General features: G+C 45.5%; 2 protein-coding genes and 2 pseudogenes across 3 annotated transcripts; 2 read left to right on the top strand and 2 right to left on the bottom strand.

Moving 5' to 3' along the window:
• The first annotated feature begins 29,867 nt into the window (after window positions 1-29,867).
• Window positions 29,868-30,971, top strand: LOC136522128 (heavy metal-associated isoprenylated plant protein 29-like). Of its 2 annotated transcripts, none has more exons than XM_066515913.1 (3): window positions 29,868-30,040; window positions 30,192-30,267; window positions 30,370-30,971. In XM_066515913.1, exons 1-3 carry the CDS (start codon window positions 30,035-30,037, stop codon window positions 30,837-30,839), a joined length of 552 nt encoding a protein of 183 aa, XP_066372010.1. In that variant the 5' UTR covers window positions 29,868-30,034; the 3' UTR covers window positions 30,840-30,971. The 2 variants fall into 2 exon arrangements, with proteins under 2 accessions (XP_066372010.1, XP_066372011.1); XM_066515914.1 differs by having other exon boundaries at window positions 30,192-30,277.
• A 20-nt stretch (window positions 30,972-30,991) lies between these two features.
• Window positions 30,992-45,794, top strand: LOC136522127 (DEAD-box ATP-dependent RNA helicase 27-like; annotated as a pseudogene).
• Window positions 45,795-46,673: 879 nt separating this feature from the next.
• LOC136521770 (arogenate dehydrogenase 1, chloroplastic-like) lies at window positions 46,674-48,906 on the bottom strand (annotated as a pseudogene).
• Window positions 48,907-51,131: 2,225 nt separating this feature from the next.
• Window positions 51,132-57,943, bottom strand: LOC136520285 (polyadenylate-binding protein-interacting protein 8-like). Its single transcript, XM_066513737.1, has 10 exons — window positions 57,358-57,943; window positions 56,811-56,924; window positions 56,684-56,728; window positions 54,774-54,846; window positions 54,575-54,687; window positions 54,437-54,496; window positions 53,991-54,038; window positions 53,826-53,894; window positions 51,604-51,665; window positions 51,132-51,499 (listed from the first exon to the last, which is right to left on the bottom strand). Exons 1-10 carry the CDS (start codon window positions 57,784-57,786, stop codon window positions 51,442-51,444), a joined length of 1,071 nt encoding a protein of 356 aa, XP_066369834.1. The 5' UTR covers window positions 57,787-57,943; the 3' UTR covers window positions 51,132-51,441.
• Window positions 57,944-72,089: the final 14,146 nt, after the last annotated feature.

Raw genomic sequence — 72,089 nt, 5'->3', positions numbered from 1 at the left:
GGACTTTCTTATGTGTGAAGTCAAATTTGAATAGTTATGTGGCTTCTCCGTTAGGCATTAGATCAACGCGAGACTGGATTGGATGAATTCTATTATGCACGTTTACCACACTATAGATCTGAAAGAAACCTGTAGGCAAAACCAACCAATAGGGGCTAGAAACCAGCTACCAAATGACCCTTGGTTCGATAGTAGTAGTCATGAGTGGCTTTGATCTATATTGAACCCAACTCATCTTATTTTCGTGGTTGCTTCAGTCTTTAGTCTATAACTCGTCAGTCTTCAGCCTTTAGCCTGCCCCTCAACTATCATGACTTCTTATGTGCTCCAGCATTCCTGCACAAATGAGCATGCATGGGTGGTGTCAACAGCCTATTGCAGCAGGGACGTCACCTCGTGGCCTATCACATTGACGTGATGCAGCCAAGCCGCACCGCCAAACCATGCAATTGTCTCATTGCTCATTGGTCGTGGGGTGGTACTTTGTATTAGGTGGGTTGAACTCTGTTGAGCATGGTGTAGCTCAGGTCATTTGGTTTCTATTTGTATTTTGTTGCCTTGGTGTCTTTGTCAATCTTTGTTGAACTTGCAAGAACCTTGCAGCGAGGAGCAAGCGCCCTGTTCACTTGAACTTATCCGCTCAGGTTATCAGCCATGGTACAAAATTTTTCTCTCATAACAAAACAACATCAGCTAGATTATCAGCCGCAAAAATATCAGCCGAACATAGCAAAGTCTCGCCTCAGTCTAATGTAGAGCTGAGTAGCCATTCATGTTGAAATGTTATTGCACACGTAAGAAAGTCTGACCTTTGTACATTTGGTCATGTCTAACAGTATCTATAACACCCTAGGTGTTTGGCTTCCACATTTGCACTTGCATTTCATAAACATGAGCATCATTCATCCATTCATGAGCTTAGATTGTTTGGAACATGCTTTTGAAACATTGCAACATATGTTTATATTCCATGTGTGTTTGTTTTATGAAATGGATAGTGTGCAACATGTGCAACTCACTCTTGAAACATGTCACATACTTTAGTGAAACATGGTTAGTTAGTGAAACATGCAACAAACTCATAAAACATATGAAACATGGCTTTGAAACAAAAGTAGCAATTCACTTCTTTTTCCTTGTTTCAATGCATGTGATGCTTGATTTTGGTGTGATCAATGTGTGGTGTGGTTAATTATCCCCTAAAACACCTTAACTACACTTAGGGTACATATTGGAGCACTGTTCATGTTAACTAAATTGACTAATTATGCCCCTAAGTGAGGTTTGACCAAATTGGAAACCCTAGAACCAATTTGATTGCCCTTTTAAAAAGTGTTACTTAGAAGCTCTACATAACAATGCACCTTTTGCCAAAGTTGTAGATAATTTTATAAGGAACAAAAGTTGTAAAGGTGCCAAGCTATGAAAATGTGCAGAACATGCTCAAAATTGGATCACAACACGAAATTTACCCCTGATTTCAGAGACAATTTTTCTAAGTGTTTACTCTGAAAAACAGTATCATGTACTCGACTTGTCAGCCCTGTAGCTCCCAAACCAAGCCGAACCAGCTTGAACTGCAATTGGAAAAGGTGAAGATCTCACTTCGTACTACAACTTTGTCAACTACACCTTAACCTAGATCATCATGGATTAGGAGATAATGAACGATGAACTCGCCCTGTCAGTCCCCCTGATGGAGTTCAAATCTGAAAAATTCAGATTCACCAGAGCCAACTGGCATCAGGGCATGCTTGATGTGTGGACGCCATGCGCCGGCCTCCATCTAACCTAGACACTCACTGTCGGACCTCAGGTGTACGCCACGCTCACCCCGGCTACGCCCCTGCTCCATTTGCTCCACCCGCGCGCGCCTGAGTCGCTGAGAAAGCCACCGCCATCGCCATTTCCTTCGCCGAGCTCGCGCAAGCTCGCTGCCGCACCATAGCCAACACCATCCCACCCACAGCTCCACTAGCACCTCATGGACCTTGTCGATGTTCTCGCTGAGCCAACCAAGCCCTAGGTGAGCGACATTGCCGACTCCATCCCGGCCAAATCTCACCGAAGCACCGCCGCGCTCGCGGTCCACCATGGCTAGCACATCACTGCACCTCTCCTCCTTCCCTAGCTCTCGTCTCGTCTTCTCCATCATGTGTAGATGCTCAGGTGAAGATGCTACCGACAATGCCGGTCCGACTGAGCCGGAACATGGCCGCGCACCGCCGCGCCATGGCCGAAGCCGGTGACCTCACACGGCCACACTCGACCACTTCACCGTAGCCGGTAGCGGTAGCATAGGGAGGTCCACCATGGTCCTCGGAAGCCTATGTGCGCCTTAGCTAGGCATCTAGAGCCGGGGTTCGTCGGAGCGTCGCCGTACGCCATGGCCGAGTCGCCGTCACTATCGCCGACGCACCAAGAGGCCGGTAGAGTTTAGGTTTAGGAGGTCACTCGATGCGGGAGGTCGAGGCAGACACGGTGGAACCCTCCTCCTCGCTGGCGACCTAACCATTGTCAAGATTCCTCGCAGTCAACGGTGTCCCCTGCTCTGTTGACTCCCTAGGTCCCGCCTATAAGTGGCTTGAATTAGGGTTTAGGTGATTTAAATCTAGATTTTGAGTGTTGTTTTGTAAAATTCATATCTCCAATTTGGTGAATCCAAATTGGGTGGTTCTAATTTTTTTAGGATCTTGGTGAAGTGTAGTATTTAGGAAAAATATAACATGAACACTTGTAGGAAAGTTCTGGAAGAATTAAATTGCAACTTAAAATGTGTTTTTAAATGAATGCAAACTTGTTTAACTCATATCTAGAGTTCTAGTGCTCCAAAAATTATGAAATTTCTATGGTGAGATTTTCTTGATAAGTAGAAGCTTTGGTAAAAATTTGAGAGTCAGTGCATGAATAGTTTTTGAGTTATCGATTTACCTTTTATAATTAGGTGATCCTTGTGTGAATTTTAAAAATTAATCAATGAATTCAATGCTCATGAAATTTATTAGAAGTTGTCCTGGTACCTTAAGGATGCTAAGAAAAATATTTCTTCTATTGTTTGACACTTTTCAATGAGGTTTCTAATTTAGGCCAAAATTAGCCTTGCTACCTTGTTATTTTTGTGTAGGATGTTTCTATTGGTAACTTTGGGTGAAATTTTTACAGTTGCCTACTTGGAGAATTTAGTATGAACGTTAATTTTTGTAGATTAAACTGTGTAGTTTTTATATATGTTCATTATTCCACTTAAATAACTAAATAAATTAAGAAAGGTATTAAAAGAAATGAATTGGTGGTGAACGCCTTACTTTCTGGTGATCTTATATCATGTGTGAACTTGTGATGCACTTGGTTTGGTCAGAAATCATGTTTGGCACATAAGTATATATTTAATTTTAGCATTTTCATAATTCTAGATAGTTTCTAGCACTTGGTGAATTAGGCTTTGATAATGGTGTTTCCTGGGAATCATGTGAGTACCAAAGTTGTAGTTAACTTACTAAACTAGCTTGTGCCAAAATTTGGTAGCAATTGGCCAAGTAGTTTAGGAGATATAGATGTTCTCAGTTTAAGTCCAGTTTTGGCTGGTCTTTGTCTTGTGAAGACAGATTTTTGGTGTTAAGTGATTTCGAACTAGTAAAGGTTGGAATCATGCCTTGAGGTCTAAAAATGAATTTTAGGCAATTTCATAAGATTTCTAAATTGTCTTGTTGCATGTCATTTGGATTTGTAAATCTCCAGTTATGGTCAGTTTACTATGCTGCTGTATAGTCCCAGTTTTGATGAAATATGAATGCTTGTGTGAATGCTTTGTAGTATTGTTCTTGTTGATTATTTAGGTGCTAGGCTAACTTGAGAAAATGCTTAGGTGCAGGTGCTAGGTCTTTAACTAATGATGAGCAATTGTATATTAGGTTGTCTAAACTTGGTAAGTTAAAGTGATTTGAATAGAGCTTAAGTTGGAATATGTGTAGTGCAGTAAGCAAGTGCATTCTCCGAGCATCCCTAACTTTATTCATGTGCATCCATGATATTTATCTTGCGCATACATGCAATAGGTATGCTAGAGGGAGTGACACTTCTGGAGTTTGAGGGAGCGAGCCAGGAGGACGAGCAGCCAGAGGAGCCCGAGGTTCAGGCAACCGACACAGCAGCCGTCGAGGAGGAGTTGCCCGAGTGCCCTGATCACCGCCCATCCTCCTTGAAAGGCAAGCCCCGGTGCATGCTAATCCCTTATTTTATAAATATCATTTGAGTCAATTTTACATGCTTGATGCATTAAGTTGTAGGAGTTATGTGAAAACACTTGATGCATTATATATCTATCCTTGTCAAGATATCGCACTTGAATCCTATTTAAGTTCAGGAATGGGTTAAATGCTTAGCCATGCTTAGTGCAGTAGAATTCAGGTGAATTCCTATCACCTATGAGCTTTAGGATGAGGTGGGTCACAGTTGGCTATATTTGCTATCGTGGAAAAGAACCATGTTAATAATGAATTGAGACCGGGCGGAGTCTTGTGTAGGGTTGGACATAGTGACTCCATATGTGTCATTTAAGGGCCGATACATTGTACGTCCTCGTATCATGTTGAACGCAGCCTAACACTTAGCTGGCCGGATAAGTCATTCCGACCGCGAAGCCTAGTAGCTCGACTCAGGCCAGGAACCGGGGGGTTATAGTGCGCATTCTGGAGGCAGTAAGGATGTGCTTGGGGACATTGGCGTGAGTCCAAGGGGTCAGGTGCTTAAAATTCCTACACTTCCTGGCAGAGTGTCACCCTTGAGAATGCGGCGCTGTCCGAACCCCCGACTCTAGAGTTGTACCAACGGTGATTTGATTACGACCCCAATGGGGGAAGCAAGGTTTATGTTAGGAATACCCCTCCAACTGGATAAGAATCGATTCAAGTCGCCGTCTCTCCTGGATAATGAGAACTTGACTGAGCAGTGGCAACGTAGATTCACTTAATTTAACGATATGGTTAAATGGATGATGATGATAATAATGTTGCCACAGTTTAGACCTGCTATGGTTAATAATGTTTGCATCTTAATCAAGTGATTGCTTAGTACAGGTGCTAATATAGATGACATGTTAATGGCTAAAAGTCACTGCTAGCTTAGGTTAAGAGTTGATCGTTATTACTTATGCTTTTCTGCAAAAAGAAAGTGTCAGTCAAATCCACTAAATTAAGCTATACATGATCCTTGGTGTCATTTATTTTTGGTTTCTGATGGGTAAGTCTAGCTGAGTACATTCTCATACTCAGGGTTTATTCTCTCTTGTTGTAGATGACCTTCTTTATCAGGGCTTCTATAAGTATTGTCTCTACCCTGCGGGTGACGAAGACTAGATCATGGGCATGATCTTTGTTTATCTTATCCGAATGCTTTTGTTGGATGTGATCGGTGAGCTGGTACTTGTATTTGAACTCGTGTGTGTGAGTTAAACTATTTGCTTCCGCTACTTTACAAGACTTGGTTTGTAATAACTATGACTCCGAAGTATTGTAATCTATCTACGAACTATTTGTGAAATGTTGTAACGTGTGATGTGTTATGTTGAATTGTACAATCTTGGTTGAATGCAAGTTGGTTTGAAATCCTTCGCGATTTTGATGGACTACCAGAATTATATGGGCTCAAGTGTGAGAATTTGATGGTTTCGGCGATCGTTTTTGTACTTGTGATATTATAATTTGGACGGTTCTGTTACAACTGGCATCGGAGCAAGATTCAACACTAAACATGTCATACGGCTATTTAAAAACAAAAGCTTTTGTTGCAAAAACTATTTTCCAATTTATAGTTATATGTAGGTGTTCCAAAATCTGAAATTTTATATTTATAGTGTGTCGGTGATCACATCCCTTGTAGCCCACATAAGGACTTTTAGGTGGCTTATATAATTACTAACTTGGGGGAAATTGTTGATTGTTTCTATTTCGTCGTCCATGCGGCGGGCTATTGCATGGGTGCCATTCGCTTGAATGGTAATGTATGGATCAATTGCCTCTATACCAAGGTAAGTGTGTGCTCGTGAGTGCATGATCGTCCAACCAGTGGTCTAGGGGAGTGGTCGCGGTGCTTACTAGATTATTTACATGTGAACGAACATGTAGATATGAAAGTACTTAATTGGGGTATATCTGTCAGGTAGTTGGACGCCTTCGTATGTATGTCTGGGGATGTACATGTGGAGTGTGTCGTAGCTTTACTGCTTTCATTGATTATTTTCTTTTTGGGTTTATGGGCTGAAATGAATCTTCTATAGGTACACTAACAATGTAATGTGCAGATCGATTAGTTTCGCCTATATGAGAGAGTGTATGTATGCCACCATCTAGCCGTTAGAATTTTAAATTCTACTAGGGCGAGAGGATGTACGGAACATGCATGCATCATATTCACTCATGTCATTCATATTGCATTACTCCCTCCCTTATAAATTGCTTATCCTGTTATTTATGCTTACCTTGAAAGATAATCTCTCTTGTCAATCATCAAATTGTGATGCAGATGGCCGAACCTGCGTTCCCTACTGGCAGCAGCAACTTTCTGAACCACTTTGGCACTCCCACTATCCTGTGGAGGGTGTTGAATTTAGTGGGGTACATGGAGCCACCTCGCTACTACTGGTGGGAAGTTGAGCCCACAGGTTCCGTGCCGTGGTACTATGTGGACATATCGATACCCAGGCACGAAGGAAGGACAATATGGTGTGGTTGGGTGATTGAGTTCGATGGGCAAAGCCCATGGGAAGTGCATAGTGTGTTGCTTTGACCGCATTGATTGACATCTGTCAGAAGCATGGAGATGAGTTGGGAGGTGGACCTACTGCTGTATTCCCTCATGTTCACCCCGAGGGAGCTCAATGGAGTCAGGCTCAGGGAAGTGCTTTGATTATGGGCCATGGGGAGTGTGCAGAAAGCTCTAGTGCAGCAATGAGTGCAATGATGGTTGTTCTAAAGATCTATCAGTCGAGAGATGGGAGCAATTCTACTATCATGGCAGCAATGAGTGCAATGATGAAATGTTGTAATGTGTGATATGTTATGTTGAATTGTATGATCTTGGATGTATGCAAGTTGGTTTGAAATCCTTCGCGATTTTGAGGGACTACTGGAATTATATGGGCTCAAGTGCGAGAATTTGATCGTTTCGGCGATCGTTTTTGTACTTGTGCTCTTATAATTTGGACGGTTCTGTTACAGCATCCTCCATAGTTTTTTCCTCGTTTGGACGCATCTGACATGTAAGAAACTCCCAACTCCTAACATAAGGATGATACATCAAATGCAACATGACATAACATCAAACAAAAGTTTATTTACTCCTCTGCTAATGAATCCAGGAATAAGGGAACATAGGACTAAAGTTTAATAGCAAAGATCCTAGGGTGTTTGGTTTAGGTGACTAAAAGAGACTAAAGCAGTTAAAAAAGACCAGAACGCCCATATTAATTGCCTAGGATCTTTGCTGCTGGCGCCGTATTGAGGGACAGTGGTGTCTTTTTTGTCCCTCTACATGTCTATGTTTACTTTTGTTCAACTTTGTATTAGGTGGGTTAAACTCTATTGAGCATGGTGTAGATCAGGTCCTTTGGTCATTTGGTAGCCGGTTTCTAGCCCTTGATGGTTGGTTTTGCCTGCAGGTTTCTTTCTAGTTCTCTTTCTGCATGGTAAACATGTTGTTGGCTTCATAAACCTAGGGTCCCTCGGGGACTGGCTTCCACACCAAGGCTCCGCCCAAGCCAACAACACATAACTCATGGGCCGGCCCAGGAGTCTAAAACGATAGATCGGAAGGGCGGCCCAGTCACCGACTAGAAGGTCTGGCCGAAGAGGAACAGTGCCCGCTCGTCGGCTGCTTTGGCCCACCTCTTCGACCAGAGCGTTCACTTCAACTCTAGCTACCACCGGACGGCCTCTCCGGTCAGAAGGCTTGGCCCAAAACGCTACTTTTGACTCCGACCCCGAGTCTCCGACCGGGGATCGCAAGAACCCTGCTCACCACTCTTCTCTAATTGGCGCACTCAGAGCTGACTGGAGCCATCCGACCGAGGATGCCCGCTCGGTAGGAACCAGGAGACATGCGGAGAAAAGCAAGGCAAGGCTCACAAGTCAAAACCACTGTACTAGGGACCATACCCTACACAGAATAGTACTCTATAGGCACCCTGACATAAATAGTATTATAGGCACTGACATCTCCCTCTATAGTATTGTAGGCGCCGCTAAAAACTTTGATATGGTAAGGCCCCCCATGTGCCTCTGGGCATCGATAGCGTTATGGGCGCCGGGATTTACCGTACCAGGTGAACGTGGTGAGACTCCTCACATGCCTCTAGGCATCAAACAGTATTTGTAGGTTCCGATGTCTACCATCCGTAAAAAAGGCAGCACAACCTCCCACATACATCTGACGTTCTACAGTAACATCAACAGTGTTGTAGGCGCCTACCATTATCTTGTACCCGCCGGTGTGGGCAACAAGGCTTGGTAGGCATGGGCAATAAGGCTCGGTAACATACACACCATTTCCCTCTCACTTGTAAAGCCATCCCCTTCACCTATAAAAGGGGGTGTGCTTCCTCCAATGAAGAGGACCGATTCCAGTTGATCAGAGTTCCTTAGATTGATAGCTCAAAAACACAGAACCACCAGGTTCAGACCTCAAGCACCCGCTTAAACACTTAGCTCATAGCGAAGTTCCTGTCACTCTCGGCCCTTCTGACCGGAGCCGACCGGACCTCTTGTACACCCCATCTTTCTCCTTCTCGTTTGTAACCCCACTGCAAACTTCAAGCACCTAGGCTCAGGAATAAAGTCACCGACCGACCCCAACTGGACGTAGGACACATTGCCTGAACTAGAATAAATCCTGTGTCATTGAGTGCTAGGCCACCTCCGATCACAATGTACAGCAAAACTACAAATATTCACTAGTTGGTCACTTTCTGTACCGACAGTTGGCGCCGTCCGTGGGGAGGACGCTGTACGTTCAACACTTTTTAGTCATCAGATGGCCCACTTTTCTGCTACCATTGCCATGCCGGGCTCATGCGATACGATTCGCTTCGTCTCACTAGAGTTTCCCACACTCCCATCTGTTGGGATGTGGGTTCCACCCATCTTTGAGCCATCCTAGGCCTTCCTCTTTGGAAGCTTGGACTTTATCGCCGATCGGCTCGGCGTGCTACACCTCTACGAGGAGGCTCACGTCTTGGCACCCGTTGGAGGGGCGACCTCCATCGACTCCAGGACGCACGACTTCGATGATGCGGCATCCATGCTTCATTCCGAGCAAACTCTCTGCTCAAACCCCACTATAAGTAATATGCATACTATTATTCGCTCTTTATTTACTATCTCCCACCGATCACCTAGAGGGAATGTACCACCCACGCCACAAATACCGTACGATCGGTTCCAATATGGGCTCGCGTCCTCCATGGATGCATACGCTCGGGGGCTCCAAAGGATGCTGGCACCATCCCACCTCACATCCGAATTCTTGGGAATGGAAGGCTATGTTCCTGCCATTTCCCATGAACTCCCAGATAGCGAGGGCAAGAGCGACAGTTCCAGCATCGGTGATGTGGCACCCCACCACCGTCCGTCCCGGGAGTGCGCTATGGCGGACGCTCTAGGATAGCCGCCAGTGGTTGTGGAGTCTGCACAAACTCACACCCCTCTAGACCCATGTGCGGGGGCCCTCGCGTCTGTGCAAGCACATGCCAAGGAATTACGACAATGATGGTAAACCAGCCGCCGCCTGCGCTGGCGCAGTTGGTGCGACACGTTGCACCCCATGCGCATGGCCCGGCATGTGGTGCCTGGGGTTGCGCCCGTTAGGTCCAACATGACATCATGAACAAGGGGAGCGATCTCCCACAATTCACCCGGGCCGACCAGAACATCGTTGCTGCGGTAATGCTTCTGTGTGGCGTTCCCGAGCTCGTTGACCCCCTAGAGCTCGTAGTCTACCGGAACCTCTAGATTCTGGTAGAAGCCGCCACCGTCCAATAGGCGGAAAGCTCTACATCGTGACTTCGACCCATGCCCTCTCTCCCCACCAGCGGAGTGGGGATGTGCTAGATGGGTCACTCCATCCGCTCGTCACTACAACCGTCAGGCGCGGCTCGAGAAGTGGCAGTCGTGCCACGATCCAACCCGACGCCGGCTCCACACCAACCGTTGGTACAATAGCGGCCTGATCCACACTAGGATGCTCGTAGCATTGTCAGCAACTGGCATCGGGCCTGGCACGATAGTGATCTTCACCAAACGGTAGTAGCCAACATGAATCCTGGCCAAATCGTCGAGGGGAGCGGTGAAATGCGCCCCAGGCGTGGTAGCCGGCATGACGACCAAAGCCCTAGCCCTGAGGGCCTAGGGCCACGGGCCTTCAGCCGGTGCATCCGGAGAGCATCATTCCCACAGCGTTTCTGACCGCCCGCCAACATCACCAAATACACCGGGGAGACAAACCTAGGCATTTGGCTTGAAGACTTCCGACTCGCCTGTCGGGCCGGAGGAGTGGATGATGACTATTTCATCATTCAATACCTTCCCATTTGCATGGGGGAACATGTTCGGGCATGGCTTGAATTCTTTTCGCATGATAGCATCCACGACTAGACGGACCTCAAGAGGGTCTTCATCGGGAATTTCCAAGAGACGTACGTCCGCTCAAGAAACTCCTAGGACCTCAACGGCTATCAACAGGAGCCCAATGAGTCCCTACAGGATTACATCCGTAGGTTCTCCCAATGATGCAACTCCTTCCCCGATGTCATCGACGCAGACTTCATCAGCGTGTTCCTCTCTGGGATGAACTACGAGTCCCTGATCCACAAGCTTGGCTGCTTGAAACCCCGTACCACCTGCGACCTACTCGATGTCACCACCAACCATGCCTCTAGCGAGGAGGTGGTCAGAGCAGTCTTCAGTGGAGGCTAGGATAAGGTCAAAGCCAAGCGCACAGACCCAGACAAAGGCCCCTCCATGCAGAGGGGCAAGAAAAACAAAAAAGACCGATGCCGGTCGGACAGCTCTGCGCTGGTCACCGTGGCCGATCGCACGGCCAAGCAGCCCCAACAGGGACTACCTGACCACTTCAATAAACTCATGGACGGTCCATGCACCAACCACGCCTACCCATCAAGCACCTCTACAAGGAATGCGAGCTCCTCAAATGCTTCCTTCGACAGGCCGGCGGGGCCAAAGGAGGGAGATGGCAAAGAGGCGGTAGCCAAGAAGGGGGGCATGGTAGGCAAGGACAAAGATGGCTTCCCTAAGCCTGAGGAGTGTGTCATGATCTTCGGTGGATCCGATGCTGTCTGGTCCAAGCGCTAGCACAAGATCCGCTATCGAGAGGCATGCGTCGCCGAGACGGCCGTCCCCTCCTTCCTCAGCTGGTCGGAATCGCTGATCACCTTTGATCAGAGGGACCATCCCTCCCACGTCGCGAGACCAGGACGCTACCCGCTCGTCGTCGACCCCATCGTCCACAAGAAGCGCCTCACCAAGGTGCTAATGGACGGGGGTAGCGGCCTCAACATCCTATACATCGACACCTTCGATGCCATGCACATCCCCTGGTCGGAGCTCCGCCTGGTAGGCTCCCCCTTCCATGGGGTGATCCTAGGAGCACAGGCATACCCGCTCGGACAAATCGATCTGCCCGTCACATTTAGCTATCGGGCCAACTTCCGCTCAGAGGTCCTCACCTTTGAGGTGGTGGACTTTCTGGGGTCCTACCACGCCATCTTGGGGTGGCCATGCTACGCAAAATTTATGGCAATCCCCAACTACACCTACCTCAAGTTGAAGATGCCGGGACCAAATGGCATCATCATAGTGAGTAGCTCCTTTTTGCACGCCTTCACTTGCGACCGCGAGCACTATGAGCTCACCACGGCGGTCGTCAACTCGTCTGAGCTCCTGCCGCTCGGGGAATCATTGGCCCTGGCAGTCCCAGACTGCAACAAACCAACTTCATTGATGGCCTTCTACCCGCTCGAAGAAACCAAGGTGGTGGGGATTGACCCCACCGACCCAACCAAGATGGTTTGGATAGGGACCCAGCTCCTGGCCAAATAGGAATGCGAGCTCGTCGACTTCTTGCGTGACAATCATGATGTCTTCGCATCGCAGACTTCTGACATGCCGGGGATACCGCGGGAGGTCGCTGAGCACACACTATGCCTTATCCCAGGCTCAAAGCCCGCCAAGCAGCGCCTATGTCGCTTTGACAACGAGAGGTGCAGGGCCATAGGCGAAGAGATCACCAAACTCCTAGCAGCCAGATTCATCAGGGAGGTCTTCCACTTCGACTGGCTCACCAATCCCGTCCTTGTCAGGAAAAAGACAAGAAAGTGGAGAATGTGCATTGATTATATCGGACTCAACAAAGCGTGTCCAAAGGATCACTTTCCTTTGCCATGCATAGACTAGATAATCGACTCCACCTCGGGTTGCGAGATCCTCTCTTTTCTAGATGCCTACTCAGGCTACCACCAGATCGCGATGAAAGAATCCGATCTGCTCGCAACCTCATTCATCACCCCATATGGTTCATACTGCTACATGACCATGCCCTTCGGCATGAAGAATGCTGGCGCCATCTACCAAAGGTGCATGCAGCAATGCTTTGCCGACCAAATCGACCCGCCTGATCGACCTGATCAGGTCGAACGGCCGAAACCAACAATCACCATCTATGTTGATGACATAGTGGTCAAAATGGCTCAAGCTTGTGACCTGATCGTGAACTTGGCTATGACATTCGCAAACCTCTAAAGGTTCAACATCAAGCTGAACCCCAAAAAATGTGTTTTCGGGGTTCCAAAGGGGAAGCTGCTCGGATACATCATATCCGAGCACGGCATCAAGGCCAACCCCGAAAAGATCATGGACATCTCCAACATGGGCCCCATACGCAATGTCAAGGGCGTACAAAGGCTCACCGGCTATCTAGCTACCCTGATCCGCTTCATCTCCCAGCTCAGCGAATGGGGGATGCCACTCTACAAGCTCCTCAAAAGGACGGACGCCTTCGTCTGGACTGAGGAAGCCCAGCGGGCTCTCAAAAGCCTCAAAACATCCCTAACGTCAGCTCCAATCCTCATCATTCCTGAACAGGGAGAACCCCTCCTCCTTTACGTCATGGCAAGAGTGCCGCCCTGGTTGTCGAAAGGGAGGAGCCGGGACACCAGCTCAAGATACAGTGACCTGTATACTTCATCGGAGAAGTACTTACCAACCCCAAGGTCCGGTACCCCCAGGTGCAGAAACTCCTATACGCCATGCTAATGGCAACCAGGAAACTCCTACACTACTTCACCAACCATGAAGTTACGATCGTCACTTCGTACCCGCTCGGAGACATCGTCCGCAACCGCGACGCAGTGGGACAAATCTCTAAGTGGGCACTTGAACTCATGGGCCATGACATCAGGTATACCCCCTACACCGCTATTAAGTCTCAATCTCTTGTGGACTTTGTCGCTGAATGGACGGAGGTCTAGCTACCGACCCCGGACATCACCCACGAGTACTGGACAATGTACTTCGACGGGTCAGTAATGGCGCTCGGTTTGGGTGCTGGAGTGGTTCTGATCTCCTTGGATGGGAGTAGGCTCCACTATGTCATCTGCCTCCACTTTTTAGCTTCAAACAACGCCGTGGAATACGAGGCCCTTATCAACAGACTATGCATCGCCATTGAGCTCGGAGCTATGCGACTCTATGTTCGCCGTGACTCGGAACTAGTCATTGATTAGGTCATGAAGGAATCCTCCTACAAAAGCCCCCACATGATAGCATACTGCCAGGAGGTGTACAAACTCGAGGACAAATTCTAGGGGATCGAGCTGCATCACATCCCTCGAAGGGACAACGATGCCGCCGATTTCCTTGCAAAACTGGCCGCCAGGCAGGATCCGTCCCCGAGCGGGGTCTTCATCAACAACGTCCACGAGCCATCTGCTCGCATCCTAGAAAGTCTGATCCAGGCACACCCTAACACCCAGCTGACGCCTAGGGCCTCTGACCTCGATGCCTGGTCAGCGCTCGAGGGCTTCGACCCTAGCGTCGAGCCAGCGCTCGGGGGCTCCAATCCTAGCACCTCTATGACAACATCACTCGCGAACGTCACCGTGCTGGCACTCGATCAAAATGACTGGAGAGTACCGTTACTCACCTACCTCCTCGAGGAGGTTCTCCCACCCGAAAGGACTGAAGCCTGATGGATTGCTCGATGCGCCAAGACCTTCATCGCGCTCGGTGACGAGCTCTACAAACGGAGCCCATCAGGGGTACTCATGAAGTGTATCCCCACCAACCAAGGGAGGCAGCTCCTCCTCGAGGTCCATGCCAGCATTTGCGGGCATCACGTGGCCCCAAGGTCGCTAGTTAGAAAAGCCTTCTGCCAAGGTTTTTACTGGCCCACCGCGCTACGAGATGCAGAGGAGGTCGTCCGTAGGTGTGAGGGATGCCAGTTCTACACTCGGCAAACCCATTTGCCGGCACAAGAGCTCCAAACCATCCCCATCACCTGGTAGTTCGTGATCTGGGGCCTCGACATGGTAGGACCCCTGAAAAAGGCCCCAGGCGGTTTCACTCACCTACTCATAGCGGTCGACAAATTCACCAAGTGGATAGAGGCCAAACTCATCACCAACATCCGGCTAGAGGAGGCAGTCAAATTCTTCCTCGACATCATCTACCGGTTCGGTGTTCCTAACTGTATCATTGCTAACCACGGGACTAACTTCACTGGAAGAAAGTTCCTAGACTTCAGCGATGGATACGGTATTAGGATCGACTGGGCTTCGGTCAGACATCTACGAACTAACGGTCAGGTCGAACATGCCAATGGCATGGTCCTCCAAGGACTTAAGTCACGCATCTTCAACCGACTCAACAAGTACATTGGGCGATGGGTTGCAGAGGTCCTAGCGATCCTCTGGAGCCTAAGAACGACCCCAAACTGATCCATGGGATTCACACCCTTCTTCCTGGCCTACGGAGCTGAGGAAGTGTTGCCCTGCGACATCGACCACGGCGCACCAAGAGTGAAGGCTTTCGACCGTGACCGAGCCACAGAGGCTCAACAAGATGCGGTCGACCTACTCGAAGAGGTCTGCGAAACGACCATCATCTGCTCCGCTCGCTACCAACAAACCCTCCGTAGGTACCATGAAAGGAAGATCAGGGGAAGGATACTCGAAGTCGCCGATATCGTACTCTGGAGGACCCAATCAACGAAGGAAAAACACAAGCTCTCTCCACCATAGGAAGGACCCTATACGGTGATCGAAGTAATCCTACCAGGCACCTATCGACTAGAGGACAACAACGGCAATGCTCTCACCAACACTTTGAACATTGAACAACTACGTCGTTTTTTCCCTAAATTGGGTCTAACCACCTTTTCTTTTTACTATCACATAATAAACAACTTTGTCCTTGAATGGAAACACATTCCATGTCTTTGATTACCCTATGTAACTCTGTTCTTACTCCCAACTGAACGCACCCCGCCTTTCCCTACGAATACGAGCAGCCAAGCCCCGCGGGCCATGCCCCAGACTCCCAAGGTCCCACCCTGTGGGACAAATGGGCAGGTACAAGAGAGAAGGGATAAAAATGAAGATTATGCTAGGATATAAATAGAGAATGGATATCGTGGTTCTGTCACAAGGGCAGTACTGATGTATTCATTGATACAAAAAATTGTTCACACAGGGACTCACCCACAAACTTAACTTTTACATTTTCTACTACTGCAACTACTACTGCGACCGCAAGGGATCCGCTCAGTTCTGCTCCCTCGGCTTCGACAAGTGCAACGGGTACCTCAAGGGCGCCGCACCCATAGATGCTCAGTAGAAGAACATGGAGCTCCTGACCTTCTCATGCAGTCAAGGCAGCTCCTGGGTAGGGGCACAGCCACCAAGGTATGGCCACCATGGCTGAAAGAAATATCATCAAACTTTATTAACTGGCCAACCTAAGACATAGGTAGGAAGCAAAGGGACACCCCATGCGGGTCGTGCTGACTCCATCATGAACAACGAGCATGGGTACCAGTCGGACATTTTTTGACTGAAGCTTTCTGAGCCCCGTCACTCCATTCTTCAAGGTAAACATTATCAAACCCCCTCTATTTCCTTAAATCATTTCATACATCCATACGCGCATCTCATTCCATACGCTTGTGCCTACCAGACGATTTAGGCCCTGAACCGCCCGGGGGCTCGGGAACTAAGCATTGCACGGGTAGCGAAATGCATCACAACGCTCCGTGTCGCGTCACAAAGCGGCGATTGCGTCATTCGACATGAGCAACCAATAGAGCCAGGGGAGAAAACCGTAGATGAGCCCCGTGTGGCCCTCGCTCAGTCTGGCAGACCAAGTCATCTCAACCTTCTTGTTCGATCCTGAACCTCCCGCCAAGCCCACAGAATCTCCATCGAGGGGAGGCCATTAGGCCACCCGGGTCGGTCTCTAGAATGACCCAGACATCTGTCGGGTTGTAGGTAAAGGAGTAGTGGAATGTCACAAGAGGGCTATGCCGACCCCATCATGAATGACGGACCCGGATTCCACTCGATCATACCCATTAGCGAACTCACCGAGCGACGTCGTTCGAGCCCAAGCGATCGGGACAGGCAACAAGACTCAGCCCCTCCAGTTGTGAGGAACCAAGGATGGGGTAACACACACAACTCACATCGACCCCTACGAAGGCCTAACAGGGATCGGGGGCTCAAGACAAATGCTAGGGACTATGACCCTGAACTCGCTAGGATCCATGACTCCGACTCGCCTAGTCCCACGGCACGCACCAATGCTAGATTCTGTGAGCACCACCTCGTCTGATCTGTAAACTAACCAACTAACTACGCTTCCGACTGCGCTCCAAAAAACCAGAGACCGTGACTCCAAACTCGTGTCGACTCTAAACTCACGTCATCCGACTACACTTCCAACTGTGCTCCAAAAAACCAGGGACCACGACTCTGAACTCGCATTGACTCTGAACTCACGTCATCCGGCTACACTTTTGACTACGCTCCAAAAAATCCAGGGACCGCGACCCATAACTCGCATCATCAGGATCCACGAGCACCGCCTAGTCACCTCATCTGATCCCAAAAACTAACTACCTCGGCCACCCGAGCTACGCCGAGGCCGAGATCCAGGACTCCGACCCGCCCGGTCCCACGGTGCGCACCGACGCTAGGACCCACGGTCTCGGTCTCGTTCGACCCCTAAACTAACTATTTCAAAACCACGGCATGCACCAACACCAGGGTTCATCTAAACTAACTCCCTCACCCGATCCCATGGCGTGCATCGACGCCAGGATCAGTGAGCTCTCTCACACCCGAACTAACTTCCTCGCCCGATCCACGGCGCACATCAACACTGGGATCAGTAAGTTCTGTCTCAATCCAATCTTCACGCCTAAAAATGCCTTGGCTACACAATGACGCCTTGGGCGACAAAACTCTATCTCAAAATAAAAAATCCCCCACTGATAACACAGGAAACCCCCTAGATGGTTTTGTCCAAACTGCCCGGGGGCTCGGGGGGCTACACCCGCGGGTGCGCTCGCGCGCACCTACAAGTAAGACAAAAAAACCCTGGGCGATTCTGCCCGAATCACCCGGGGGCTCGGGGGCTCCTATTGGATTCATAAACCTAGGGTCCCTTGGGGACCGGCTTCCACGCCAAGGCTCGGCCCAAGCCAATAGCACGTAACTCATGGGACGGCCTAGGAGTCTTAAACGATAGATCGGAAGGGCGGCCGAGTCACCAACCGGAAGGTCTGGCCGAAGAGGAACAGCGCCTGCTCGTCGGCTGCTTCGGCCCACCTCTCTGACTAGAGCGTTCACTTCAACTCCAGCCGCCACTAGATGGCCTCTCCAGTCAAAAGGCCTGGCCCAAAACGCTACTTCTGACTCCGACCCTGAGTCTCTAACCGGGGATCGCAGGAACCCTGCTCACCGCTCTTCTCCGACCGGCACACTCAGAGCCGACTGAAACCATCCGACTGGGGACGCCCGCTCGGTAGGAACCAGGAGACGTGTGAAGAAAAGCAAGGCAAGGCTCACAAGTCAAAACCACTGTACCAAGGACCATACGCTACATAGAATAGTACTCTGCGTGCACCCTGACACAAATAGTATTGTCGGTACTGACATCTCCCTCTACAGTATTGTAGGCGCCGCTAAAAACTCCCATACGGTAAGCCCCCCCCCCCCCCACGTGCCTCTGGGCATCAATAGCGCTATGGGCACCGGGATTTACCATACCGGGTGAACATGGTGAGACTCCTCACATGCCTCTAGGCTTCAAACAGTATTTGCAGGTACCGACGTCTACCATCCCTAAAGAAGGCAGCACGACCTCCCACATGCATCTGACATTCTATAGTAACATTCTACCATTATCTTGTACCCACCGGTGTGAGCAACAAGGCTCGGTAGAAATGGGCAACAAGGCTTGGTAACATACGCACCCTTTCCCTCTCACTTGTAAAGCCGTCCCCTTCATCTATAAAAGGGGTGCGCTTCCTCCAACGAAGAGGACCGATTCTAGTTGATCATTGTTCCTTAGATCAATAGCTCACAACAACAGAACCACCAGGTTCGGACCTCAAGCACCCGCTTGAACACTTAGCTCATAGCGAAGTTCCTATCACTCTCGGCCCTTCCGACCAGAGCTGACCGGACCTCTTGTACACCCCATCTTTCTCCTTCTCATTTGTAACCCCACTGCAAACTTCGAACACCTAGGCTCAGGAATAAAGTCACCGACCGACCCCGACTAGACGTAGGGCACGTTGCCTGGACCAATATAAATCCTATGTCATTGAGTGTTAGGCCACCTCCGATCACAACGTACAGCAAAACTACAAATATTCACCAGTTGGTCACTTTCTGTATCGACACATGCATAACAGAATTCATCCGATCAAGTCTCGCATCGATCTAATGCCTAAAGGATGAGCCACATAGCCATTCAAATTTTACTGCACGCACAAAAAAGTCTGAGCATAATAAATCTAACCGAGCGGGACACATCTCACATTATACAGGAAACCTGTTTCGTACAACTACTTTCGTTGAATCCCTAAAGGAACAAATAAAATTGAAACAAAACAACATAAAATCAAAAGCTGTAGAATACACTATATTTGAGGAGGTTGAACTACTTCAGCAGTACTTTTCAGCGAATGCACAGTGTTTTCCTCTCACAACAAATCAGCATAAGTGAAATTTTAGCAAAATGAACAGGGCCAGCCCTATTTGTTTTGCTGAAATTTGGCTTATGATGATACTTATGCTGATTTGTTGTAAGAGGAAAACACTATACGTTCGCCAAAAAGTACTGGTGAAGCCAGAATACACTATATTTCAGGATGGAGGGAGTAATTCACTCTTGCATGTAAAGAGTGAATTACTAGTTTCTTATTCCAAGTTCCCATGTGAGCAACTCAAATTTGTGACAAAGGCTATAGTCCTGGCTGCAACACACAGTCCTTCCTTCCCATCCGTCTGCATCGCCGCAAGCAACGCCTACGCACGAAAGATCGATGCGCACATGTGTCAGCAGCGACAACAACTTGCCCCACCCCATTTCGTGGATCACCTCGGCGGCCTCCTCACGGAGGCACATCACACACCCCTTATTGCGTAGCCACCTACTCGTTGGTCCGCCACCGCCACCCATGATTCTTCCATGCCCTCGACCCATCTCATGTACCACCTCGTAGTGTCATTATCACGGGCATCACCATTGTGCCTATAGAGCAATATAGTGACCAGATAGGCCGCTAGATTGTGCCTGCCATCGGCGGCACTGGCGAGATTGTCGAGGCATGGTCGGAGACTATTGTTTTCCTAGAATACAATTGGTATCCCGATGAGGAAGCAAGCCTCTAGGTTGCTGAGTTGGATCAGGCTAGTAAGGAGGGTGTAGTAGTTGCCAAGATCATCCCACCCCAGCCCGCATCTACACTGGTGCAGTGCCACGCATCGACCGATGGCAGGGTTGTCGTAGATGGGGCGCATGGATGAGCAGGCCACTCATAGGCTACGGAGGTCATCCATGGGCCAGTGAGGTGGCCGGCGATCTCAATGGTAGGCTCATTAGGGAGCGCCAACAACAGCGACGTGGGGTGCCGCCTCGCCGCCATGATTGCCAATGTCAACGACGTGCGATGCGGAGCGCGAGGAGGCCAACCAAGGGCTCACATGGCGACATGGATGGAGCTATGGTGTGTGCATGGATGGAGCTATGGCATCTAGACGACAGCGAGATGGAGTGCTAGAGAGGCGTTGCAGCATGATTGACTTATGTTGATTGAGGAGGAGGCGGGAGAGGCGGCCAAGCTGGGGTTATAATAGGAGTTTAAATACCCTCTATGAACTGGCATGGGAACTTTCAACGATGACACGGTTTAGATTACTGGGTGGGCGGGTGACCGGGCGGACGAGATGGTCAGATTACCAGGAAATGTGGAGTTTTCTGGTTCTCTTTCTAATCTACACATTTCTTTCTATTCACATTTTTTATGGCACACGTAAGAAAGTCCATCTGCTATTCATTTCATCTCGTAGGATAGTATATAGTGTCATCTGTACAATTGAAAGTCATAGCAAATTGAGTGCATTTGTTCATACTCCCTCCGGGTAGGTTTGTTAGGCACACAAGAAGAAATTTCAGATACTAAGCAATGGAGGAAGACTGTGAAATTGTATCAATTAAAAATATCACATCCAAGCCTCTATTGGAGCTGTCTCCCTGGCTTCCATGCATGTATGCATGTAGCCATTAATTGGAACAAACCAGAGACGAGCTCGACTTCCATCGGGAGTTAATTGCAACCTTGTTTCTAGTATACGCCTAATAATACGAACTTTCTCTAAAACCCGCGGGCGCCTAATAAAGCGGCAGCATCAACCATAGCCCAGGGAGTGCAGTCAATCAGAACCTATGAAACCATATAGCCATCTCTAGCTAGCTACTGCCCCTTGGCTGCTACGAGCCTGCGACTGCTTGGATTGGTGTGCACTGTATACTTCGCTGGATGATAGAAGGTCCGACCATCTAAAATATTCACTACTCGGATACTAGTAATGATGAACGTCGTGCGGTCATGTCAGAAGCCTATTCTAGCCCTAGCGTCCCTATGTGTACAAAGCCTACCCTCACTCCCATTGTATAGACATCTCTAGCTAGCTGACTACCCCTCGACTAATGTGAGTCCTCTTCACAACCACACCAAGCTTTCAAGTCTCAAGCGTGTCATGGTGGTCAAAAACTCTTCTTCTAAGATGCACTTCTTATGTCCAGCTTTCCTACGCATTCACTTCACTCTTGACAACCGCGCAAGGTCTATATGGGAGGAGCATCTCCATTCCCTCAAAGATTCTAAATTTTGACCAAATATATATAGAGACACTCTACAACAAACGATCACAACTTTTCCCCCAACCACATCCCTCTAGTATATTCGACAAAATGACGTTTACCTATTTCATGTAAACCGTATGCTCGTCTGATAGTCCGAGCAGCGTAAATTTGAACGGGCCAGACATGTAACTAGTTTCAATTTTATTTGTTTCTTTAGGAACTCAATGGATGTATTCGTACGAAATAGGTTTCCTTGTATAACATGAGATGTGTCTGGCCTAGTTAGATTTACAATGCTCAGACTTTCTTGCGTGTGCTATAAAATTTGAATAGTTATGTGGCTCCTCCATTAGGCATTACATCGACATGAGACTTGATCAGATGAATTCCGCTATGCATGTTTGCCATACTATAGATTAGAAAGAGAACCAAAAAGAAACCCACAGGCAAAACCAACCAACAGCGGATAGAAACCGGCAACCAAATGACCAAAGGACCTGATCTACACCATGCTCAACAGAGTTTAACCCACCTAATTCATACAAAGTTCAACAATATAGTAAACACAAACATGCAAATAAGACTTCATAAATCAAAACCTCCATACATTTGAACGCATCTGACATAAAATGCAAGGGAAGATACATAAGGAACAGTAACAACATAAGGAAAGAGTAACAACATGTACTCCCTCCGTACTCCCAACATAAGGAAGATACATCAAATGCAATGTGTGATACATCAAATGCAACATGAGATACATCAAATGGAACATTATTTACTCCTCTACTCGTCGTTGGTATCACTGCCCTCATCCTAGTCCTCCTTGTTGGTATCAACGTCATCGTTGTCCTCATCAGCGGTGATGCGGTTGGCCACCAGCTCAGCACCGGCATGAACCAGTTGTGCTAGTGCTTCTTGATGTTGTAGGCGGTGCTAATTCCCAGTGTCATGATGCTAGTGTCGAAGCCATCTATCTGGCTCTGGTAGCAGGTGAGGATGTACTCCGTGTTGTTCGCACAATTCTAGTCTAGGTAGGCCATCAATTCTTTTTGGACATCGGTGAGTTGGTGAAAAATGAAGATGTAACTACTCACCTTTTCCTCTCGAGGTGGGTTGAGGGTGCCTAGACTGGTGTTCTATAGCACATGCCTAATATTCAAGAAAGCCTTACTCATGATGTCAATGGCCCAATCATCTCTATCTCAAAAGGGATCCACCAGAGCTTCATCTTGATTCACCATGGGCATGGCGTCATCCTCCTTCACCATGGGCATGGCATCATCCTCCTTCACCACGGGCATGGCGTCATCCCCCTCATGTGCGCGCTTTGTAGAAGGCTCGCCCTTCACCATGATGGTGGCTAAGAGTGAAGTAGGTTTGGAGAAGACAACCGCATGTTCCTGGCGAATTTAGATCTGCAGTGGGAATGGGAGGGCTCGAGGAAGGACGGAAAACAAGCGGAGTTGCAGAAGAGATCATGGTGGTTAATATATCACTACTATAGAGGAGCCATTGGTGTTTTTTTAGGAACAAAGAGAAGCCATTGGTGTTGAAATGTTGCTGCACACGCAAGAAAGTCCAACCTCTGTAGGTTTGAACGCGTTTGACACACTGCATAGACCTTAGCTTATATTACAAACAAGTTAAAGTTGCTGCAAAATAATGACAACATCCATTCAAGAGGAAATTAACATGTCCATAGACAATCAAATAACATTGATCCATTTAAACATGTCATGATAAAGAGATACATCATGGAACTTTATTTACTCCTCTGCTAATGACTCCAACTCCGAGAACATGGGAACATAGGGAAGATAGTAAGGTTTGTCATTGATTTGTGGCACCAACAAAATTCAATGTTAGTCTTTGCAATTCAGAAAGCTGACAGTATGCTTCAATGTCCATTTATTAGTACCATAGTCTTCATGGATCCAGATTGAAAGTTTGGACATATTGCGACCATGAACAGTACATACATACAAGTGACCCTAAGCTTGATATAGGGAGGGCGAAGAACCACGCGGGAAAGAAATTTTTCTCCATGTCTGTCCCTCCATATCCACAGCAAGTATCTGAGGGTAAAACCTCGACTACCCCATAATAGGTAGACAACCGTTAAGATACACAATTTCTGATGATCTTACTTCTTCTGATCTCTCAATTGTCAAACAAGTATTCAGTCCCCATTTAGATTCCTTGCAGATCCAAGTTGCAGTTTTAGATGAGTAGATGTCTACACCCTTGCACTCATCATCTTGCTCCTCTTCTATATATTCAATCACATGGAAGTGTGAGGAGGCTGTCAGATCGAACCCCAATCGAGCCTCACCAACAGAATGGATGCCAGGCGGCAGTGCCTTGAACTTCTTGGTTGCTGGATTGTAGATGACATAGCGGTATAATACATCAGCCCCTCGATGCCAGCATAGGATGAGGCCATTGTAGATATCTGAGATAGCTACATTGTCCAAGGTGAAGGGCAAGAAGGACAAGGATGGGTGTTCACCGGTGACGCTGGTGTAGCATCGATGGCCTTGGTCAAAGTCATAGAAGAAACCAGCCTAAGTCCGGGGCAACACCTTATGGTTATTGTAGTCCTTGATGAGGCGGTTCCAGGAGTGACAGACACATTTGCAGCAGAACAAGGAGCGAGAAGGGAGGCGATGGAGGATCTCGACAACGGCATCATCCATGAGGCTGGCTAGTGCGTTCCTCTTGTTAGGAGCCTCCTCCATTTCATCTATGTGTAGTAGGATGAGAGCTTGCTCAGTAATGAGATCACTGAAGAGGAAAATAATCCAACAAAGATCCATTAGTGAAGTCCACAACTCATACCAAAGTGTAACTTTAACAACCATTAACAATTTTCATGGTACGACCTCAAACAAATTTTGAGTAGCACCACATAGATATATATAACTCAAACTAGAGTAGCAGTTAATGGAGCTATAACCATTACAATTCTAGCTAATCAAGTCTATCCATCACACTTACAATCAGTACACGAGCTCAGAGCTTCTTCCATAGGAGATAGACAAAGATTAAGAGGACGACAATTACAATAGTTTTGAAGGCAGAAGCAATGGGTGTTTGCCTAGACAGATAGGTATAATCAAGTAAGCACTTGACAATTAATAGGTGTAGTTGCATTTATAGTAACAATACTGAACATGTGCATAGATAATCAAACAACATTGATCCATTTAAACATATCAGGACAGAGAGATACATCATGGAACTTTATTTACTCCTCTGCTAATGACTCCAACTCCGAGAACAATGGAACATAGGGAAGATAGTAAGGTCTGCAATTGATTTGTGGTAGGACGCCATGTTTCAAAAATGCACTGTAATGTGTAGTGATGACATGAACTTTTCTGTCGTCCATGTTATATGCGACGATGTCATTTTCCTCCCCAACCCTAACAAAGAGAAATAAATTTCATTCTAGGTGAACAATTGAGTAGTACTCAAAACATCTGAGTAACCAAATTCAATGTTAGTCTTCGCAAACACCTGCAGAGTGCTGACAATATGCTTTAATGTCTATTTATTAGTACCATAGTCTTTAAGATCCAGATTTTAAGATTGGACATATTGCGACCATGAAGAGTACATACACACAACTGACCCTGAGCTTGATGGATGGAGGGTAAAGAACCATGTGGCCTAGGAATTTTCCTCCATGTCTCTCCCTCCATATCCACAGCAAGTATGTAACATTGCGAGTAGTCCATAATGTGCAGATAACCGTTAAGATACATAGTTTCTGATATCTGAAATGTCATACAAGTATTCAATTCCTATTTAGATTCCTTATAGATCCATGCTGCAGTTTTAGATGAGTAGATGTCCACACCCATGCACTCATCATCCTGCTACTCTTCTATATATTCAATCAAATGGAAGTGTGAGGACGCTGTCAGAATGGAGCCTCACCAACAGAATGGATGCCAGGCGGTAGTTCCTTGAACTTCTTGGTTGCCGGATTGTAGACGACATAGCGGTATAAACCATCAGCCCCTCGGCACCAGCATAGGATGAGGCAATTGCAGATATCTGAGATAGCTACATTGACCAAGGTGAAGGTCAAGAAGGACAAGTAGGGGTGTTCACCGGTGACACTGGTGTACTGTCGATGGCCTTGGTTGGTGTCGTCGAAGAAGCCGGCCGGAGTCTGGGACAACACCTTATGGTTGTTGTAGTCTAAGATGAGGCAGTTCTAGGAGCGATAGACACATTTGCAGCAGAACAAGGAGCGAGCGAGAAGGAGGAGGAGGATCTTGATAATGGCATCGTCCATGAGGCTAGCCAGTGCATTCCTCTTGTTGGGGACCTCCTCCATTTCGTCTATTGAGAGCTTGCTTAGTAATGAGATCACTTAAGAGGAAAATAATCCAAGAAAGATCCATTAGTGAAGTCCACAACTCATACCAAAGTGCAACTTTAACAACCATTTACAATTTTCATGGTACGACCTCAAACAAATCTAGAGTAGCACCACATAGATATATATAACTCAAACTAGAGTAGCAGTTAATGGAGCTATAACCATTACAATTCTAGCTAGAATGTTTCTTCTATACCTCATATTCAAGCAAGGACCAAAACAGTGAAGCGAACAGGAAAAGGTGAGAAAGGAGACCTATAGATTAGATCTGTCACCTCTGCCATGGCACACAACGGACACGAACGCCAATGCCGCCGCGCTCCACTGGCAAGCCCCACCGCCTAGCCTCCAAAAGGACGCCAAAGCCACCACAACACACCAGGGAACCTCCATCGCCGCCGCCACCGCTAGTCTAACGGGCACAGATTTGTTTCCACTTGAAGGGGAAATATCCAATATAGGTCAACCTATAGGGCATCCACATAGAGAATATAATACTATAACGACTTCAAAGACATGTCAATACAACCAGGCATCTAGCGCAATGGTAAAGACCATGCATTCGTTCCTCCAGGTCCCGGGTTTGACTCCCAGGCATTGATGTTTTTTTAAGTTATTAGACCCCGACAGCACAAAAGGTACAAGTGTCACGCAAGTCGTCGGGTCCCACAGGTCAGATGGAGATGGAGAAAGGTCCCACAGGTACATGTGACACATGAGTCATCGGGTCCCACGGGTCGCATGGTCCACAGGTACATGTGACACACAAGCCATTGAGTCCCATAGGCTGGATGGAGATGGAGAATGGTCCCACAAGTACAGGTGACACATAAGTCATTAGGTCCCAAAGGTCGGATGCTGAAGGGTCCCACAAATACACATCGAACGGAGAAAGGACCGAGCAGAGACTTTTATGATGGATTACAAGCGTCACAAATTAGCAATTGCAGGTCCCATAGGTACATGTCGGATGGAGAAGGATCCCACAGATACATGTCCCATGAAGGAATGATCGAGCGGAGACTTTTATGACGAATTGCAAGTGTCACGGATGAGTAAGTGTAGGTCCCACAGGTACACGTCGGATGAAGACAGTACCGTGCGGAGATCTATGTCGAAGCGTCACTCGTTACACATCAAATATTGTTCATCACAGATGTGTAATTAGTTCAATGATGAATCCATGTTCGTCACAGTATTAAAGGAGATCGTCATAGATGAGTCACGCGAGTGATCTGTGATGAAACCCTATGCTCTTCTATGACGTTTTTTGTGATGATGCATGATTTCATCATAGATAGGGAGGGTTAGAGGATCGTCACCACTGATCTATGACGAAACAAAAATATTCGTCATAAAAAGTGATCTTCTATGATAGTTTTGGATTCATCATTAAGATTTTTATCATAGAAGTGGATATTTCTAGTAGTGTTTGGAGAGTCATTTGCATAAAATTCGCTTTCTATATCTTTTTATTCTCTAATAGTTCTTCTATATCTCATGCACACTCTAGAGAGTCATTCTCGTCTTCTATTTTTTGCTAGCGAAAAATTCAGAATAGAAGATGGCTATATTTGGATAACCATTTAGAGAAACTATTGGAGGGTAGTTTTTCACTAAAATCTCTATTCCTAGCATTTAGGAAGGATATGGAGAGTCTTTTGGAGATGCTCTTAGAGACAAGAATGTATCCCATGATATCAGTTGCCAAACTGCAACCCTTAGTCCACATTAGAGCTCCAATGTGGTATGCTCCTAATCACCAAAGCTTCCCCTAGTAATGGTGTTGAGCTTTTCGCAAAGGCTTGCACAACCAAGGCAAGTGCCACAAGACACTAAGGCTCACCACCACACAACTTGTCTGGTCACCTTGGTGTTGTGCACTATGTAACTTCTTCAACAAGGAAGGAGTCTCCTCTCATCCCATGCACATCAAGTTGCTACTCCTCAACAACAAGCTCACAGGGTTAATGTCATTGGAAGCTCAGCAAGACCCTAGGTTCTCCAGCTCACCAATACTACAAGGGCACAACAACCCAAACTCATAAGCTCTCAAAGATGAATGCTAAGTTCTATCCTATGCACTTGAGAGGGTGGATGGAGTGTACAATCACTTGCTCTAGTTCTAGTAGCCTTGGGAAACTTAAACAACATCCAACCACCACAAAAATGATAGAATGGAGTATATATAACTCCTCCATTCCTCATATGGCCATTAACCAAAGTTTGCTAGAAAACAACGCTGACGACTTTTGGCTCACAGAATATGTTACCATCAGAATATCTAGTCTGTTGTAACCATTGAAGTACTAGTCATTGCAGATTGGATGATGTCAGATTGTTCGATGCTAGAACTTCTCTAATACTTACAAGACTGTCTAGCATGTGCATTTGCACAGTGCCCCTGCATAAGTGATGGCTAGATAACACCATAGAAATTCTAGCATACTTCTCCACTGATTGGTCGGACCGTCTGTTATGTTGAGAATGTAGTATTTACCAATTTCCTCCTTTGTGGATTGTCTAGCCAATCTGCATTTTTCTGATGCTCCCTTTGTCTGCCGATATGCGATATGTCTAGCCAGGCCAAGTGAACTGTGCTAAGCCATTTTGTTGGCCGGACGCTGGCCTTGATTGTCTGATGCTCTCATTCTTTTGAGACATGGACTATCCAGCCACATTTATTCATTATTTTCCTAATTTTTTTATAGTTTCTTGACTAATCTTTATGCCATTTGTTTCCTTGAACCCTAGAACCTACTAGAACATGTCTAACACATCTTAACATATATATTAGTCTCAGTGATTGGGTTGTCATTGTTAGAGGCGTGTCATGGGCCTATCGGGCCTAAAGTGGCAGTATAGCCCATTAGTGTTAGGGTTAGTCATCATCTAAATCACCAACACCACACTAAAATCACATACATAGGCACATGATCCCTACACTTATCCAACTAAATTTATAATGGGCCATTTCCGAAGAAGATGGCAAATGGGTTTTGTGGATTGTGTCCCTAGAAGACCATGCCTATTTAACAGCATCATTGACTACTTTCTCACAGCCACAATATAAGTCCACATGACGGTCTAGGAGATCCAAATAACTTGCTTGTTTTCAAAAAGAAAGAGTGAGTTGAAAATTTTGTTTCCCGAAACATCACCCATTCCTACCCTTTTCTAAGATAAACAAAAAAAATCAACTACTCATACAAGGGTGTGTTTGGTTGGGTTTCCAAATAAAAGTGCTTTTGCTACTAGAAAAGCCAAAAGCCACCAAAAGGATAGAACAAGAAGAGTGAGTTAATATCTTGAAAAAATATCATCAATTTATATGTCCTTTTTAAAAAAAATAGATCAAGAAAAATACAAGTACTCATTCCAAATTTGGACATTGAACCCAAGTGGACAACTTCGACAAAGAAACCCCAACCAATTAAGTTGCATTACACCTAGTTTTAAAAGGCTTACATCGATATTGGATGGTGAATCTAATAACATTCAATATAATCTGTATATTGTGTTTTCGATATGACGATCAGGATCAAAAGACTTGACCTGATAACAATCCTAATTAAACTAACTTAAATTAAATAATTAAATTAACTTAAATTAAATAAAATGAAGCTCTCGTTGGTTGCCCTTCACAAAAACAGCGACGTCCTGATAGTTCTGTCTGCCTACTTGCTCAATTTGCATATATATCTATCCTACACAACGCAATCCCTGCTGCTTTGTTTCAATATCTAAAACACGATATATATTGAATGTGGCAGGTCGTTGTTCATGACCGAAGCATCTTAAGTAATGGCACGCAACTTCCATGGCATTCGTAGGGAAGAAATACTGGGATAAGCACAGGCAGCGACGTCAAGGCAAATGAGCGCTGAGCTCGGCTACTAACGTGTAGATTGATTATTAGTTGAGGCATCGCTTTTCCGCGCGCGCTGGCGCAGTGGGCTACAGCAACACCGAAATTAGCCCGCAATATATCAGGTAGGGACTCCGTCATTTCCATTAAAAAAAGAAGACGGCAATATACTTGACTTGACTCCGTGACTTGATATCTTCCTCTAATACAATGTCTTCTCTCCTGCTGCATCTCCAGTAGTGATTGTTGTGCATATATACACCACTGCACTACACACTGTCCTAGTGAACTCCCCAGAGTGGATCTTCTTTGTCGTCTGTCCAAGGAGGAATCATGACGGTAAGCTTGGGTTTCTGTTCGCTCTAATATAAATCACTTGCCGATTATTTGACTCAAAACTTTTGATGAATGATGTTTGTGTTCACTACTCTCATATCCCTCGTCTCTGAAACTACTTAAACCATCGTCGTGTCGTGTCGTGTCTTTGCAGATCGTAGAGATGCATGTGAACATGGACTGCGACGGCTGCGAGGGCAAGGTCAGGAGGGCCCTGGAAAAACTCGAAGGTGCGTCTATGTATGTGTAGCACGAAAATGTTCCATGATCACCCACGCAAACAATCCGCCACGAGTGCTTGACTGCTCGATATAATTCTCCTCTTCCTCCAGGAGTGCACCACGTAAGCATAGACAGGATGCACGGCAAGGTGACGGTCACGGGATCGGTGAGCCAGAAGAAGGCGCTCCGCGCGGCGCGGCGCACGGGCAGGCTCGCCGTGCTGTGGCCGTCCGCCTACAACCCGGCGTACCACCAAGCCCACCCGCAGCCGGCGGCCTACTACCAGTACCAGTACCAGGCCAAGCCCGCCGCGCAGGCGCAGCAGAAACAGTACTACAGCAGCGTCCCGCGCGCCGGCAAGAACAGCGGCAGCGGCAGCGGCGTCCCGGCGGTGGCCAGCAGGAAGCCGGTGGCGCAGCAGTACCCCCAGGCCAAGGCCAGCTCCTACAACTATCGTGTCCACGGGTACTATGACTCCGACCTCTACGGGAACTACCAGGAGCAGCCCGGCGAGGTAGTGCCAGCCGCCGTGCGGAACTACTTCAGTGACGAGAACCCGAGCGCTTGCTCGATCATGTAGTCATCCTCCTTCATGAGATCGGTGGTCGTTCCTGTGTCTGATTGATCATCGGCCTCTCTTGTTGTGTCTGGGTGTGTGTTTCCTATATGTATCCTGTATATATGTACATATAATATGCAAATACATTCTGCTTGTACAATACAGCTCCCGTGAAATTGCTCTAGTGCCCCTGCACTAATACCTACGCTCTGCCACCCTAGCCACCGCCTCCGCCGCCACCTCCACCTCCGCCTCCGCCGCCGCCATTATCATGTACCATTCGAATTTAGCCGGGCTGAGCCCTCACCAACCTCCAGCAGCCCCCGGCGCCGCCATGTACCTGAACTCGTGTAGCCACTTGGCCCAGCCGTTGAAGAACCCCGTTGCTCTGCGGGAGTCGGGACTCGGGAGAGTCGATCCACGACGCCACCTGCGATGAGGATGAGGAGAAGGGGAAGGGGGAGGGGAATGGGATGGAGAGGATGGGGAAGGAGAAGGGGAAGCGGAAGCGGAAGCGGAAGGAGGATGAGATAGGGATGGTAGTAGAGAAGAGGAAGAACGAGAATAAAGAAGAAGAAAAGGTGAAGAAGGGCAATGAAGGAGGAATTCTGACTAACAAAATTTTCTTAGAGCTCTGCATATCCTGAGTTCACTGCCAAGGCCATCGGAGAGATGAACTACACCCACCTCACCGAGGTCATTCTCGCCTACGCCTGATTTTTTTTTAAAATACCATACAACACACGTGTGTTTAAAAAAAATACATTAATTTTTTCTCTATTTTTTTTAGCGGTGATCACCGGCTTCGGCGAGCTCGCCCCTCAGGTCCCGCCACGCCTTCCTGTCGAAGCCCCTCTCGATGGCTTCTATGGCAGGGGCAGAGCGCAGAGTACTAGACTGTACGCTTTCAGGTTAGGTGTAGTAGGACTCCGTGCTGCTGAGACGGAGGAGACGTTTGTACTGCTGGGCGTGGCCGGTGGCCGCTACTGCAATGATCGTCCAGGACTGTGACTGCAGCACCGGGACCCGGAGATCTTTTATGATGCCGAGGTGGACCGGAACCCGGAGATTTTTATGATGCCGAGGTGGATCGAGAGGGGCTCCAGGTACCTCTGCTATTTGTGATTTATCTTTTTATAAAAAATTGTTCTTATAATTTATGGATGTGAATGTGTGATTTGTGATTGTGTGGAGGTAGAAGAAGGCTGGAGAAGATGGAGGCTGTTTGATCTTAATTCTATGGTATAAAAAAATTTATGTGTTGAAACTACATAAAACACATGGTTGTTGAGTAGACGTACTTAAATTTTTTTGTCATTAATTACATCATCTTTGTGGCGAGATATATACTTTGTGTTCTCGTTACAATTCCATAATTACATCTAGTTGATTGAATGTTTCTGCTGATGATTATTGCATTATGTGGGTTGATTATATTTGATCTGCTCTTTGCTGCGCTGTTGGATTTTGGTATTACTGTAACGGCATGTATGCATGGTTCTTTACATGATTCCAGATTCAAGCTAGATCAATACCGCATCTTATGCTAGGAAGTGATGTGCTGGGTTCAGCCAAAACTGGCTCAGGGAAGACACTTGCCTTCCTTATACCGGCGACCGAACTGCTGCACAAAGCATGCTTCACGCCAAGGAACGGAACTGGAGTTATTGTAGTTTGCCCAACAAGGGAGCTTGCTATCCAGTTTATATATATATATATATATATATATATATATATATATATATATATATATATATATATATATATATATATATATATATATATATATGGAGAGTATATTCAGTAGCCAGCTATAAAATAAACTATTCTGAAGCCATCTCTATTTACGATAATTTTATATACTAATTTACAATAATGTCAATATATATTTACGATAGTTGGGTTATTATAACACATGGAGATATTTACCATAATGTTATAGTAAACCACTTAGTAAGGAGTTATTATAATCTCATAAATTAACATAGTAATTATCGTAACTCAAAGTGGCTACAGAATAAGTTATTTTGTAGCCAGCTATAGGATAGTAGTTCTATATATATATATATATATATGCATGACTCAACAGTATTTCTCTTTAATTCCATTTTACATGTTTTGTGACTCTTCAACTTGCTTTGAATGAAACAATCAAAATCAGATGTACCAACTGAGATAAGCGTATCCTTTGCTAAGATAATGCTTGTGTAAATATAATGTATCAAAAGTCAGTTTTATAGTGTATCTTCATGTCGGATGGTTGCCGAGACTTCGTTCATATGGACTCACATTTCACTATCCCTAATTATGTGTTCCATTCATTCTTTTGTGCTAGACACATAATGTTGCCAAGGAATTAATGAAGTATCACTCACAAACTCTTGCATATGTAATTGGTGGCACTAACATAAGAAATGAGGCCAACCAGCTTGTGAAAGGGATCAATATATTAGTTGCAACACCAGGCAGGCTTTTGGACCATCTGCGAAGTACCAGTGGTTTCAACTATAAAAGGCTACAGGTAAAACATTCTGGTTATTATCATATTTTTCCAAGTTTCAAGGAAATATTTCTGTTGAAATAGCGTGCATATTATAATTATCACGCAAAATAACAAATACAACCAGCAATTTCATACTTCTCTACTCTACATGCATAATCTGTCATCTGATTTGTTTCATATATTAATTCTTTGTGTTTTTCTACCTTTTCATTGTCCTGTTAATACTGAATTAGAGTATAAATGAAATTTCAATCAACAAAAAAAAATAGCGCGCTATTTTGCCACAATAGCGCCGCTATAGCGGCCCACAGCACTTGCCGTGACGATGTCGTTCGTTTTTGCGCTATGTGCGCTATTGCCGCTATAGCGCGCTATCGCGCCGCTAAACTGCTTTAGCGCCATAGCGCCGCTAAATGCCCGCTATTGCCTGGTTTGCTGGCTGGCCCAAAACTGAAGCGCGGCTCGGTCGAATTTGGCCCACTAATGGCTCGAATAGGGGAGACATACATTAGCAGAGTCGTTTTTTGCCTGGAAACCTAGTGCGTGCGTGCGTGCCACTCGATTCCAGCGGCGGCGGCGTGACGGGTGGGAGGCTAGGCAACGGCAGCGGCTGGGCGATGGCGGCGGCGTCACGGGCGGGAGGCTGGGCGACGGCAGCTTGTCGACGGCGCTGTCTGAGCTGGGCGACCGCGGCGGCACGGGCGGGAGGTTGGGCGACAGCGGTGGCTAGGCGACGGCGTCGGCTGGGTGACCGCGGCAGCCAGGGGGAGGTACCTCACTTGAGGCCGCCAACGAGCTCCTGCAGTTGCTGGAACGGGCTGCAGTTGCTGCAGCTGCAGGCCGGCAACGCCCAACAATGTTTGACCCAAGCGAAAGCACTCGAAGTCCTGCCGCCGTTGGGCTAACAATAGGCAAGTTCTTCTCCCCTGTTCTTCTCCACAATGCCATACATATGTTGGTCTTCTTTGAATATGAGATTATGAGTAGAGAGTAGTATATGACTATGAGACATTGAGATGAGATTTGATTTCTAGAATTCTAATTTCTAGCCAATGGGGGTAGTGATTTGATTTCAATTTCATATTAGTTAGTGATTTGGACCTGTGTGTATGTACTGTCTACTTTGTAGGCTTATCTAGCACTGCGTCCACAGGCCAGCAATCAAATGATACTGTTGCTGAACCATCTGACCCAGCTTGGAAGCACTGCACAATGCCAGATGTGAACAAGAAAAATTCTCTCAAGTGCAACTACTGTGACCAAACTTATCATGGTGGAATAACTAGAATCAAATACCACCTTGGTAAAGTTCCTAAATGTTGTGTTGCAAAGTGTACTAAAGTTCCATCTGATGTGGAAGAAGAAATGATTAAGTTGTTGTCAAAGAAGTTGGATAACAAGCAAAGGAAGAATAGGGAGAAAGAAGAGGATAGAGCTGAAGTCGATTTGAGCCATTCTAAAGGAGAGGAACACAGTGATGCAGATGGCAGCAATTCAGTTATTGTGTTGAAGAAGGTGACAGGCAAAGGTGCTTCTTCAGGTGGTCCGATAGATAAGCTCTGTAAACTGACACCAGAAGAAATAGTGGCTGCAAGGAAGGGAAAATCTATTGTTGCTGATAAGGTTCAATCCAAGCTGTCAACTGAAAAAAGGGAAGAGAAAAGGGACAGAGCATGTGAGTACATCTGCCAATTTTTTTATGAAGCAGGTATCCCACACAACACTGTTACACTTTCTAGCTTTGATCTTATGCTTGAGGCTATTGGAGACTTTGGCAGGAACTTGAGAGGGCCAACTCCATATGAGATGAGTGGGAAATTCTTACAAAAAAGGAAGAGGAAAGTGTAGGAGTCATTGAAGTCTCACCAAGAGTCTTGGGAGCTAAATGGATGCACAGTTATGACAGATGCTTGGACAGACAAGAGAGGTAGAGGTGTGATGAATTTGGTAGTTCATAGTGCATATGGTGTTTGTTTTCTTGATTCAGTGGATTGCTCAGCTGTGAAGAAAGATGGCAGATACATTTTTGAACTGGTTGATAGATGTATTGAGGAAATAGGGGTGCAAAATGTAGTTCAAGTTGTGACTGACAATGCAAGACCCAGTGTTTTCCTAAACGCTAAACGGTAAACAGTCGGTCACCTACCGTTTAGCCATTATTCGGGCTAAACGGTCCACTAAACGGGCTAAACGATCAATTAAACGGGGTAAACGGACGATTAAACGGAAATGGCGCACCACCGTGTAGCGTGTACACGGCGTGTACACGGGCTATACGGCCGTGTAGGCGAACAGTGGCAAGACCCAATGAGGCAGCAGCAAGTTTATTGAAGGCAAAGCACCCCCTCTATTTTCTAGAATGGTTGTGCTGCCCATACCATTGATCTAATGCTGGAAGATATAGGAAAGATGCCAAGAGTTGTAGCAACAATTAGCAAAGCAATGTGCTTGACTGTTTTTCTGTATGCCCATACTAGAGTTTTGAGCCTGATGAGGAAGTTTCTTTCTAGAGATTTGGTGAGGTGTGGTGTTACAAGGTTTGTTATAGCTTATCTCAACTTGAATAGCTTGCTAGAAAACAAGAAGCAATTGCAGAGGCATTTTTAGGGAAGATGAGCTCAATGAACTAGGTTACCTAAATAGTGTCAAAGGGAAGAAAGCAAACAAGATTGTGAGGTCTGAAACTTTCTGTAAAGGAGTTGAGACTGTTGTTAATTACTTTGAGCCATTAGCTAATGTGTTGAGGAGAATGGACAGTGATGTGCCAGCAATGGGGTTCTTGTATGGGAGTCTACTAGAGGCTAAGAATGAGATCTCTAGGAGGTTTAACAATGACAGAAACAAGTTTGAGGAAGTTTTTCACATCATTGACAAAAGGTGGGACAGTAAGCTGAAGACACCTTTACATAGGGCTGGTTACTACTTGAACCCTTTCTATTATTATCAAAACAAGTTGGCTATAGAGGAGAATGAATCATTTAGAGATGGTGTAATAACTTGCATTACGAAGCTTGTTCCAAATGAAGACACTTAGGACAAGATTATTGAAGAGCTTTAGCTGTTTCAGGATGTTGAAGGATCCTTTGGCAAAGAAATTGCTAAAAGGCAGTGCAAAAATATCAATTTTGATCCAGGTATGAAAAATTGAAAATTTATTAATTTAAAATAGAAAACTTTTGATTTTCTCTTGGCCTTGGTACCTAATATGTTACATTGTCCTCTGTTTTTTGTAATTTAGCTAAGTGGTGGCTGAATCATAGAAGTAGTGCACCAAACCTTAGAAAGTTAGCTGTGAGAATTCTAAGTTTGACATGCAGTTCATCAGCTTGTGAGAGATGCTGGAGTTCATATGAACAAGTATGAATCTGACTTACTAATTTTTGGGTTCATTTCTGCAATTCTTCAATCCTCTTTTTTATTGAATTGAAATAATGAAATCAAACCTATGCAGGTCCACACAAAGAGACGCAACAGGATCCTTCATGATAGAATGAGGGATCCTGTGTTTGTCAAGTTCAACTCAAAACTGAGGCAAAAGAAGGACAACAAGGATAAAGATCCCATTGAGAAACCTGTTCTTTATGCTTTAGAAGATGAAGACAATGAGTGTATCACTGGTATTGAGCCAACAGAAGGAGATCCAGAATAGGAAGGAGAAACTGGGGCATCATCACAAGGAGTTGCACCACAAGGACAAGAGAAAACTAAGAGAGCTAGGAGCAGGAAGAGAAAAGAGGTTGATCCCTACAGTTGAGGATGAGGAGTCATCTCCCTCATCTTCTGATGGAGAAGATGACAATGATATGCTATCTAGTTCTGATTCTGAGGCTGAATCATCATTGCTCTTTTGCTCTGCCTGTTTGCTGTGAATGTGGATGACTTGATGCCTTTATGGCTGTTTGCTATGAACTTATTAGCTTATTACTTTATCAGGAGTTTAGGACTTAATAGTTACTACCTATGTTATGAGTTGATGCCTTTATGGCTGTTTGTGTGTATGAAAACTCATGGGATTATGTTGGCTGTTATCAGATATTCAGAATATCATGTTTCTTATGTTTGTAAAAAATAGCGCGCTATAGCGTGTAAATAGCGCCACTATAGCGTGTATAGGCAGCTGGCACTACTGCATTTAGCTGCCGCTATAGCGGAGCCATAGCGGCGCTATAGCGTCCGCAATAGCGTCAATAGCGCCTAGAACAGCTTCACGCTAAATTTGATAGCCTACAATTTTTTTCTTTGAATTTCACCATACATTATGCCAAAGTATATGCAAAATCATAAAAGCTAATAGTTTATATTCTTTATAAGTTATTCATCCATTATTAGCAATGTTATGTGGGTTGGCAAGTCCAGTGGATGTATTGTTGTTTGTTATTCGGTAGATAAAAGCTTTTTTCCATATCTGTCACCAATACTAAATTCCATTTTCAGATGAAAGGAATATATAATTGCACAGTCAATACATTGTTGGGCAGGGATGGAATTGATTGTGCTGTTCACTCATACCTTGGCAAATGGAATATTTTGCCAACTGTGTTGGGCTGCCCCATGGGCAAGTCCAGGTTCACTGGCTTATGTGCCATGGGTCCTGTTTTTGTTAGCCCACAGGATCACCGGCTCAGGTGAGTCGACCACTCATCAGTCTTGTCGACCACGGCTGAGCATGACTGAGACTGTCCGACCACACACACTATGGCTACAGGTAGAAGAAGAGTGAGAACAGAGTATACACATACGGTACAAGCACCAGCATTGGCCAGAGCCCTATATAGGATATGGCAAAACTAAACTCTCTTTGTTGAGTTGCAGTGGCAAACTATATATACAACTCTGTCCATCTAGTCCTAGTACAGCGCACATGCTGCAACAGTAACTAGATAACACAGCATAACTGACTTATGTGCATGTCCCTACATGTGGCTATAGTGCGGCAGGTGAGCCGTTCGGCGCCTGCCTCTACAACGGCTATAGTACCACAGCAGGGGGCCTTTTCGGCGACGCCTTTCCTTGTTGTGTGTTCACACAAGGAAGCAGTAGATTATCTAACAATTCTTCCCCTAATACTACTGCTATCCCTTGTACCCCCTCCATGCCGATCATCTCCTTCATCTCCGTGAGTCGAAGACGTCCGAGTGACTTGGTGAGGACGTCCACAAGTTGCCAACCAGTTTCGACGAACTCAAGACGATCTGCCCTCCATCGACACAGTCCCCGAGAAAGTGGAATTTTACGTCGATGTGTTTGCTCCGGTCGTGCAGAACCGGATTCTTCGCGAGAGCGATGGCGGGCTGGTTGTCCACCATCAGTGCTGGTGGGTGAGCTTCCACGCCGGTCAGCTTGCCCAGTAGCCGACGCAGCCACACAACTTGGCACGCTACTGTGGCCGTCGCTACGTACTCTGCCTCGCACGTAGATAGCGCCACCACCTTCTGTTTCAACGACAACCATAAAATTGGGACCGGCTCGAGGAAGACGAGCACACCAGAGGTGCTCCGTCGTCCATCGATGTCCCCCGTCATGTCTGCATCGCTGAACATAGTGAGCTGCAGCCTACTCCCGCTGGTCTTGGGAAATATGATCCCTGGATCCACCGCCCCCTTGATGTTGCGCAGTAGCCACTTCACCGTAGCCTAGTGATCCTCTCTGGAATCCTCCATGAAGCGACTGACATAGCCCACGGCGAATGCAATGTCTGGCCTCGTGTGGATTAGGTAGTGCAGACCACCGATGATGCTCTGGTAGAGTGTTGCATCCACCTTCGCTGCGGTGCTAGCCTTCGTCCACTTAGCCGCTCCTCCATCGGAGTCACACATGGCTTGCACTCAACCATGCCGCTCCACTCCAATAGTTTGGAGGCATATGCGCTCTGGACGAGCATGAGTTCCTCCTTCCCTAGTCTTACCTCAATGCCGAGGTAGTAGGATAGTGCGTCAAGATTGCTCATTCGAAAACGAGCCACCATCTCGCGCTTGAAGCTGTTGATGTCCTCCGTGCGCGTGCCGGTGACGATCAAGTCGTCCATATACACACCGACGATGAGCTCCTCCTTCCCCCGTCGCCAAGTGTAGAGCGCGTGCTCGGTTGCACACCGCTAAAACCCAAGCTCGCCCAGCGTGGCGTCAAGCTTGGCGTTCCATGCTTGTGGGGCCTGCCGTAGCCTGTAGAGCGCCTTGCGCAGTCGGAGCACCCTGTGCTCCTCTCCCTTGATGGCGAAACTTGGAGGTTGCCTAACAAAGATCGTCTCCGCCAGCTCACCATTGAGGAAGGCCAATTTAATGTCCAAGTGATGGACGCGCCAGTCCTTTGCTGCTGCCAAGGCTAGTAGCAAACAGACCGACTCCATGCGTGCTACTGGCGCAAAGACTTCCTCGAAGTCGATGCCCTCACGCTGAACAAAGCCTCGAGCGATGAGGCGCGCCTTGTGCTTTACAATGGCACCGAGCTCGTCCTGCTTGACCTTGTACACCCACTTTAGGCTGATTGGACGGCATCCTAGAGGTGGATCGACGAGCTGCCATGTCTCGTTTTCCTTGATCGCCTTCATCCCCTCCAGCATTGCCCGTCACCAGTTTCCGTCGCGCTCTGCCAGGACGAACGTGGGTGGTTCCTCTGCACTGACAAGCAGCAGCTCTTGGTCATTAAGCAACCGACCAGCCAGTCCTAAGGGCCTTGTGCCACCGATGATGTCGTCCAGCCTGCGGAACCACACCTCCTCACCTTCGTAGAAGGCATCCATGAACTTAGTGATGTCACTTAGAGGTGAGGTGAACTCAATCAGTGTTGATGGAGTTCCCTGTTCCGCCAGAGTGCTCGATATAGCCCCTGGAGTACTCGACGCCCTAGTTGTAGTGCTCGGCACTACTTCTGGATAGCTCGTCACTACTACTATAGTGCTCGGCACACTGTAGGAGTGCTTAGCCTCAGTCTTGGAGTGGTCGGCTCCACTGCAAGACCTCTTGGCTCCACCACGGGAGTGCTCGGCACCCATCCTGGAGTGGTCGCCATCATTGCAGAACCTCCCGGCGCCACTCCTGGCGTGCTCAGCATCCTTCCAGGAGTGCTCGGCATCCCTCGAAGTGCTTGGCACCACCCCAGGAGTGCTCGGCTCTGCCGTTGGAGTTCTCGGCACCACTTTTGGAGTGCTCGGCACCTCTTCCCTAGCGTCTCCACCACCGTTGATGACCAGGTGCTCGACGGCGAAGGTGCTGGTGAAGCCTCCAGCTTCCCCCATGCTCGGACTAGTCCAGTCCCAAGCCGCCTTCTCATCGAACACAACGTCGCGCGAGATAAGCACCTTACCTCCACATGGGTCGTAGAGTCGGTATGCCTTGGTACCCTCCACGTAGCCTAGGAACACCATCGGTGTGCTCCTGTCCTCCATCTTAGTGAGGATCGGCTTTGTCTTCCTGACGTGGCCGATGTAGCCGAATGTCCGGAGGAAGAACACGCTCGGCTTGCGCCTATACCAAGCTCCGAACAGCGTCTTGCTTGTCAGGGCCTTCGTCGGAGCGCAGTTTAATATGAACACCGCCGTGGTCACCGCCTCACCCCAGAACCTTATCGGCATGCCTTTGGCCTTCATCATGGATCGAGCCATGATGACCACCGTCTGGTTCCATCGCTCCACCACGCCATTCTGCTATGGTGAGTACGGCATGGTGTGGTGTCGTACCACACCCTGATTCGCATAGTACGCAGCGAACTCCATCGAAGTGAATTCGCCGCCGTGATCAGTCCTTAGCACATGGAGCTTCTTGCCGCTCTCGGCCTCTGCGCGCATCTTGAACTTCTTGATCGCCACCACCGCTTCGTCCTTGCTCGTCAGGAGTTGTAGCCACATGTAGCGGCTGCAATCATCCATGAGTAGGAGGAAGTACCGCCGACCACCGTTTGTAGCTAGCGTGATCGGCCCGCAGAGGTCATCGTGGATGAACTCGAGAGCATCCTTCGCGTGATACTTGGCTGCCTTTGGGAATGGTAGCCTCCTCTGCTTCCCGGCCAGGCAGCTGTCACACAACTCGCCTCCATGCTTGATGTGGGGTAGCCCTCGGACCATCTTCTCTAGCCGACCAAGCGCGTCGAAGCTGAGATGTCCAAACCGGGCATGCCACATCCACGGTTCCTCGGTGTGCCTTACCGCCAGGCACACCAGCTGCTCTACCTTCAGGTCGACCAGGTACAACCAGTTCAGGGACCTCTTCACCTTGGCAAGAAGTCGCTGCTCCCAGTCTCTGATCCTAAGGACTCCATCCTTGATCAGTACCTCGCTACCACGCTCATCCAGTTGACCAATGCTGATGATGCTAGAACACAACTACGGGATATAATATACATCCGTTAGCGCGCGATGCTCCCCGTTCTAGCACCTGAAGATGATGGTGTTGCGCCCTTGGATAGCCACCCTTGAGCCATCACCAAACTTCACCGTACCGGTAACATCATTGTCGAGCTCGGAGAAGGATGCCTTGTATCCCGTCATGTGGTTGCTGGCGCCAGAGTCCAGGTACCACCGCTGCTCCTAGTCGGCGCCCACATGTCTAAGGTGGACTTGGGCGCACGGTTCGTCGAGGTTGACAGCCTTCAGGGCCTTCCCAGGTCCTTCCACCGTCATCGCCTCTTCCTTCTCCTCGGCCTCGACGTCGTGCCGTGCACAGAACATTGCCATTAGGATAGTGGCCTCATTATCATCATCAGCTTGTGCCAGATGAGCCTTAGCCTTCTTCTCCTGCTTGTGATTTGGGCACTCCCGTGCCCAATGGCTCGTCTTCCCACAGCGCCGATAGGCATTGGGGTCGACCTGCTTCTTCTTCTCTAAAGAAACCTTGCCGTGGTGCTTGCCATCGCCACCATGGCTGAAGGAGGCTACCTTCCCGAAGTTCCTCCGAGCAGCCCACTCCTCTTCTATCAACAGCAGTTTGCCGCTGTCCTTCATTGTTGTCGCCTACACCAGGCGCTCGTCCACCGCCCACAGATGGCCTATCACATTCTCAATGGTGAGGGTGGATAAGTCCAGCATCATCTCTATGGAGAGAGCGATCTGGATGTACTTTGCCAGCACGGAGTGGAGGTACTTGGAGACCGCCTCCTCTTCGTCGATGGTGATGCCATGGCTCTTTAGTTTGCTGATGAGTGTTTGCAGACGGAGGGAGAAATCCTCCACCGTTTCACCATCCTTAAACTTGATGTTGACGTACTCCTACTTCAGAAGCTAGGTCGTCACCTTCTTTGTGCGGTTGGAACCGACGCGCATCGCTGCAATAGCCTCCCACACCTCCGTAGCAGAGCTCTTCGCCCCCAGCGGCTCCCTATACTCTGCTAGTACAACAGTGATGATAGGCTCCAACGCTGACATGTCATCTTCCTCATTGTCAGTGCCCTTGTCAACAGCATTCCAGAGCCATCGGCCTCTGAGCTTACCTTCGTTGTCACCAACCACCCTCCATAGTTGGTGCGAGTCAGCGTCGACCAACTGGTGCCGCTGACCTCCAGCACCGTGCGAACAATGACCTCCGATCGTGGCTGTGCAGCCACAGCAGTGCCACTGCTGTCGCCCATCTCCGAACCGTTCGTCATTACCAGCGGTTAGTCCGGCAATGGTGTTAGTACGGCTTTGATACCACTTGTTAGCCCACAGGATCACCGGCTCAGGTGAGTCGACCACTCATCAGTCTTGCTGACCACGGTCGAGCACGATCGAGGCTGGCCGACCACACACACTATGGCTAGAGGTAGAAGAAGAGGGAGAATAGAGTATACACATACAGTACGAGCACCAGCGTTGGCCTGAGCCCTGTATAGGAGATGGCAAAACTGAACTCTCTTTGTTGAGTTGCAGTGGAAAACTATATATACAACTCTATCCATCTAGTCATAGTACAGCGCACATGCTGCAACAGTAACTAGATAACACAGCAGGACTGACTTCTGCGCTTGTCCCTTCATGTGGCTACAGTGCGGCAGGTGAGCTGTCCGGCGCCTATCTCTACAACGGCTACAGTACCACAACAGGGGGCCTTTTTTGCGCCACCTTCCCTTTGTTGTGTGTTCACATAAGGAAGCAGTAGATTATCTAACAGTTTTGCAGGAAAATGACATTGATTTTCATGAAAACTCATGTTTAAGGCAATGGATGTAATTCCTGACCTATACGTACTCTATTTTTAACAATACTTTCTATGTTGTAGTGCCTCATAATTGATGAAGCTGATCGCATACTTAGAGCAAAATTTTGAGGACGATATGAAACAAATATTTAAACGACTCCCTTGGGTATGTGATAATCTGACAAGTTCATTTCATATGTGCAGTGCAGCGTTTTAACCTTTCTACTGAGATTGCTGTATTTTGTCCTCGAATTGCTATGCATCATACACAGGATAGGCAAACTGTTCTTTTTTCAGCCACACAGACTCAAAAGGTCAGTGGATCTGTTTGTTAGCATATTCAAAATCTCATCCCCTTTTTTTTCTGTCGGTGCCATTGTTTGGCCCCATTCGGCTTACTAAATTTTGGCTGAAACTGGCTGAAAGCACTATTCTTGCTGAATTGTTGTGAGAGAAAAACACTGTTCCGGCGGGAAAAAGAAGCCGATCAAGCTGGCTTCTGGGTAAGCCGGACGGTTGATGATTTTGCGAATTTTACATTTGGACAGAATAAAGAAAGACAAAGGAAACTTGTTTATGTTGGAGTTGATGATTCTAAACTGAAGGTATGGAACTGTTTCACAATGCTGTTCAACTCTATTTTAAAGAAATTTTTTTATCTATTTGGTATGAGAAATAACTTTGATGCTCTTACAGCCTACAGTTGAGGGCTTGCAGCAGGGTTATTGTGTCATTCCAAGCGAGAAAAGGTTTCTGGTTCTGTATGCTTTCCTAAGAAGGATGCAGCTTAGGGAGCAGGATGTGAAGATCATAGTGTTCTTTTCGTCATGTAGCTCAGTCAAGTTCCATGCAGAACTTCTAAATTTCTTTGGGATAGAGTGTTATGATATCCATGGGCAGCTGAAGCAACAGAAGCGAACTAGTACATTCTTCCGATTTTTTAAGGAGAAAAGGGGCACCTTATTATGCACAAACGTGGCAGCACGTGGACTTGATATTCCTAATGTGGTAAGGTTTTGGGCTGTGTTTTTAAACCATGTACCAATCCTTTCTGTACCCCTCTCTAACCTATGGACCCCTTGTCTCGTTTAGGACTATATTGTCCAATATGATCCTCCAGATGACCCAAAGGTAAGTGGTTCTGAACCTTCCTAAATAAATTATCTATTTTTCTCAAATTTTCTAACTTGGCATTGGAATTCAATTTGTAGGATTACATTCATAGGGTTGGTCGTACTGCCCGAGGTGATGAAGGCAAAGGAAGTGCATTATTGTTCATACTGCCGGAAGAATTGAAGTTGCTTATTTACCTGCAGGTAATGTGCCTTCCCCACCCCTCCTCCCTTCTCCCTCTTATATTGAGAGGAACCTCGAAGTATATGTGGCGCTGTTTTAAACTTTAATGTGATCATCTTTTTCTCCGTCATTACATATTGTCTGGATACAAAGTCAATATAGTGTGTTGGGAAGTACTCTGACATATGGATATTGTTGTTTGATTTTATATGTTAAAGCATTTTTTTATGATTTTTACATCTCCGATTATGATATTCCACGTAATTGGATTGAGGAAGTAACACATTCAGTGTTTGCTTGCAGGCAGCCAATATTTCTCTGACTCAATATGTGTTTAGTGAGAAGCATGTGCTTAAATCGCCATCACAACTTGTGAGTGTCTCTTTCGCAATTCAATCTTGTTGTTTCAATGTGTAGTATTTAACTTGAGTTTTGGAGCAGGAGAACATTGTTAGTGGGAATTACTTCCTAAATCAGTCAGCAAAGGAAGCCTATAGGTCCTACCTTTTGGCATACAACTCACACTCTATGAAAGCCATTTTTTATGTCCATCAACTTGATCTCACGGTACATACTTGTGAAGTTCTTTCCTAAGGCTGTCCTTGGTTTGTGTGCATTTATCTATACTCTGGTTATTTTATTTAACTTGCAAAATCTTACATAGTCAAGTAGAAGGACAATGAATGCACAATACAAATTGTCTATCTGTCACCTTTTTTTGGTGGGGCTACGAGGATGAGGTAATACTATTTCTAATTTCTTTATTTCTTTCTTTCAGAAAGTTGTGGCATCTTTCTGTTTTAAGAACCCTATTCGGTTGGGCTTGTTTGGCTTATAAGCCATGGCTGAAAGTACTATTAGCTGATTTGGTGTGAGAGCAAAATATTGTTCGTTGGCTGATAAGCCATGGCTTATAAGCCGAATACGATCAAGCTGCTGGACCTGGAGAGCAGTGCATCTAAACCCCGAAAGATGATGAAAGTTGACAGTGGAAAGAAGCATGGGATTGGCCATTCAAACCCTTATGGAAGGAGAGGCGGATCCGATTCCAGGCAGGTTGCAAGATTTTAGAAAGGATATCAGGATCGTAGTCAGCCTATATGGTATATGATAAACCAGATTTTAAATTATCAGCCTGTTCGTTTGGCTGTGGCTTGTCGTAAACGATCGTAAATTTCCAACACAAACAGTATTTTTCTCTCACACAAACTAGTCAGCAATACTTCTTCACGAACCAGCAGCGATACGAACCAGCCAACCGAACAGATTATATGTCTATTAAAGACCTAGTATAATAGTGCCTTAGAGAAAAACGACATTAAGATGAAGTATACATTTATGGTGATACAATGCTACATGCACATATGAAGGTGCCGTGCAACTGTGTGTAGTAACCTAGTAGTTACTACTATTCAAGGTAATAAACAGAGGACAGCAGTTTTATAGCGGATTATTGGATCTTAAGTTCCAATTGTAGATTTTAAATGTAGTAATAAACTATTGCATATGTCAATAATAATAACATCATAAAGTATATGTTTATAATATACTTATTTGGTATTATAGATCTTTTTTATAAAATTTGTCAAACTTCCTATTACATTAGCAAGCAAAAAGCCTCGAAGTGAGGGGAGAGATCTGGAACAAAGAGGAGAGCAGTGGCCTTATACTCTTAATGGTCTAGCCAATAGTAACAACTATGGAAACTGCAGACTTACAACAACGACGTACTCCCACTGTTTTAAACTCTGTTTCACTTTGGTTTTGTCCTAAGTTAAACATATTTTTATCTTTGATCAAATTTTGTAGAAAAATCCACCAACATCTAAAACATCATTTTTATTAGATTTTTCATGCAATATGATGTCTGATATATTTTGATAGAGAATTTATTTAAACTTGTAGATATCAATATTAAAAAAAAACATGTCAAGTTTAGAGAAGTTTAACTTAAGACAAAATCAAAGTGAACTATAATTTAGGACGAAGTAATAGTTAGGAAGATGTACAGATTGGCATTTCCGTGGGCAGCAAGTATCCGGTTAAAGCGTAGGAAACGGGGGATACATGTGTCTTCTTTTCTTCAGTTACTGTCTATAAGAGGCGAGCTGCAGGAGAACTGGACAAACCATTTGCCAATTTTCCTGAAGGATCCGCTGGCACAGGGGCCGCCCTCTCCACAATCTGTTTTCATATGAAGTCGTGGAGCCTGCCAGACAGCATCTGTCTCACCTTCTCAAATGCCATTTCCAGGTTGTCGAGCTGCACGTGAAGTAGTGAAAAATTAGGCTGATGTTTGAGCTTTTAGGCATATATACTGTTAACAAACAATTGCGCTATATGCATTACAGGCTAACCAAAACCAGCTTATGCAACGAATGCATGATGTATCGAGGGGATAGGGATAGCACAGCTTATGGAGAGTGGAGAGCACTTGCCTGCTCTGTGGCATTGATATTGTACATGAAGAGCCCGTAGTACAGATCGAAACTGTCGCTTAAGGTGTTCTTGGTCTGCAAGGTTCGTAGTAGGCGATAAGAGCCCCTCATCTAAGCAATCAAGAATGGACAAGACCATGCCATTCACCACTTACAAGTTGCAGCAAGGTCTCATAACCCTTGGTGTTGATTGGGGTTGACTTGAGGTTCAGTTGTGATAAAACCCTGCACAAAACAACGTGAGTTATTTATAGCATGACGCTCAGCAGCCAGATAGGAAACAATTTGGAGCAATGACAGCCAAAACATTCCAGATATGTAAATATAATGTTGCTGACCTCCCAATTGTGTGCGTGATGAATTGACTTCCTGCAGCATAGCGATCATGCTCTGCGCATGACATCTGCACCATCCTACATCCCTACAAGAATCATTTAGAACGAAATGAAACACAAAATAAATCCACATGTTCAGTAACTCTAGTCAGTCACTTTGTCCTGACCCAAAATTACTCCCACAAATGGTCCACTGTGAATTACCTACCTCCTGTTCAAATATGCTCAAGAACTGGTCGCACTTTGCCGCCTGATCGCCGTCTTCCGCGACACGGACTTTGTCAAAGACGAAGGGAAGCTTGTCCCAGCCATGTTTACCACTCTCCGGACCGAACATCGGGTGTGTACAGATGATCCCAAATCCCGGTGGGAGAACCTGACAAATTAGCAATGTATCAGTGTCTCAACAATCCTCATTCCGGATTCCAGACACAGCGATGCACCATTCATTGTAAGTGGAGTTGGTAAGTCCAACATTAGGGTTAACGTCTTTGTTGTCGTCGTCACCCAGAAATTCAGAGAAAATCAAGTAACGAATTCTGGACCACGGAATAGGCGTAGGGGTGTTGATACATAGAGCTAAAAATTAGTTCTGAGTTTCCGGTGCCAAGTAGAAATGTTAAACATGGGCTAATAAAAGCTAATGGGGCTGATTGGTGGATACAGCCCATTGGTTTGACAGCTGAGTTGATGTTGGTGAACGGCGGAGAATACTATGCGGCCGTTTGGATCGCAGCCTGTGACTGCCTGTTCGCTTCTTGTTTCGCCCAGCCCAAACCAATCAGTCGTCAAACATCAGAAGGTACGACATGGTTACCTCTAGGAGGAGGTTGCGGGGAAACTCCTTGACGGAGAGCACGTCGGCGACGATGGTGTCGGGGCGGAGCATGTGGAAGGGGATGGCTCGGACGACTCCCTCCGTGGACAGGATGGAGCTGCAGATGAGCAGCACGTCCAGCTGCTCCTCGCACAGGGCGTCGACGCTTCTGAAGAAACCAATCCCATGTTGGGCGCAGTAGGTGGAGTACCGCCAACACTGTGTGGCCCTGCCGCTGCACGCCACCCGCTATGAACTGTCCGAAGTTGCCGAACCCGACGATCCCCACCCGCAGCGGTGCCGGGACGGCTGCTGACGATGACGCCGGCGATGAGTCGCCGCTGTGGCACGGGACGGCCTGCACGTGCTGTTCCACGGTAGACGGAGAGGCGGAGGCCTTTGCCGTGACCGTGGCGGCAGACGGCCTGATCGGACGGAGCGCCACGAAGGCGCAGAAATTGGGAGTGTCGCGGCGCAGGAAGCAGGTGAATCCAGAGCTAGACGCCGCGGCGGGGAAATAGCCCAGGCCGGCGAAATGGCGGAGAGAGGTGGCCATCGTTGATCAAAGTCGATGGGCCCGTGTGCAGGACTGCTGGCTGACAGCGCCACGGTCCGCGTGCGTGTGTTTCTCTGCTTTGTATATACAGGTAGTACGTCTGATCGACGATTGGTGCGTCGTGGGCTCGTGGCACTCAGAAAGCGTGGTAGGTGACGCTTCTCCGAGTTTCCGAAGGCGCGGAGTTTTTTCTTTTTGGGCAACCGGTCTCTGTATTTGATCCTTCTCGTGTTTAAACCCCAACTAAATATTGAGCTCGTGCAAATTTAATTAAAAAGTTTTAACCCCCGGTCAATTTAATAAAAAAATTTAAGCTGATACAAAAAACGAACATTCACTTTATATTTGACACACTTCATCTTACGTGGAGGCTTCAGATCCTAGTCGTAGAATAGAGACGTGCAACAACTTATTTTTATTTAATTATGCTAGCTAAAATTCAAACTCAAAGCATCTGTCTCTAGTAGTAAGTTGGGAAGGCCTAGCGCTCGGATTTCCGGGACGTCGCGTCCGGAGGCGACTCCCACACATGTGCCGCTCCCGCGTCCGCATCTCACCCCATGCCCCATGCCTGTGTCCCGCCCAACTCCAGCGCCCGCGTCTGTCCCCGCGTCCACCCCTGCACCCCGCACGGGGAAACCCATGTGGGTTGACCCACGGCTGCGCCCAGCAGCAACAATAGCCACCGGTCACGCCATGCAATACCCCGATCTACTTTTAAAACATCAAGATTAGTACATTTGCAACATACATCTGAAATAGTTGAAACACTTGAAACATGTGCTTGAAGCATACGTGTATAGACATAGCAACATATGCAACATCCAAATCTTCTTTTACAACATCTAGATGAAACACTTGCAACATATTAAACATATGAACACTCGAAACATACACTTAGAAACATGCAGATAGAGCCATAGCAACATATGCAACATCTAGATGGAACACTTGAAACATACATCTCAAACACTTAACATAGGCTTGCAACATGCATATATTGTCATTGCAACAGATGCAACATCCCAGATCTACTTTTGAAACATCCAGATAAAATACTTAAAACATAAGTTTAAAACGTCTGAAACACTTGAAACACAGCTACCTGGTGGGGAACTGTGGTAGCCAGGAAGCTCGGGACTCCTCAGTAGGGGGAAGGGCACGACGCGGCAGGAGACGGGCACACGGTAGGGGAAGGGGCCCGGCGGATGAACGGCCACGCGCGCAGCCCATCTCGATGACAAGCGCTAGGCCCAGGCGGGGGCGCGGGGCAGCAACCGGGTGTCACTCGGGCGGCTCGGCCTCGGCACTTGGGGCGGCAGCACTCGCGCTCGAAGTTGGAGGCGAAATCTTGCGTCACGGCCTCAAGGGTCACGGGATGAGCAGACGAGGAGTGGCGATTTTTTTTTAGGAGATGGAGCCACGTGTGAGGGGCCTCGTCCGGGCGCGGGTCACGGGACAGGACGCCCATGCCGTATAATTGTCGTAACAAGTTAACCAAAATAAATTAAAATGATATGAAAAGTGAGCAAACCATTTTATATTTCAACACAAACAAGGCATCCTACAAACGAAGCCTCATTGGAGAATAAGGCTCGGTTACACCCATCTGACCGCAAATATGCAATTATTAGCCAATTACGATCTTAAGTGCAAAATTCAAGTGTTGTTAAATTATAGCTCAATGCGCAAGCTTGCTCAGCGCGCTCAGTTTTAGTAGTACTAGTATCAAAGATGCGAACCACGTGATCTGGATTTGGTGCACGTTGAGACTCTTGTCGAATGGACACGAACATCGATTTGTTCTGAAGTCTGAACCTGTGATGCCACTGCACTGACAATCCGGTCGAAGACGAAGCCCAGCGGCCGCAATCTACGCGGCCCCTGCCCCTGCCCAGTCCGTCTTCCAAATCCAAAGACAAGAAAAAAGGGCGAATGGAAAGCACTCCAATTTCCACAGGGAACGAAACAAATAGCTTTTATAGTAGTTTCCATGTAATTGACAACGCCGGCGGCTAACTGCATTACCGTTCCCTTGGCCACCCCTAAACCAAACAGCGCTACGATAATCCCACACCGTTTTCCGTAATCTAACTTTGACATCGTGGACTATATGGACCGACTTCCTTCTAAATAAAAGATTATGCATATGTTAGACATGCAGTTACAGGGCGAGTGCCTCAGGCCTGTCTTGCATATTGCAGTAACAGCATTTGTGCACAACAGCAGTCACTGGGAAACATGCTTAAAGACGAAAGCAGATAAGATAAGCCATAGACATTATTGTTCGAATGCCTGTCAAAGGCTGCTATAGAATCCAACCATGATAACAAAGACCAAAAAAAAAAAGAAAAAAGGAGGTCAAAATAGATCTCCCAGCGACCATACAGATGGGTCTCTGATCTGAGAAACATCAGCTGAGGGGCCTTCTACTAGACTAGATTTTTAACCAACGAGAACTCTGCTCGACAAGAATTACTGATCCGTGACACGACAGTCTCTAAGGCCACACGACTAAGGCTTAGTACCCAGAAATTTGCTGCCCTGAACGACGGCTTCAGATGAGCCAAACTCAGTATGACGTCACACGGGGCGATCGAGGGCGGACTGGTGTCTTTGATGGGCTCACCCTGCAAAAATCAGCAGTACAGAGTAGGGTAAGCAAAAAAATGGGCAACAGACACCCTTACCATAGTCAGAACTTTCGAACACATGCAAAAAAAAATGTTCTTGCCTAACAGGAAGCGTTCCAAGAACAATGCCACTGCAGTTCAGAGCAAGAATAGCACTATCTGCCTGCATAAACAGAATTTTAAACGGTCAAGCTCCAAAAAGGAACAAATAGTCAGGCACATAAACATCTCATCCATTCAAAGATATATCGGTTTCATATCATATCATTAAAAGGAAACAAAAATAGAAGTGGTGCTAGAGGCAGAGAGAAATGCAGGTGTCAAAGAGAAGAAAGAAACTCTTGTGATCCTTTTTTAATACCTCTGCATACTTGTTTTGTATCGAAAGATAATTTTCTTAAAAAAAATCTAGCAATGCACAGCCCACATAAGTGAGATAAATCACTGTTCTGTTGCTAACTTGAGTTTGTCAGAAAAAGTCATCCAGATGAATTGTGTTTATCTAATGAAACTATTACTTCGATAAGGAATTAATTGCCCAAGGTGTCACCTAGCCTGCCTAGGCACATAAGTCCTAGTCAACACAAGTACACAACATAACCAGATAAGGCCAGGCCTGCCGGATCACCTATTGGAGATTGCTAGATTAGGCAGAGCTTGCCTGACTAGTGTTGTGCTTGCGCACCTCAGGGGACACTAAAATATAAAGGGTGCGTTTGGATGCATGAAGTTTAACGATTTTAAAAAATTGACATATTTCTTAAAAACTTCAATAATATCATGGTTTTATTAGGTTCAAACATATAATCAAAATGCTCACTGCTTGTTTTTATACTGTAGTACGATAATTACAGTGTTACTTTGTGGAGACACCATTGATAGACAACTCGTCGAGATATGACTCATTGGGTAACCAGTGGAACTGCATGTTTTATTTAACTTTTCAGGATATGACATGTTAAAATTACATTACATATACAGGTATACATTTCAATTCTCTGCATGCAAAGTAACTGATCATAGCTCTATTTTGGATCACCAAAGAGATCATAAACATTAATGAAGCCCAAGTTTGTTTCCGTACTACTTGGAAGTTAATTGCTTTGCGACATGGTGAGCGAAATTCGCTAAAACAGGAATGTTTCAGTTGAAAGTATGTTCTTATAAGTTTCTTATACTTGAAAGTTCAAGGTTGCTGGGTGCTTGTTTGCTGCTGACAGGACGTCGCCCAACATAAACCACAAAATTGCCCACAACTTTTGCTGACCTTACAGGCGCATGTATTATATCAGTATGTTTTCAAAAATCAGAAACTACGACAAAAAAAAGACATGGTCATTTGAAGTATCTATGTTATAACAATTAGGACTCAAGACTGAGAAGCATAAAGTCATAAATGATCCAAGTAATGTGAACACATATGGTTATGTGTGCCGTGTAAGAGGATGTAAAATAATCCCTCTGTTCTACAATATTCATCCATAGCCACCAAGGATGTGCTATTTCCAGGAAAAAAAAATTAAAGTAAAATGACCATCTATATCCCTAACAAATAATATAACTTTAGTACTTATCTTCTTTCAAAGCATTTTATTAGTTTAGAGTTAGATAATGAAAATATAGATAAACTACAGTCTTGATCTCCTCAATGGAGAAATCTTGTGGAACATATATCCCTGAGGCCATGGACAAATATTGTAAGAGGGAGTGACAAGTTTCTAGAAGACTGGCAGCTGACACAGAATAAAAGCAGTTGGAAGATGAGAAGCAGATGAAGCCAGGAGAAAGGTGTCAGTGGATAAAGCTACGATGCTTGTGGCGTGAATCAGTAATTGACCTTACTTTATCTGTTAGGAAACGAAAAGTCCTTATAGCTTGACATAGTTCTACATGATAATAATGTACAAGAAGCTTTCTAATACAGTAGAAACTCTTGAAACTTGCCACCCAAAACAGAAACGAAAAATTCAAATGACTGCTAATAGCCCTTAGTTACTTGGATAACTAATGCTTAATCAATGATGTCAGCTGCAAAGCAAATAAATTATCCAAATATGAATCAGGTAAATACTAAGCATTTGAGCAGAATCAAAGTGAATCATCCAGTCTGAAGGAAATAAGATGTGGAAGGATGGAAAAGCTAAGTTCAATGACGAAATTGCTACAAAGCATGAAAGCAATCGCCAATTAGACGATTTACAACAGGGAATGTTTACATGAAAAAGTGTTTGTGTTGTTCATTTACTGTGTTTGGCATTATTTCTGATATAGAAATTGATTTATTTGGGACGATATTAAATTTTGAAGTTCTATTTTTACTTACTTGGACAAACTCAACAAAAGCAATGCATGTGGAGTGCACATAATCACCAAGTAGCCTCAGACGAGAAACCTAAAGGAAAAGTGAAGATAATTATGTATCCAGATTATTTATACTCAGTCATGTAAAAGAACACATGCCTACAATAAGAGCATAGAGGTCACATACTTCACCACATGTTCCCTCGAAGAATTGCTTCACTTCATCTTCTCCAATCTACACAAAAAAATAAGTTGTAATACAATTTTTTCTCCTTTATTATATTAAGAAGAAAAAGGGGCAAGAACCCCTACACACACCCAAACACACTTGGTTTCTATGTAAACATATGTGCCTTAAGTTGTAGTACAATAATTATATATAGCATTTGAGCGGAAAAAAGAAAATAGAAGGCCTCAAAAGGAGACCTTAGCATTTGAAATGTCCTTTTATTTTCACATTTCACCAATTGACATTAAAAAAGGGCAGACCCAGTGCCGGAGGCTCCCACATGAGTGGGGTCTGGGGAAGGGAAAAACCAAGGCAGCCTTCCCCCCGCAAATCTGCGGAGAGGCTTCACCAATTAACATTACCATAATAAAAGGGAAACAAAAATGATATAGCACAAAGCATACCTTCTTGTCAATGTTAGTACAATACACAGTCCTGGATACCATTTCTTTTTCATCCTCAGTCTGCAGGTAAATAAAGATAATGCATTTACTACAGAGATTTAACATTAATAGATAATGTAAATTTATCTGTCTACTTACTCGAGGAAGAAATTTAGGGTTCACAGGTAAAATTGCTGTCTTTGATGGTAGAACCTTGACAGGATAAAAGCCAAGCACGGTTCCACCAAGCGCTAGTGCTGCTTGTGCACCAACTACAGAAAATGCAGCTTCATTAAGGAATGTTTCTTACACCAACATAGGACTATCAAATAACAATTGGCATGTCAAAAGCTACTACCATCATCAGCAAACTCAATAAAAGCAAAACGGAGCACTGAGTTAGGATCACCACAGATACGGCAATCTACCACCTACATGTGAAAAAGATGTGTCATAATAAGTCAAACAAGGGAGATAAAATGTAACCACACAGCATCGCCCACATTATGAAGCATTTTGAAACTGCAGTGGACAGGGTGCAGTGAAATGACCATGTTTAAGCTACCTGTTTACATAATATGGATTTAAATTTAAACTCTCCATATGGGTAGTACTCATGTTTCGCGAAATAATATAATCCATCTACCCCAGTTTGATGTCACTATCCCTTTTGAAATGCCAAAGGAAGAATCATTCTTTTTATTTTGTGACTAAGAACCATATTCATGCTTATCAATCTGAACACAATGCCTCAAACTTCCATCTTTCCTTAATATTTCTAACCAATCTTAGGTAGAAACTAGGGATTAGTGTACCAACTTGATGCTTTCTAGGCAAGGAGGGAGTACACATCGGGCAAGCAGGAGGACCATGTGGCCACACAGGTAAAAAACCCATGTACCCTCTCTCTCTCTCTCTCTCTCTCTCTCTCTCTCTCTCTCTCAACACCCAAGCATAACAAATGAAACAGGAAACCCTGGAAAATGGCTTGGCTGGACCTGCAGCTTCAGTATCTGGAGGCATTGCTGCCTGGTTGGATCAAATAGATTTGAGCACAGGGAGCACAAGGGGGCAAACAACGCGCCTAAAGACTATGGTCTACATGAGCACTCAAGGAGACCTCACCATCATCATTTCATGGGCGCATTACGCACAGGACTTACAAGCTCAGTGTCCATTACCCAAGAGAAAATTTTTGTTTCTACTTTCTCAGATGAGTCACCAGGTCTGGTGCAGTGGTGAGAGCTGTCTCACTGAGTCACCAGGTCGTGGGTTCGAAGCAGCCTCTCCGCAAATTTTGCGGGGGGAAGGCTTGCCTCGGTTTTTCCCTTCCCCAGACCCCACTCATGTGGGAGCCTCCGGCACTGGGTCTGCCCTACTTTCTCAGATGAATAAAAAATAGATGCCTGCTTTCTTGACAAAAGTATACCAGAAGCACAAATCTGCAATTCCATGAAAAGCATTTTAAGTATATGATTGATTCAAAAGGTTAGACCACGTTGATCTTAATTCTGCAAGAGACATTATACTTTGGCTAGTGTCTATACAAGAAAACATGGCAAACCTAAAAAATATGGGAATTCGTTATAAATAACAAGTAACTGATTTAATTTTTTGTGTGCAATTAACTGAATTATAAGTCCAGATGACCAGATGGCACCCAATTAAGTTCAAAATTGAAAATATGTGTACAGATTATATTGCAAATTCATTCTTTGTTCACCTATCCTACAAATTACAGACTAAGATTTCAATTGTACACATGATAGCTTATTTATAATGCAAAGATGCCAGTATTCTAACAAGGCACAGAATGTCCAACAATATAAGTTTAAAACCATGTATTTGCAACTTGCAGATAATAAGTGTGCCCCCTGCAATCTTTAAGCCCGAAGAGACAAATGTTGTGATCAGTTTTTCCCCCATACTGAGGGAACCGGAATTTCATTACTCAGGAACAACGAAACTACAGTCATATCCAACTTGTTAACAAGTTCATACATCCTAGCGCAAAACCAGTTACTAAAGAATACATACATCCGCTGCAATCAACATAAAGTCCAAAGGGCCAAAGACCAACTAGCACACACATAACCATGAGGACCCACCAGACATGCTTACAAAGTAGACACAACCTACAAAGGAGCTAAGCACATGTAAGAAAAATGATAGGATGTTCATATTTCGTTATTTGTGGTGTTCAGAATATAGACGAATAAAAATCATATGACCTCAACTAGATTGAATATCAGGAACCTTAGAACACACCTGTCCACAGGTTGAAAAAACTTCAGCAAGTTTCTGTTCAGTTACCTGCAAATCAAAGGGATCGACAGATCAAGAAAAAATAAAACTAAATATACCCAAACACGATAGCTCATTCTCAAGAATTTACATGCTGATCAATGTCAGAGACATAGACTGTTCGCCGCACACTATCCTCCCTGTCAGCTCGACGAGGCCGACCACCCATCATCCTTCTTCTCCCCTGGATGAAACCATTCCTTCTCTGTAATCACAGACCAAATGCAGCTGATTATTCTCAAGAAAGCACTCCAATTGTACTACCCAACTTAGCACTGGCGAACAATATGTTGGGAGAACATAACGGAGAAAGAAACCATAACAGAAAATTCATTTGCTGGGGATCAGGAAGTAATCAGCTGATAAGAATCTTTTAAACATCCCATGTATCATAGAGTATCAGTATCAATTGATCCTGGCAGATGGATTGAATTTTATATTGCAACCAATCTAGACCTAAAACCCTCCCAAAAGATCAGCTCCCCCAAGCGATGGCGCGCGAGTGACCAAAAATCCAAAGCCATCAACATCACAAAAAAGTCCAAAGCCGACCGATCGATCGAACCAGAAACAGCCCACTGCAAACCCCTACCCGGAGACAATCCGCACCGAATCGGACTCGGCAATTCAATGATTACCCGTCGATTCGGCTGACCATTGACGGATCCATCGCTGCTGGAGTCCCTCCCCCCGCCGCCACCCACAAACTGAAGCACGTGCATCGGCTGCTGCTGCTGCAGCGGCGGCGGCGGGAGCTGGTGGTGGCGCGCGTAGTAGTCGATCGCCGGCGACACGAACACGGGCGCGTCGGCCGAGAGGCGACGAGCGCCGCCGTCCACGCGGCGGCGCGACGGCGGCACGAACTCCTCCGCCGAGGGGTTCAGCTTCGAAAACAGCTCCTCCAGCTTCCTCATGTCGCTCTCATAATCCCTCACCTCCTCCTTCCTCGATTCCCCCTCACCGCCCTTCGCCGCCGCCTCCGCAGCCGCCGCCCTCACCGCTTCCCTCTCCGCCGCCGGCACGGCGTCCGCAGCGCGGATCGGGACCTCCGCCGCCACGGCAACCATCTCCGCTGCGCCGATCCGAAGCCGATCGCCGCCCCTCACCAGAAAAATTCGCGAGGAAATCGAATCGAGAATCCTTTTATTATTATTGATATTGAAACAGTGGAGGGGGCGAATGGAAAAATGAGATGAGCCGAGGCGAGATCGCTTTCGGGGCAGTTGGCTATAAATAGGAGCCCGAAGCAAAGCAAAAGCATGCGCCCCAAATATTTCTTCCACTTCTCGTATATTTTAGTGCCTATAAATTTTATGGAAATTCTCTGGTGACCGCGTCCGTCCGGTTATATCCGTCCGGATGGCCCGTTGTCGGGCCTGCGTAGCCATCGGGTCTAACATGTCTGCTGCGCTCCATCCTAAGGTCGCTCGTTGGTCCGAAATTTGGTTTAAATTGGCTAAAAAATATTGTTTTGGCTAAATTATTGTGAGAGAAAAATATTATTCTGGCTGAAAAAAAAATCCGAACATACCGAATATGGGATAAGCCAAACAAAGCCTAAGTGTTTTACATTTTCTCAAAAAGATAGCGATATTTTTTCCCCATCGACACATGGTGCATCCACCACGCCCCTCTCCAGCCGCCGCGGCCTTTTTTAGCGTGGGTGCGCTCCACCCGGCCCCATCCCGTGCTCCTCCGCGCCCTACACCGCACCCCATCCACCTCGCGCCGTCACGGCCATGGCGTGCATCGCGGCTCGCCGAAGACACCATGGCAGGAAGGGGAACCATGGCAAGAAGGGGAGGCCTGCGCCTGGGTGTACGATAGGCAGCTCTCGACGTCCTCCTGACCTGAACATGCTGGCTACCATAGTTTCCCACCAGGCAGGCCATGATCGTCGACAACGCTGTGTTTCGAGTGTTTCAGGCTTATGTTTCAGTGTTTAATCTGAATATTGCAAAAGTAGATCTGAGATGTTGATTTATTGCAATGACAATATACGCATGTTGCAAGCTTATGTTTCAAATGTTTCATGTGTTTTCAGACGTATGTTTCAAGTGTTCCAGCTGGATGTTGCATATGTTGCTATGACTCTAACACATATTTTCAAGCATGTGTTTCAAGTGTTTCATACTTATGTTGCAAGTGTTTTATCTGGATGTTACATATATTGTTATACCTCTGGATGTTTCTAAAGTAGATCGGAGTGTCGCATGACACTGGTAACTGGCAAACAATGGCCTACTATAGTCGCCTTTTGCTACTGCTGGGGCACAGCCGTGGATCAACCCACGTGGGTTCCTCATGCAGGCGCAGGGTGGGAGCAGCGGCGCGGTCCTACGATAGACGCGGGCGCTAGCGCTGGGCGAGATGCGGATGCAGGGGCGTGGGACGGGATGTGGGTGGGAGAGCTGCGCCATCGGGATGCTAGCCCTTTCGTAAATTTTAAGCTGATTTTTAGACAACACTCTCGTAGACCCAACTGGTACAATTGAATTATTATTTTTATCATTTGTTAATTGTCTTTGTATCGTAACATATTAAATTTTCGTTCTTGTCTGACTATAGAAACAATTATAAATTATTACGCTCTGTTCGCTTGGTTTATAAGCTGTACTTTTTCAGCCAACGAACAATATTTTCTCATAACAAATCAGCCAACGGTACTTTCAGCCATGGTTTATCAGCGAAGCGAACGGAACATTAATTATCTTTGTGCCAACACGGATCAGATTTTGCAGATTATGGCTATATAAATTGTAATAAAATAAGGCGATAATTTTAATATAAATATATGTAGTAATCCTCGCTTTAGAGGAAACTAAAATTTAGACACGAATTTTAGCAAGTCTCATATTTATCTCTAGCTAGAAAATAATTTCCTAGGTACGAAAATCAATTTCTTTTGGAAAGAATTAAAGGAAAAAAAGGGCACGACTGCGTCGGGATGCGTGGTACTGTGGCACGTCCTCAACGAGCTGGACTGTGCGGATCTTCTATGGCCGTTGCGTGAGCTCTAGAATTTTTTCTAGGACTTTGACTGGGTTTACATGGTGCAGCTAGGAAGAAGCTGGATCGCCACATGGATGTACGCGTAGATAGAGGTGTCTTTTGATCGATAACAGATAGGATAATCTTATAGAATCTTTAATAATTTTAAAAAAGAATTGATAAATCAATGAGCTTTTAAGTCGCTAAAAAGAGTTGTCAACATATTTGTTAGGTTTCTTCAACTGTTTTAAAAATCTCACACCTAAAAATTCAAAAAAGATCACATGTAAAGGTTTGTTAGGGGCAACTTGGTCTTCTTTCTACGTAGATTACGCCCGTTGCCCACAACCACGCCGCCCCCCCCCCCCCCCCCCGCCACCCTTAGGCACACCCCAGCCAGTAAAAGGCGGCCAACAGCCATCCCAAGCCATTGTAGCCATCCCTACGCAACCGCAGCTGCCTACGGTTTGCCACACAGTGAGCCAAAAAAATAGCGGTAGCCAAGCATTTGCGGAACTTGTGCCCTGAAGATCCACTCAAAGGTCAGGACTTACAAAAGAAGCAGAAAGGAACACCGAAGCAACCTTTCAGCATTGACAATTGATGCAAAGCGCTTGCTGATATGGTTATAATTAATGACATGCCTTTTATACAAGAGATATTCCAAAATGCTGCAGCCCATGTTTCAACCACCTTCTAGAGTCATAGTACCAAGGGATTGTTGGCAGTGATATGTTGAAGAAAAAACCCAAGTTGAAGAAGGTTTTGGCAAATCAAAGATTCTATCTAACAGATACTTGGACATCAAATCAAAATTTAAATTATATGTGCATCACTTCACATTAGATTGATGATGAATGGAGGTTGCAGAAATGACAGTTCAAGATGATCACAAAGGAGTAACCCTTGGAAAAAGAGTTGAAGAATGCTTGCTAGAGTGGGATATCAATCATTTATTCACAATCACAGTTGACAATGGGAACTCCAATGATTGGTTGATTCTATATTAGAAGGGACTGTGTAAAGACTAGAAGAGGGTTGTGTTAAATAACAAATCCCTTTCATGTATGGTGTTGTGCCCATATACTTAACCTAGTTGTGAAGAGTGGACTGGAAGAACACAATGAATCTATTGACAAAATAAGAACAACCGTTAGATTTGTTAGATCTTCGCCATCGAGATTGAAGCTTTTCAAGAAATGTGCAGAGTAGGAGAATATCGAGCAAAAGTCTTTTGATGTCAGATTTGGACACATGATGGAGTGCTACCTATCTGATGTTGGATGAAAGGATCAAGATGCCCAAGAGGGGGGGGGTGAATTGGGCTAATTCTAAATTTCTTTGCAATAATTAAATCCTATGGTTAGCCCAATTAATCCCTTGTGCCTAGAAAGTATTTCTAATTGTTCTATCGCACAAAAGACTTGCAACCTAAGTTCCAATCATACTCTAGCATGACAATTCTATGAATGTAAAGACAAGAATTGAATTGCTCAAAGTAAATGCTCAAAGTAAATAGAGAAGGAGGAACACGGTGATGTTTTGCCGAGGTATCGGAGAGTCGCCACTCCCCACTAGTCCTCGTTGGAGCACCCGCGCAAGGGTGTAGCTCCCCCTTGATCCGCGTAAGGATCAAGTGCTCTCTATGGGTTGATTCTTCGACACTCGATCGTGGTGAATCACCCACAACCGCTCACAACTTGAGTTAGGTCACCCACAAGCTCCGTCGGATGATTACCAAACTCCCAATCACCACCAAGCCATCTAGGTGATGGCGATCACCAAGAGTAACAAGCACGAACTCTCACTTGACCACGACAAGCCTAATGAGAAGGGTGGATGCACACTTTGCTACTCTTGATCTCACTAATGAGGGCTCTCTTTAGGATTCTCAAATCTCAATCACCTCACTAGGACCTTGCTCTTCTTGGCACTCTCTAAGGTGTTTCTCAGCTATTGGAATGAGCAAAAGTACCACCACACACGAGTGTAGGTTGTATTTATAACACTGGCTGAAAAATAAACCGTTATGTGCCTCTGCAGGGTGACCGGACGCTCCGGTCATGTTGATCGGACGCTCCGATCAGTACACCCCGAACTCCAGTGGTTAAGGGTTGACCGGACGCTGGTCAGCGTCCGGTCATGTTTTCCCCTCGCTGGAACCTTACTGATGTCGATCGGACGCTGGACCCCCAGCATCTGGTCACTTGCTGAGCAGCGTCCGGTCAGTAGCCGGAACCTGATCAGCGTCTGGTCAGCATTGACCGGACGCGTCCGATCAGGATTCTCCCTCTTTGGGACCTTACTGGAGTCGATCGGACACTGGCCCTCAGCGTCTGGTCACTTGACCTCTTAGCGTCCGGTCACTTCCAAACACTTTCACCTTGGTCAAATGAACTAACCGAACCCTGAGCCAGCGTCCGGTCACACCGGAGCCAGCGTCCGGTTAGTATTTGACCCTCCATTCACTTCCAACTCTCGATCATATGTGAATAAAGTTTGCTCTATTGGATCAAAGGGTTGTTTAGGAGCTACCTAGTGCTAGATTTAGCAAGTGTGCACCACACCTAACTCACTAGACTCACCTAGGTCAAGTTACCCGTTCATACCCCCCTTAATAGTACGGCCAAAGGAAAAACAAAGTCCTAAACTACTCTAAGTGTCTCTCCAACTCCAATCGACACTTAGAACTAGTCTATCCTTAACCTTGTCGTCCATCCTTTGAAAACCAAAACGATTTCCATCGTAGGGGCATGACAACCATAATTGCCCAATCAATCTCCATTACCGTGACCTAACTTAATTGCCTCTGCAAAACACACGTTAGTCACAGTAATCACGTATTGTCATTAATCACCGAAACCCAACTAGGGGCCTAGATGCTTTCATTGGAAAATGCAGAAAAAAAATTTTGAGAAGGCCTTTGCACGATTGGCGAAAGACTACGAGCCATTCAATGCTCAGTTTGGTGACAAAGGTCCCCCTAAGAGCATCCGCAGTGTGTGTCGAAGCTAGTTTGATGCATTTAATGCATGCATAGGACCCGGTACGTTACACTGTGGGGTTGTTTCGATGGAGGAGCTGCTCCGAGATATAGAACCCGCCCCCTTTGCAATAAAAAATTATATCACTCTGACACATGACACAGCTCCAATGGCTCCAACTGCCATGAGCTGATGAGCATTCAGATTTCAACGGTCAAGTGAAACGCAGAGTCAAAGTGAAATGTAGCGTCACTTGATCGTTACCTTAAAAAAACAGTGTTCCTTGTTGCTAGCTATAGCACAACGCTTCTTCAAAAGGAGCCCCAGCAGCCTGCTTCCTTCCTCCCAACAATCCTCCCCTGCCTCCTTGTTCCCAGCGGCCTCCTCCTTTGCTCCCAGCAATCTTTCCCTGCCTCCTTGTTCCCAACAGCCTACACAAAAATAGAGAAGAAAAATCAAAACAACTCAATACTCATATTTCTTAGTTCATATGGAGCCCTTAGAGGGAAGTTTTGGTAGGTTGCTCGACACTAATCCCAGAAATCCAAGACCAGATAACACAAGCTTCCAGCACATGCCAATTTTTGCACCCAACACTTTCAACCAGACTCAGTTCCCCACCATTCAACCACTCCCATTATCCCCAACATAGTCAACCTACTCATCACATGCACAACTTGAATCCCTTTAGTGGTGTAGGCAACCTCCAACAGTATGCCCAATTTTCACCAAGTTAACAAGGTTTTCAACCACTATCCAACTTTGGCTTCCCAGGTGGAATGTTTGTAGGTGCTGTTGGTGGTGCATCTTCACATGGCTCAGATTCAGCAACCCCGTAATCGCAAATAAGAGAGCTGGAGCATGATGAAGAAAAGGAAGATTCAAGCGCCAACAGCCCGGATGAAGGAAGGAGTACTGTGAGAATTAATTACACTGAGGACGAGAACCTACGCCTTGTAAGTCTTTGGATTAAGAATTTAGTAGATCCAATTCGTGGCACAGATCAGAGCAGAGAGGCCTACTAGAACAAGATAGCAGAAGCGTTCAATTCGGGCCTGGCTGAAGGTGCAAGAAGAAGGTTAAAGGGATAGCTGAAAAGCCATTGAGGAAGAATTAATGCAGCCATTACCAAGTTCAATGGGGTTATGGTCGAATGACCTATTGTAGTGGGGAATCTGATGACATGCTGATGGATAAAGCACGTGCTGCATTCAAAAGAGAAAACAAGAAAAAGCTATTTACACTTGAATATATCTGGAAGATTATGACGAAGGTACCCAAATGGTATAGAAGTATACCTGGTATGGATTGTTCGGAGAAGAACAAAAGGACAAAAGTAGATGAATCTGGAGCGTACACTTCATCTTCCAACCAAGTCACAGACGAGGGGGAGACATTCAAAGAAGTGCGCCCAGAGGGGCAGAAGAAAGCAAAAGCTAGGATGAGAGGAAAAGGAAAGGGAAATGCCATACCACAATCTCCCCTAGGCTCACAGCCAGATGAAGACATGGTTTTGTTTCACGATGCTATGTTGAAGAGAGCAAGTGCACTAGAGAAAATAGCAGAAGCATCAAAGGAGCAGGTTAGAATGGACAAGATAAAAAACTACATGCAACAGTTGGATAAGGATACTTCGAACATGAGTCCAGCAATACTGAAGCTGCATGAACAACTCTTATAGGGTCTAGCCAAGGAACTATTTCCATCTTCAGACAACTAAGCATATCATTATGGATTAGAGTGTACTGTATGTGTTGTGGTAAATGTATGTGGCACTACCATTATGTATTAGTGCGTGGAATTTGTGGTGTACTAAATGTATGTGGCACTACCATTATGTATTAGTGCATGGAATTTGTGTTGTACTAAATGTATGTGGCACTACCATTATGTATTAGTCTGTGGAATTTATGTTGTACTAAATGTATGTGGCACTACTATTATGTACTATTTTTCATTATTGTTAATATCAATATTGGTTTGTACATGTTTATGCAATGTGACACCTTCTCTCCTTGTTCTCAAGATCTAAAAAAAGGAGACATGAAACTTAGAACTAGCTGTTGGAGAAATATTTAATGCACAACTGACATGAAAGTTGCAGCAACTAGCTGTTGGAGAAAGTAGCTGTTGGAAAAACTAGCTGTTGGAGAATCTAGCTGTTGCAAAAACTAGCTGTTGGAGAAGCCAGCTGCTGGTGAAACCATCTATAAACACAATCTGAAGGACAGCTAACACAGAACTCATTCATTTGCATATGCTACACTTCCTTCTACTCCATCCACCATACCAGACCTGTATCAACAAATGGCAGAAGACTTTGAAAACCAGTCCATCACTAGTGAGGACCTCCAAAAACTCATGTTGGAGGAAATCAATGACCCAATGGTGGCTTGTGTTGAGGCAAAAATGCAAGCTCGGATTGAAGTTAAACTTCAAGCTCGGTCAGGCAGCAACGTCAACTCATGAAGGTACATTAATAGGGATTATGAAGCTAGCCATGCAAAATTAGTTGCTGAATACTTTGCTGAAAATCCTTTGTACACTGAGTACCAATTCCGTAGAAGGTTTCGGATGAGAAAGCACATATTTTTGCAAATTGTGGAAGCATTAGAAAATTGGTCCTCGTATTTTCAGTTAAGGAGAGATGCATTCGGTAAGGTGGGTCTTTCACCACTGCAGAAATGCATAGATGCCCTCTGAATGTTAGCATATGGATCACCAGCAGACCTTATGGATGAAGCATTTGGAATTGCTGAAACCACAGTTTTAGAGTGTCTAATCAAGTTTGTTCAAGGTATTAGACACATATATGGGGAGAAGTATCTTAGAAGACCTAATGATGAGGATATCCAACGGTTACTCCAAGTTGGAGAGGCACGAGGGTTTCCAGGGATGTTGGGAAGTCTGGATTGCATGCATTGGAGATGGGGAAATTGCCTAGTAGCATGGAAGGGACAGTTTACCCGTGGTGACTATAAGGTACCCACTATCATGCTCGAAGCTGTTGCCTCCTATGACCGCTGGATTGGCATGCCTTTTTTTAGCACACCTGGTTCCAACAACGATCTAAATGTGTTGAACCAATCGCCATTGTTCACACAAGCGCTACAAGGGAGAGCCCCAGAAGTTAAATTTACAATTAATGGTTCAGAGTACAATATGGCTTACTACCTAGCTGATGGAATTTATCTTGAGTGGGCAACATTTGTAAAAACAATTACTTTACCTCTTACTGAAAAGGATAGACTCTTTGCTCAGCATCAAGAGGGAGCAAGAAAAGATGTGGAGTGTGCTTTTGGGATTCTACAGAAACAATGGGCCATTATATGTCATCCAACACGTCTATGGTATAGGCAAGAGCTAGAAGATATTATGATGGCATGTATTATTCTGCATAATATGATAGTTGAGGATGAGAGGGACTCGTATCAGTTGCAACTGGACACCACATATGAAGAGGGTCGAGCTACCAGACCAATTGAAGGACTTGACCACGGACCAATTCATGGATTTACCAGAATCCTACAGATCAATGATATGATTCATGACAGAGACTCATAAACGTCTGTGGGCAGATCTAGTGGAACATATATGGCAAAAATTTGGTGGTCAGCAACCTTAGAACGTGTAATCTGTAGATGTTCTTTGCATGTACCTTGTTATTTTTAGTTTTTCATTATTGTTGCTGTAAACCTAAATCAATGGAAAGTTCTATTTTTAACTTCAGTTTGATGTATTTGTAACTTCAGAGAGAAACAATAATGCAATGCCCAGAGCTACTATCACACAACACCAAATCTATTATTAGACAGGGAGAGACTAACCATGCTGCAGATCTCGAAGGTGACGGCGCGTCCTCCATGCGCGAATCCGGAGCAGATCGGGCTGCACATGCTCCAAGTCCTCCTTGTTCCACGGCGCATGACGAGGACGAGGTGGCGGCGCGTCCTCCATGCGCGAATCAAGTGGCGCATGCTTTGCGTCCTCCTTGTTGCACGGCGCATGACGAAGACGAGGTGGCGGCGCGTCCTCCTTGCGCGAATCCGGATCAGATCAGGCGGCGCATGACCATGACGAGGTGGCAGCGCACGACGAGCACAAGGCGGACGCAACACAAGGGAGATGAGGCGGCGGTGGAGCGACGATTCAGCGGAGGAACCGCGGCAGACTCGGCGGAAGGTCGAAAGAAGATTGCGGGCAGAAACGCCCCTCTCATTTTTTTGTGCGCGTGGGTCCGGCTATGGAGCCGGGTTCGGTTCCATACACTGCGAGCTCAATACCAGGACAAGTCATGTCATTGGTGGGACCTAGTATAGGAGCACCCCCGGTCCTTCACACTGCTGGAGCTCTAATGCACATGACTAGGAAGCTACAAGGTGCATGTTGTGTTTCTTCAAGCTATTTGAAAAGGTAACAACATGTCTATCAACTTCCTTGCATGTGAACTCAAGCATCATCTTTCATGACATAATGTTGATGCATACAAAATTAAACGAGATTGACGTGAGTGTAGATCCAATATTAGCTTCAATGGCCTACAACATGAATTTCAAATTTCAGAAGTATTGGGAGCAAGAAGGAAATTTGAACTACTTGTTGTTTATTGCTATGATTTTAGATCCGAGATGAAAGCTGAAGAATTTGGTATTTTGCTTAGAAATTTTGTATGAACTAGATGTGGGTAAGAAATTAGCTCAGAAAGTTGAATCAGCCCTTGCTGAATTATGGTTCCTATGTTGACACTGCTGGTGCTTCTAGCAACAGAGGTTCAAATGAAGCACCGATTCACATAAATATAGATGAAGAGGATGAAGAGAACACATGGGACATGTTGTCATCTTAGTTTGAATAGCATATGGAGGCAGTTGGGACCGAAGAAAATGATTCAGAGCTATCAAGGTATTTGGCCGACAAGCTTGAGAAGAGAAACAAAGATTTTAACATATTAAATTATTGAAAAGTACCCTATATCATCTCTTCTAGCAAAAGGTGTGCTTGTTGTGCCTACTTCTACAGTGCCTTCGGAGTCGGTTTTTAGCATGGGTGGGAGGATTATTGACCCACATCGATGCAACTTATCAATTAGCACAGTTGAAGCATTAATTTGCACACAAAGTTGGTTGCATACATCTCATAGCAAAGTAAGTGTAAGAGGCCGTTGAAGAAATTCAAACATATGAGGACATTAGAGAAGAGTTTCTATGTAAGGACAACATTGATCACGAAAATCACATTGGTATGTCGCTTTTCCTTCACGTCTGATCTTGGTGTGTTCATTGCCAAACTTCTGATGACTAAATTGTTCATTGCTAAACTTCTGTTGACTGAATTGCCAAACTTCTAATTACTATTTTTGTACACTATACAAAACTAGATATTTGCATATGTGAAGTATTACTATAATACTATTTCTGCCAAAATCATTATTATTTTTGCACACTACATATCTACATGTATCCTTGCTATATAACTGGATAACTTCATATGTGAAGTTCAACCAATGGGGAGTTGTGTCTAATGAATGAACTAATGTAATTTGCATTGCTACAGATTTTACTGAGTCTGAACTATGAAGCATAGCATTTGGGAGTTTATACTAGAAACTCAACTGTCGATGATGCATTTCTGCAGATTTATGTTTGTGTGAGAGCATGAGTTTTTATACCAGTGTAGTTGAACAGGAAAAGTTTATTACTTATGGACAAACTTATGTATTTTATCTTTTTTTGCGGCAAATTTCGCTAAGTTGGAAGCTTAGCATTTTGATGGAAGTTTGGAAAAATCATGGTGCTCCTGGTCCAAAAGCTACTATAAATAACTTGGTCGAGTTATTAATATGATGTTTTTGGAGTTTCTTTATGTTTTGATTAGTTACTTTACTATTTAGTGATAATTCACTTTTTTGATCTAGGGTATGATAGTATATTTTAGACATAATATTTAAGGCATTTGGTAGTAGTGCTAGGGTAAGATGGCTGTAAAATCTGAGATGTAGTAATCGGATACATTTTTCAAGAATTATATTTTTATTTGATGCCAAAAAACATTCTATTAGCACAATGATAGCAGCATCACGTCACTACATTTTTCACTACGGATGAGTAATATTTTGTGCCCATATAGTGATTCCAAAGAAATTACATGTGTACTGAATGTACGTTTATATGATAGCCACATAGGAATCCATAGTGAGCTACGGATTGAGCTATGGAAACCGTGTAAACCATTCAAACCAGGTGACCAACCCAATCCAATTATTTTTTTTTTCTCGATCGGGGCAGGGAAAAGAGTTTGTGACAATACAAAGTAGAACCGGGCAAATGTGGCGAGTGGCCACAACCCCAGAGCAGCAATTCTAGCTACTGGATCCTGTAATTAGATATTACATGACACTCTTAGTTTTGCGACCAAGGGGGTATCATGGCGTTTAGTGAAGAAATCCCCGCGCTTGCCCAGTCCTCAGCTTCGCGAAGCACCGCCAAGATCATGCCATGCAGCCCCGCCGATGACCTTGCAAAGGTCCTATTGTTCCTCTCCTTCCAAACACACCAAGCAATCAGCAGAACAGCAGAGTCGAACGTCTGTCTCGCATCCACGTGCAGCAGCATCCTGCTACGTATCCACCAATCGCCCAGGCCGTCGTCATGCCGCGGGACAATCGCCTCGAACCCAAGTGGGGATAGCAGCGCGAACCATAACTGTCTGGTGACGACACAACCCAATAGAAGGTGATCAGAGGTCTCCGGCTCCTGGGCGCACAGGATACAGGCATCATCATCCTGAAGGCCGCGCCTCTTCCACCTTTCAGCAGTCCATGACGCCGATGGAGGGCCAGCCAGAAGAAGAACTTAACCCGTGGTGGTGCCTTTGTTTGCCATAGCTCCTTTGCGCCCAGAAGCTTCGACGATCCGATGAAGAACGCCCTGTATGCCGAAGAAGCCGACACTACTACAGAAAGTCAATTCACCGCCAGGACCTTCACCAACGGTTTTGATAAAACCGGCAGTGATACATATCACCGCCGGCTTAAGACCTATGCCCCCCCTCCTAGCCGAATAACCAGCGGTGATAAGCGCTTTCACCGCCGGCTCGGCGTATGATCCGGCGGTGAACAGAATCTCGCCCTTCGCCGCCGTGTCTTCCGCCGAACCGGCGGTAGAAGGGTTTTCACCGCCGGCTACTCACCCTATGTCCGACGCTCGGAGAAACCGTCAGAGATGATAGTTTTTTACCGCCGGTGCCAAGATAGACATGTGTGCTATAGTAAGATCCGGCGGTGATCCAACTATCACCGTCGGATTGCCGTATGAATCGGCGGTGAAGCAACCATTGTTTGAATGGACGCATTGGGTATGCTACCAGGCGAGGCGAGAATTGATATCTAATTCTAGATTCATCGCATAACAAAGTTCATATGATCAAGTGTCGCGTTATATTTTTTTGAGAGGAATTAAATTAAAAAGCCAAGTAGAAGACAGTACATGTGACGAGGCAGTCTTCGCCATTGGGCCGTATTCGTTGGCGAGCGACATTGCAAGCTCGGAAGATGGGCAAGCGGTCGGTGATGGGCCAGCGAGAAGATGGACCTGCGAGCCCAATAGGCCTTGTTGAACATAAATCGTTTTTTTCTTTTCTTTTTCTGTTGCAATTTCTTGCCTGTTTCTTTTCTCCATCATGTTTATTGCAAGCCCAATAGACCTTGTTGAACACAAATTGTTTTTTTCTTTTATTTTTCTTAGGCGATGCTAGTCCACCATGCAGGTTGCTGTTGCTTTCATGGTGTTGACACAAAAATGTGGCGATGTGATCAACACACAGCAAGCTAGAAGATTTGAGTGGAATGAGACCAGAGATCTGCTTAGCTTCAACAAGGTGGAACATGTCAGTGTTGCACCAAATAGTTCCAAATGTACGGCTAAATAGCCGATTCAATAAGTCTATCGACTAAATAGTTGATACCCAGCGTATCCATGAAATGAAGATCTTTAAATCAAGGATTATCGGCTAATATTAAATGATAATGATACGAATCAAAATAACCGATGCTCTTGGAACATCAGAAAGGATCATCGGCTAAAATAGAACATGATTGATATAAACCGTCAAGCCGATAAGTTTGATGAAAAGAGTATAACATGCGAACAAATCGAATGTCTAATATAAATGATTCTACAAACATTTTTGAGTCTAATATATTATCATAAACAGTGAGATTCGATCGAATCGATGCAGCTATGATAATGATAATAAACTAAAGCCAAAGAATCTATAAAACCATCTATATATTGACAGATTCATAAAAACATGCTATATACGTGAGAGTATAGGCAAATCGGCTAAAATAGTCGATGCAGTCATAACAAACAAACATAGTACATATCTTGATCATGAACAAGACCACTAATCGATAATTTCTAATCTAAAATCTTACCAGTGAGGTTCGACCGGATCGATGCAACTATGGTAGTGTCATTAGATTAAATCTCATTAACTATTGAGTTTATTCAAGATTAAAACATGTCTTTGGATGCATACTATGTTTGACTGGAATAGCGATAAAACAATCGATCTAGCGGAATTAAGCCATCAATTATAAGATTTGAAGCGCGACGGGATCAAAGGACGACCAATTAAGATGATATGATGTTGATCTATCTCTATCTCAATCGAGTGATTTTGTTATAATTAATAAAATATTAATTATAGCAAGATCGATAACTAGTGAATCAACCAAAAACAACAAGAAAAATCTTACTAATCTTAGCAGATTTGATAACTGGTGATATTGTATTAAACAACAAGTTATTTAATATAAGATCGATAACTTTGATCTATATTATGATTCGTAATAGATCAATCAGCTGATGCAGCCTTACAAACTACGATACAGATCGATAACTAACTTATATTATGATTCATAAAAGATCAATCAGCTGATGCAGCTTTACAAGCATAATACAAGTCATGACGGTACTCACAAGCAAGCTGGAGGTCGATCAATCGATACAACTTTGTTTGCTGAAGAACTCACCGAGATCTACAATACTCCTACTCCTAATGCGATGGTGAAAGCCGAAAATGTTGTATTGATTGAGTGTTCGTTTTTTACAATAACCAGGGTCTAATATTTATACCCGGAACCTAAACATGAATCCTACTCAAATATGACTCATTACAATTCTATGAATAAAAGAAAACTTCCTAACTTAATAATAACCTGGACCCTAATTTTCCTTATTTGTAGAGTCCGACACATCTTCCTGACGTCACTCAAGCATAGCCCATTGATGCTGTCTGCTGACGTCATCCATAAAATAGCCGATTCTGATATCACATCTAAATCAGCTAATACCAATTTACATCTAATCGATTCATTGATTACATAATCCTAG

The sequence above is a fragment of the Miscanthus floridulus genome, chromosome 18, assembly GCF_019320115.1.
Source record: "Miscanthus floridulus cultivar M001 chromosome 18, ASM1932011v1, whole genome shotgun sequence".
In the NCBI taxonomy this organism is placed as follows: domain Eukaryota; kingdom Viridiplantae; phylum Streptophyta; class Magnoliopsida; order Poales; family Poaceae; genus Miscanthus; species Miscanthus floridulus.
Note: the sequence above shows the minus strand (reverse complement) of the source record. Positions and strands in the feature narration are given on the sequence as shown.

Coding starts and splice junctions, on each gene's coding strand:
- LOC136522128 (XM_066515913.1), top strand. Junction 30,268..30,369: donor GGCCCTGGAAAAACTCGAAG/GTGCGTCTATGT, acceptor CTCTTCCTCCAG/GAGTGCACCACGTAAGCATA.
- LOC136520285 (XM_066513737.1), bottom strand. CDS start 57,786: ATGGTTGCCGTGGCGGCGGAGGTCCCGATCCGCGCTGCGGACGCCGTG. Junction 53,895..53,990: donor TCGAGGGAACATGTGGTGAA/GTATGTGACCTC, acceptor CTTTTCCTTTAG/GTTTCTCGTCTGAGGCTACT. Junction 51,500..51,603: donor CTTGGAACGCTTCCTGTTAG/GCAAGAACATTT, acceptor TGATTTTTGCAG/GGTGAGCCCATCAAAGACAC.